We start from the raw sequence: 64,938 nt of genomic DNA, 5'->3' as shown, positions 1-64,938 counted from the left end.
AGTTGGGAGTTCGCCTTGTAATCGGAAGGTTGCCGGTTCGAGCCCCGGCTTGGACAGTCTCAGTCGTTGTGTCCTTGGGCAAGACACTTCACCCGTTGCCTACTGGTGGTGGTCAGAGGGCCCGGTGGCGCCAGTGTCCGGCAGCCTCGCCTCTGTCAGTGCGCCCCAGGGTGGCTGTGGCTATAACGTAGCTGCCATCACCAGTGTGTGAATGGGTGGATGACTGGATATGTAAAGCGCTTTGGGGTCCTTAGGGACTAGTAAAGAGCCTATATAAATACAGGCCATTTACCATTTAATTGCTCATAGGTGTGAGTGGTTGGTTTTCTGTGTCTATGCCTCTCGATCTGGGGCAGGAGACCAGGGGCTGTACCTCTGGATTGGCAGACTAGGGGTGGTGGGTCCCATTTTCAAGAAGGGGGACCGGAGGGTGAGCTCCCACAATAGGGCGATCACACTACTCAGTCTCCCCGGGAAAGTCTGTGGAGACTCCATCCATTAGTCATACCTCGCATGCTTTTCATCCCGGTCGTGGAACACTGGACCAGATCTTTATCTTCTTGAGGATACTTGAGGGTGCGTTACAGTTTGCCCAACCAGTCTATATGTGTTTTATGGACCTGAAGAAGACATTTTACCATGTCCCTCAGAATATTCTGTGGGAGGAGCTTCAGGAGTATGGGGTGTATGGCCTTTGTCACGACTCTGTTCATAATTTTCATTTTTCTAGGCGTAGCCAAGTGGCGGAAGGCTTCTGTTGGGTCTGCGCTTCCACAGGCCCCTCTTGTTTAGAAACTTATTCCCATAAAGAAAGGAAAGCAAGACAATCAGCAATCGATCAATTTTACTTGCGCAAGGAAGCCCCGGTCGGAGTCTCAGGAAAGCACTCTGAATCCAACCACAGACGACTTCGACCCCGGCCTCCGCTTGCCGCCTTTTATTGAAAACAGTTACAGTACACAGAAGCACCCCCTATGGTCACAAAAGGTTAAAACACTGCATGTGTGTGTTGCATGTATGTGCGAGAATGTGTGTGTATGCATGTGAGTGTGTGTGTTTGTGTTTGGGGAGCGTTTGTGTGACCTCCTGCACACAATAGGGTCATAAAAGCAGGAAGTTTACTAAACACATGGATGTGTCCCTATAATAAAACACTACAGCCTCCCCCACCAACAGGCTGTGAGTCAGAAACAAAGAAATCTCTTTGATCATACAGTTTGAACCAAGACTTACAAATTTAAGTAACACAGTGACAACATTTAACAATTTGACTCCAACAGCTTCCACTTGGGTGGTCTCAGAATCTCATCTCTGCTTTTCACAGACGATGTGGTTCTGTTGGCTTCATCAGGTGGTGGCCTCATAAGCGAGTGTGAAACGGTGGGAAAGACAATCATCACCTCCACATCTGAGGCCACGGTCCTCAGCCAGAAAAGGGTGGAGTGCCAAACTCCGGGTCAGGGACAAGTTTCTGCCCCAAATCAATCAAAGTGGAGGAGTTTAAGAATCTCAGGGTTCTCAAGTGAGGGGAAAGGGGAGCGGACTGGTGCTAGGGCTGTCATCAGTCCATTGTGGTGAAGAGAGAGCTGAGCGTAAAAGTTAAGCTTCTTGAATTACTGGTCAATCAATGTTCCTACCCTCACCTATGGTGACAAGCTGTGGGTAGTGACTGAAAGAATGAGAGTTTGCAAGTACAAGTGGCGAAAATTAGCTTTCTCTGAAGGGTGGTTGGCCAAACAGGGTGAGGAGGAGTTTGGTCATCCAGGAGGGACACATAGAAGAGCCACCTCCACGGGACAAGACTCAGCAGTCCATCTGCATCTAAAGGATAAAGGTCACTCTTTCGAGGATGCCAACATTCACATTTTGGACAGAGAGGACAGATGGTTTGAAAGAGGAGTAAAAGAAGCCATTTACATCCACTGTGAGCGACCATCTTTGAACAGAGGCGGGGTTTACGACACCAACTCTCTGCCATCTATAATCCAGTTTTGAGATCCTTCCCAGACGCCTTAATGCCCACTCACATCCTGGACCATCTGACCTCAGGAATTCGCATGATAAGGTGGGGCCAGGTTTCACAATGAACACACCCGAAACTCTGGCTGATTGGGACCCACACCCAGTTTCACACCTTGGCTCAGGCGATTAGAGGATCATCAGGGGGTCCTTTGTCCCTCTGTGGGGGGAAACTCCCACTAGGTTTATATCTGGGACTCTCCACCATTTGACCTTAGAACTGAAGAAGCTTCTCGGATGAAGGTGAAACGTCTTCAAGTAACTTAAAGAAGTCCAGACGCTTTTCTTTGCAAGCTCCTTAGACGACTCAGTGTATCACCACTCCTCCACATCCAAAGGAGCCAGTTAAGGTAGTTCGGGCATGTCCCACCGGGACGTGGCCCAGGGGCAGACCCAGGACATGCTGGAGAGATTATATCTCTCGGCTGGCCTGGGAATGCTTTGGTGTTCCCTGGAAAAGCTGGAGGAGGTGGCTGGGGAGAGGGAGGTCTAGGCTTCTCTGCTTAGGCTGCTGCCCCGCGACCCGGCCCCGGATAAGTGGAAGAAAATGCATAGATGGACTAAGTCTCTGAATCCTGAATTTGAGTCATCTCGCTGTGGTTACCATGACAACTTTACATAAGTGTCCTCACTTTGTGTCTCCAGAGGGTTTGGCCCCCACACAGCTGGTCAAACAGGTGCGCACTCACTGACAGTAATGTGTGCGTGTGTGTGCGTGCGCGTGACAGGTTCTCTGCTGGAACATTATTTTCCAATATTCAGATCAATTTATCTGTCAGACAGACACTGCAGGGGGGGGGGGGGGGGGGGGTAAGGGGGAGGGGGGGTGAGAGATTAAGTGTTATATTTCTATCAGTCATCCTCTCTCACTCTCTCTCTCTGTCTGTCAGTGTATGTGAGTGTCGATCGCCCCACAGAGCTGCAGCAGTATTTAGATTTGAGTCCAGAGGTGCAAAGATTTTAAATTGATCTTTCACCACATCTGACAGCTGTGGGGGATAAAGAGGAGGAGGTAAGAGATACAAGAAGGCACAGAGGAGACGGGGCGGAGGAGGTGAGGCAGTGAGGACGGAAATAAAAATACTTTCAACATGAGTACTTAAAGTACGTATGTATGCTTGTACTATCAGTAGATGTAACTGATTGACTGTATTTGAAATGGAGTAGTACTCCTGTACTCATTTATTAAGTCAGTCATAATTTTAACTATGAAGCTGTAAAACTTCAACTAATCAGAATATTATGACAGATTTATTGATCTTTGGCGGTCAGTCTGCACATGCTCAGTAGGACTTTATCCCTCCTGTCTTCACATCAGCAGAAGTACAGTTTACGATGTTATAATTAGGGGTGCAACGATACACAAAATTCACGGTTCGGTTCGATACTTTGGTGTCACGGTTCGATAATTTTTCAATACAAAAAAATGTTCATGCTTTTTTAATTTGTCATTTATTAAAATTATAAATATATATTTTAACTCAAACGTACAGTTTTTAAATTTAATGTTGCTGAAACAACAAAATAATAAAATAAATCTATCTGCTGGAGAAATCCCTCATCTTTGGAAAAGAGTTTATTACAGAGAAATGGCTCTTTCCAAAATAAAAGCTCTACTATACGCTTCTTCTGGGCTATATTCTCAGCAGCATATTAAACATATCAGGTCCCCATAAGGAGAATCCTGTGCTAACGGCTGTCTAAATGACTCGGGTAAAGTTTGTAGCATGCGTGCTTGTTGTTTTTGTCTTTGCACTAGGATGCTGTCGGAGTAAATGTGCAGTCATATTCGTTGTGTTCCCGCTAGTGCTGTCAGCGTTAATCTGAAATGACGTTAACGCCACAACACGGCAAATCTCCGTTAACGAGCTACTGCGGATCGCCCCGTGCGTGGGGCTGGGCGGCCAACACGTTAACGAGCTAACTGTGCAAACACACTAGCTCCCACCATGTAACTGAGCACTGGGTGGCACATCCTTCAGGGTCATACGTCACATGAAAACCAAAATAGTTCCAAAGGCCAGATCTGACTGGGGGTGGGGGAGGTTCAATTTGCCATGTTGCAACGAGCTTAGCTTCTGTCTCGCTAGCTTGCGCTGCGCTCAGTGAATCTGCGCTCGACAGTGCAGCCTAGGCGGAGTAGTCGAACACAGATCCACTGAGCGCTCAACACAGACAGCATCGTCAGAAGGAATGTTGATAAAATCAATTAAAAATGTTGTATTGTTCGATACATATGCATACCGAACCGAAAGCACTGTATCGAACGGTTCAATATCGATACGAGTATCGTTGCACCCCTAGTTATGATCACATCATTTTAAACCTGTGTGTAAAACGTGATCAACCAGATACTTTTGTTCTGATCAACTTTCTACTCAATTAGGACTGAAGATTGGTAGATAGTGTGAGTAAAAGGCAATGCTTATTTGATAGCAGCAGAGACATGCTCATGAACCAAGATCTGACCTCTGACCTCTCAAAGGATCACTCCTGCTGTCCGTCCTTACAGCTTGTTCTGCATGTCTCGCTGAATTATGACATACTTCTACCTCTGAAGGCATTATGAGCTTTGTCTGTAAATAACAGCTGATGGGTCATGTGACAGTCAGTGGATGAGTAAGGAAGCTGCTTCGATAAGGTGATTGTTCTTGACTTCTATTAGTCATCTAATTAAATCTGTCATCCAATCAGCTTGCGGCCTGCCTGCCACCTGCCGCTCGCCACTCATCTCTGACAGGAAGCGGAGCTCTGACAGGCGCTAACAGCAGCAGCTCATCATCACCACCACCGCCGCCTTGTTAACGAATCGACCAATAATATTCAGAACCTGTTAATAACTTGACACTAATGGGTCTGTTAGACACGCACACACACTTTAACCTGAGCATGTGTGTGTGTTCATTAGCGCCTGTTAGCCTGTTAACACTCACAAAGTTGTGCGATGAAAAAGGTCGTGACTCCTACTTCCTTGGTTTCACACATACACACACACGCACTGTTCATTTCATGGAACACAAGCATATTATCTTGACATGTTTCAGACGTGTTCTCTTCTTCATACTTCAGGCTGTTTGTATCACAGCCAGGTCAGGTGGTGTGTGCATGTGTGTGTCTGCGTGTCTGCGTGTGTGTGTCTGTGTGCATGTGTGTGTGTCTTTGTGCATGTGTGCGTGTCTGTGTGCATGTGTGTCTGTGTGCATGTGTGTGTGTGTCTGTGTGCATGTGTGTGTGTGTCTGTGTGCATGTGTGCGTGTGTGTGTGTGTGTCTGTGTGCATGTGTGCGTGTGTGTGTCTGTGTGCGTGTGTGTGTCTGTGTGCATGTGTGTCTGTGTGCATGTGTGCGTGTGTGTGTGTGTGTGTGTGCATGTGTGTGTGTGTGTGTGTGTGTGCGTGTGTGTGTCTGTGTGCATGTGTGCGTGTGTGTGTGTGTCTGTGTGCATGTGTGTGTGTGTGTGTGTGTGTGCGTGTGTGTGTCTGTGTGCATGTGTGTGTCTGTGTGCATGTGTGTGTGTCTGTGTGCATGTGTGCGTGTGTGTGTGTGTGTCTGTGTGCATGTGTGCGTGTGTGTGTGTGTCTGTGTGCATGTGTGTGTGTGTGTGTGTGTGTGCGTGTGTGTGTCTGTGTGCATGTGTGTGTGTCTGTGTGCATGTGTGTGTCTGTGTGCATGTGTGTGTGTCTGTGTGCATGTGTGCGTGTCTGTGTGTGTCTGTGTGCATGTGTGTGTGTCTGTGTGCATGTGTGCGTGTGTGTGTGTGTCTGTGTGCATGTGTGCGTGTGTGTGTCTGTGTGCATGTGTGTGTCTGTGTGCATGTGTGTGTGTCTGTGTGCATGTGTGCGTGTGTGTGTGTGTCTGTGTGCATGTGTGTGTGTGTGTGTGTGTGTGCGTGTGTGTGTCTGTGTGCATGTGTGTGTGTCTGTGTGCATGTGTGCGTGTGTGTGTCTGTGTGCATGTGTGTGTCTGTGTGCATGTGTGTGTGTCTGTGTGCATGTGTGCGTGTGTGTGTGTGTCTGTGTGCATGTGTGTGTGTGTGTGTGTGTGTGCGTGCGTGTGTCTGCGTGTGTGTGTCTGTGTGTGTGTGTGCGTGTCTGTGTGCATGTGTGTGTGTGTCTGTGTGCATGTGTGCGTGTGTCTGTGTGCATGTGTGTGTGTGTGTCTGTGTGCATGTGTGTGTGTGTCTGCGTGTGTGTGTCTGTGTGCATATGTGTGTGTGTCTGTGTGCGTGTGTGTGTCTGTGTGCATGTGTGTGTGTGTGTGTCTGTGTGCATGTGTGTGTGTGTCTGCGTGTGTGTGTCTGTGTGCATATGTGTGTGTGTCTGTGTGCGTGTGTGTGTCTGTGTGCATGTGTGCGTGTGTCTGTGTGCATGTGTGTGTGTGTGTGTCTGTGTGCATGTGTGCGTCTGCGTGTGTGTGTGCGTGTGCGTGTGCGTGCGTGTCCTTAGACTGTTGTATCCTAATGAGAGCATATCTGTGACGGTGTTCCTCTAATTATCCTCATTAGCGGCTGCCACGACAACCATTTATTTACACATTCACTGCATGTAAACAATAACATGAACACACTAACGGCTGTTAGCAGCATGTTACGCACACAAACAGGAAATGAGAACGTGCTGATTCATGACAAGCAGAGGCAGCGGTGAGTCCGTCCTCACAGATGTTAAAATAAACATGTTTACCTGATTTTAGAACTCGCCTGTTTAAACTAAATAATGCAATCGATAAGTGTATTTGTGATTTATTGACAGTCTTTACCCGAGACAGCTGTGAAGAGTTCGGGTACGTTTCTGCTACTGTCTGTGTATTGTGGAGATACAAAAATTCTTTTTTTGCTGCCATATAATCTGCATCATTATAATTGTTCTTACAGTATTGATACTGCATTACAGCTGTTTATTGAAGATGTCCATTTGAGGATCCTTCCATTATGTTAACTTTTATTACAAGTACGGTCAGAAGTATTTTATACACATTGCATATCTGTGCCTATTTTGAGTTGATGTTCGGTTCATTAAGTGTCTTAAGCTTCACTGGCGTGACTGTCCAGGTGATACATGCTGAGGGAAACTAGAACATAGAAGGATGACTGCATACATGCTTACAGTACATATAATACATATAATCTAGGAATAGGCCTGAGCAGAGGCCCCAATGTTTCCAGCTTCTTGTTGCAAACCTGTTGCATTTTATTCTACTTGGTAACAGATGACTGGAGGCGATAACCAGCCCTCAGACGCTCTGAGGGCTTAAGATTATTACCCTGTATGGAAGGTGTTATCAAAATGAGAAGTTCTATGTCTGTTTATAGCTATTAAAGATGTACAAGATGTACGATTAACTGTGACTAATGTCTGGAACCTGGGTGTGTACCCCACTGCTTTATAAGTGTCCACAACATGTATTTTGGTCAGAGGACATATGTTGATGTTTTCTCCGGGCTGTTAATAAACTCAACGTTTGATTGCACTTTTCTGGGGCCTCCGTGGTTTGTGACACTGCTCTGCATTGATCGATTTCGCGACAGTATGAAAACATTTTTGTACTGAATCATAATTGTGAACATTTTGGTTTTATTGTGAAGTCTCCATTTGAGGCTGTTATGTTACAGGTTACTGTGTTACCAGACAGGTTGCTGGCTGTTGCTAGGTGAAATCAGCCACAAACAGGAACCAAAACCTCGCTGTGATTGCTACTGTTTCCTGTAGATACATGGAAGACAAAGGCTGTGTCCCACTCCAGCGACCGCAGTTCGCGGACTACGTACAGCGGCTACTACGTACAGCGGCTACTACGAAGTACGAGAAGTGCGGAAGTGAGAGGCTAGTGAAATGGGACGGTCTGGCAACCATGATACTAACCGCGAGAAACGTTTCATACAGCTTTGTGTGACAGAAATGAAGGAGAAAAATGTTTTGTTGGTCATTCATTTTTGTCATGTAGGGCTGCGTGTCTGAGCCCAGGACCCAATCAATGGTTCTGGTCTTGTGTAGGGTAACGCCCACTCCTTTCTACCGACGGTTGGTTCACCTGTTTAGAAGCTTGAACAGAAAGGCTGAGAGACCTAAAGTTAGAAAGCTCGTGTTAACTGAAACATTTTTACTTCCTGAACATTTACAGGTTCATCAGGTGGTTCTGACCCTGACCTCAGACACAGGGCATCTGCTGGGTTTCAGGCACGAGCAGCTGGTGAGACGTTGTCACAGAAACAAAGAGCTGTTTGATACCGAGGTCAGAGTAAGACATCTGGAGGACTTCATGTTCTCTCAGAGTTTCATCTTTATTATAATCCTGCAAACACACTTCACATTTGTGCTGTCTCTCTGCAGAGGCACTAATCAGACCCACAGAAGTCATCGTGTGTCCCTCACACAGATGTGCAGATCCTCTGTGCTGCAGCATGAATGCAGCTCCTCCTCCTCTTCTTCTGCTGGTGTTTCATTGATTCTTCAGTTTTCTCAGCTCCTTCTAACTATGATTCTGTTTCTTCTTCTAACATTTAAATTCTCATCACAGGCTGCTCCTCGCTCTTAAACATCTTAGAGAGAGAGGGGGAGAGAGAGAGAGAAAATGTGTGTGTGTGAGCGAGAGAGAGATGATCACAGCGTTAACATGTTTAATCAAAGAGCTCTGCAGGAGGTGAGAGAGAGAAGAGGAAGCTAATTAAGAGATGACACTTCATCAACTCACACACAGAGATTCAGACACACACACACACACACACACACACACACACACACACACACACACACACACACACACACACAGATCTCCTATCAGATAATGTATACAGTCCTGCTGGCTGAAGCCTTATTATCAGACTATCTGCTCAGTTTCATTAAACACTTTTCTGTTGCAAAGATCTCGCTCTCTAACACACACACACACACACACACACACACACACACACACACACACACACGCACACACAGTCCCCACAGAGGCAGTTCAATAACAGAAACATACTAATTAATACTAAAACTGACACACACTTTGTCTCTCACTGTTTATCTGTCCACTATCTCTGTGCTCGCTTGCCCTCGGCTCAGATAATTGCCTCAATGGCTGACATCATTACACAACTCTGCGTGTGTGTGTGTGTGTGTGTGTGTGTGTGTGTGTGTGTGTGTGTGTGTGTGTGTGTTATACTTCATAAGTTTGTGTGTTTGAAAAAATAGTGCATGTCCAAAGGCTGCACCGTGATGTTATTTGCAGAAAACCGGCCTTAAATCTCTAATCTAGCGCAAGACTCTTTGATCGGATGCAGAGTCATGTGACCTAAGATACCTGTGTCTTCTTTACCTGTGACAAACTGAAGACCTCAGGTGCTCAAAAATGATCTGATAAGGAACAAAGCAGCACTTCATGGATGAATGGATAGAGGGAGGGATGGTGCTCTTGTACATCACCAAGAGAGACACAGTGAAGCAGCAGCAGCTCTGTCTGCACGTTCTTGAAAGAGTAGTTGTCAAACAGCTAACAGATCATCTGCAGAGGTTTATTTGAAGAGTTTCAGTCAGGTTTCAGAGCTCAGCACAGCACAGAAACAGCTTTAGTGAAGGTTACAAATGATCTTCTTATGGCCTCTGACAGTGGACTCATCTCTGTGCTTGTCCTGCTAGACCTCAGTGCAGCGTTCGATACTGTCGACCATAATATCCTATTAGAGCGATTAGAACATGCTGTAGGTATTACAGGTACTGCACTGCAGTGGTTTGTATCATATCTATCTAATAGACTCCAGTTTGTGCATGTAAATGGAGAGTCCTCTTCACACACTGAGGTTAATTATGGAGTTCCACAGGGTTCAGTGCTAGGACCAATTCTGTTTACATTATACATGCTTCCCTTAGGCAGCATCATTAGAAGACATAGCATACATTTACACTGCTATGCTGATGACACCCAGCTCTATCTGTCCATGAAGCCAGATAACACACACCAATGAGTTAAACTGCAGGAATGTCTTAAAGACATAAAGACCTGGATGGCATTACCTTGGCCTCCAGTTGTTCTGCTTACAAGGAGTTGGAGTGCATTCTGTGTGGCTAACTGTCTCCAGTCTCCTCTTCTCTCTGGCTCCTCAGACACTCCTTCTGCCACCCATGGATTATCACGATCTCAAGGAGGTATTCAATAAAACAAGAGCCTTGTCACTACCCCCTCACAGGCCCTACGACTGCGCCATAGACCTGCTTCCTGGACCCCTCAGTCACCTGTCTAATCTCTCCCATCTGGAGAGAGAAGCCATGGAGAACTACATCCGTGAGTCATTAGCAGTGGGCATCATCAGACCCTCCTCCTTGGTAGATGCAGACTTTTTCCTTTGTTGGCAAAATGGATGTGGCTGTCTCTCCCTGTATTGACTTTAGAGGGTTAAACAACATTACAATAAAGAATAAATACCATTTTTTTGCTGGCAAAGTGTGGCAACATGGCACCTGTGTTCGGCTTGGCCACTGTTGCTGCTCCGTGTGTTTGTCGACCGTTCCTGTGTATTGTTTTTTATCTTGAAGGTGTATTTGCTACTTAGATCTACAGTTCACATACTTTGTTGAATATCAAAGTATGTATGGAAAAAACCTTTGACAGCTGGGAGAGCTACCACCAGGCTTTTGCTCCTCCATGTGTTTGCCCTCCTTCCTCTCCTAACTACCTGTTCTTGGCTCCAAGCGAAAACCAATCCAATTTTGATTCTGCCATGTCCCTGGAGCAACACTCTCATCTTGGCTTTCAGTATCCTTCAGATTTAATTTCAAAATCTCAGTACTGAGTTTTAAAGCTCTGAATTCTGACGCTCCTGCCTACATTTCTGATCTTTTAGAAGCCCACACTCCCTCTCGCAGCCTGAGATCATCTAATCAAAGGCTGCGATACTCCCACAAACACATTTTAAGACCAGAGGAGATCTTTTAGAGCGGTCACCCCGCTCAGTTTGTGGAATGCTTTGCCCTGATCATTACATTGCCTTGATTGTATTTGTTCTTTTAAACAGCAGCTTAAGAATCATTTATTTAGATTGGCTTCTAACTAGATTTGTGCTGTTCACGTTTGATTGTGTTGTTTTATGTACATCTGTTTTATATTATTGTGAAGCACTTTGTGGTTTTTATCGTGTGAAGAGGGCTTTATAAATCAATAAAGTAAAGTACCTCTCATCAGCTTCTGACTCCATACATGAAGCCACTGTGTTCACCAAACTTGACCTCCTCATTCCATCAGGGAGGGCGACGAGTAGAAGACCACATTTAAACACACCTTTGGGACATTTGGTATACCTAGTAATGGCTTTTGGCCTCACCAATGCCCCCGCTAGTCCCTAGTAAATTACATTTTGAGTGACTTATTAAATATTGTTGTCATCTTGAATTTTTCTTTCTTTTTCTTTATTTTTGCATGTCCCGTTTGGTTCTTTAGCCATCAAAATTATTGTCTGAAGGCCAAGATGCCCAATGGTTTCACTTTACCAAGTGGATCATCACGGCCTTGCCGTATTGCTCCATTTGATTGACTTTGGTTACTATCATTACTTGTTACTTATTTGTTTTATTTTAAGTTATTAGAGATGGGCCAGTCGCACCATTAACATGCCTCGTCCACAACAGTTCAATTTCTGTGGTCCTCAGAAGCTCAAGTTGCATTCACCAAACTAAAGAAAAAAGCTCTTCACCACCGCTCCAATCCTGGTCCAACCAGACATCAGCAAACTTTTCAGAGATCGACGCCTCAGATGCAGGAGTGGGAGCCATTCTTTCCCAAAGGACCAGACCACAGGGTAAGCTGCAAACATGTGCCTTTTTCTCTCACTGTCTCTCCTCAGCTGAGCAGAACTATGTTGTGGGAAACCGAGAGCTGCTTGCCATCAACTTAGCCCTTGAGGAGTGACGCCATTGGTTAGAGGGTGCGGAGCACCCTTCATCATCTGGGCGGATCATAAAAACCTCACGTACTTAAGAACCGCTAAGAGACTCAATGCTTGTCAAGTCTGTTGGTTTCTTTTGTTCAGGAGGTTTAACTTTTCCATTTCCTATCACCCAGGTTCCTGCAATGTAAAAACAAATGCTTTATCCCGCGAGATTATACCAGACACCGGCCAACCTGAACCAGCCAACATCCTCCCAACCACTTGCCAGGTGGGAGCTTTCACTGGGGAATCAAGGCGATCCGCCAAACCCTTCAGGAAGAACCTAACCCTGGTAAAGGACACCCCGCCAAGCGATGCTATGTCCCCACTGCAGCCTGTTTGGCTGTCATTCCTTGGAGCCACACAGCAAGATTCACCTGCCATCCCAGAGCGAGTAGAACCATTTCCTTCCTAAAACATTACTTTTGGTGGAACACTTTGAAACAAGACTCCCTTGGGTGGAATACACTCACTCAGATCTACCAACAATTCACTCACCTCCTCTGCCACTGGTTTTTCTCTGTTTGAAACTTTTGAGATGAGATGATGTGATAGCCTTTATTTGTACATACAATACACAAACATCACATTGGGGAGACAGGTCAGGCTAGGTAGCGAGAAAATTTTTTTTTAAATGTGCAACACAGAAGGATAATACAGGAATGCACAGATATCAACACACCATAACACAATAAACACAGACAGCAACATGGGAAAGAGCTCCAGTGTGTACATCTGATCTGGGACTGCTGCAATCTTTCGACTGCGCCTCCAACTGACCCGATGTCCACATCAGAGGGGAGGTAAGCGTTGGAGGTGGCGTTGGATAGGGAGGGTGATGCATCAGTGAGTGCTTATCAGTATCAGTATATGTATGTGTGTGCGTGTCCATAGTTCAGCTGAGACAGTGTCCTTCGCCCTGCCAGGCTAAGTAAACAGTCTTCCAGCCAACACAGGTGGCCTTGCATGGAATGGGGGGAACAGACTCAACACAGTCGTTATCAGAGAGTTTTTGAAATGATGACCCCTTTTCAAAAAAGTTTTATTGAATTTGTTTTAATGTTTTGTGTTATTGCTTTGCACAGGAATTTGTCTTTGACCTATAAGACCAGACTTCACAACCTGGTGAAAGCGGCTGTTCAGATTTCAGGGAGGTCTCAGGTCCAGCTTGTGGGCTTTTATAACAGGCATGTGCTGAGGAAGGCAGCCTCGGTCATATTATGTTCAGACCATCCTCTCTTTAATGATTTTCAGCTGCTTCCCTCAGGTCGTCGGTATAAAATGCTTGCATTGAAGACCAACAGACATAGAGTCTATTCTACCGGCTGCTATTATCATGCTTAATAACACTAAACCACGAGTGTTGTTGCAATCACTACTGCGCATTGCACTTTGTTAATGCTACTGACAAAATTTGAGCTGTTCTCTCTCTTTTTCTTTTATTTGTTTTTGTTTGTTGTTTGTGATGTTTGATATATGGACAGACTGCATATCAATTTCCCATTGGGGACAATAAAGTTACTGTTGACATATGCCCTTTTGAGATAGAGACAGTCATCAGCCCAGTAGGACTCAACTGCCCTTTTTTACTACAGGGAGTGCAGAATTATTAGGCAAATGAGTATTTTGTCCACATCATCCTCTTCATGCATGTTGTCTTACTCCAAGCTGTATAGGCTCGAAAGCCTACTACCAATTAAGCATATTAGGTGATGTGCATCTCTGTAATGAGAAGGGGTGTGGTCTAATGACATCAACACCCTATATCAGGTGTGCATAATTATTAGGCAACGTCCTTTCCTTTGGCAAAATGGGTCAAAAGAAGGACTTGACAGGCTCAGAAAAGTCAAAAATAGTGAGATATCTTGCAGAGGGATGCAGCAGTCTCAAAATTGCAAAGCTTCTGAAGCGTGATCATCGAACAATCAAGCGTTTCATTCAAAATAGTCAACAGGGTCGCAAGAAGCGTGTGGAAAAACCAAGGCGCAAAATAACTGCCCATGAACTGAGAAAAGTCAAGCGTGCAGCTGCCAAGATGCCACTTGCCACCAGTTTGGCCATATTTCAGAGCTGCAACATCACTGGAGTGCCCAAAAGCACAAGGTGTGCAATACTCAGAGACATGGCCAAGGTAAGAAAGGCTGAAAGACGACCACCACTGAACAAGACACACAAGCTGAAACGTCAAGACTGGGCCAAGAAATATCTCAAGACTGGTTTTTCTAAGGTCTTATGGACTGATGAAATGAGAGTGAGTCTTGATGGGCCAGATGGATGGGCCCGTGGCTGGATTGGTAAAGGGCAGAGAGCTCCAGTCCGACGCCAGCAAGGTGGAGGTGGAGTACTGGTTTGGGCTGGTATCATCAAAGATGAGCTTGTGGGGCCTTTTCGGGTTGAGGATGGAGTCAAGCTCAACTCCCAGTCCTACTGCCAGTTTCTGGAAGACACCTTCTTCAAGCAGTGGTACAGGAAGAAGTCTGCATCCTTCAAGAAAAACATGATTTTCATGCAGGACAATGCTCCATCACACGTGTCCAAGTACTCCACAGCGTGGCTGCAAGAAAGGGTATAAAAGAAGAAGAACTAATGACATGGCCTCCTTGTTCACCTGATCTGAACCCCATTGAGAACCTGTGGTCCATCATCAAATGTGAGATTTACAAGGAGGGAAAACAGTACACCTCTCTGAACAGTGTCTGGGAGGCTGTGGTTGCTGCTGCACGCAATGTTGATGGTGAACAGATCAAAACACTGACAGAATCCATGGATGGCAGGCTTTTGAGTGTCCTTGCAAAGAAAGGTGGCTATATTGGTCGCTGATTTGTTTTTGTTTTGTTTTTGAATGTCAGAAATGTATATTTGTGAATGTGGAGATGTTATATTGGTGTCACTGGTAAAAATAAATAATTGAAATGGGTATATATTTGTTTTTTGTTAAGTTGCCTAATAATTATGCACAGTAATAGTCACCTGCACACACAGATATCCCCCTAAAATAGCTAAAACTAAAAACAAACTAAAAACTACTTCCAAAAACATTCAGCTTTGATATTAATGAGTTTTTTGGGTTCATTGAGAACATGGTTGTTGTTCAATAATAAAATTATTCCTCAAAAATACAACTTGCCTAATAATTCTGCACTCCCTGTGCCCTAATGATGATAGACCCAAGTCTAACTATTTCCTTCCATTCTCACCACATGAAGTGCGTCCTTTCCTGTAAAATACCTGCAAGTCAGGCAGGTTAAGCCAGCACATATACAGCGCACGGCATATAAAAATACACCATACTTATGATGTATGATGTGGAAATATTGGTTGTTTTTTGCACAAAATTACCAAAAAATTGTGCAGAATTTAAAATGACCAATATAAATTGTGTTTGTCCGATAAAATACACTGAATTTAGGGAGTACTTACATTTGCATACTATATAATCATGTCTTTGTTTCCTGTAAAAATCTGACTCATTACCTCTGTATACTAGTGTACCTTTAAATATCCATCCATCCATCCATCCATTCGCGTCCGCTTATCCTGTTCAGGGTCGTGGGGGGGCGCTGGAGCCTATCCCAGCTGTCATAGGGCGAGAGGCGGGGTACACCCTGGACAGGTCGCCAGTCTGTCGCAGGGCCGACACACAGGGACAGACAACCAATCGCACTCACATTCACACCTATGGGCAATTTGGATTAAACCTTTAAATATCTGTAGGTAAATATTACTATATAGTAGTTTCAAATAAAATACATTTATATTCAGTTTAATTACAGACGAATTATGTCGTTAGTCACAGTCGTATTAATAAGTGTTACCACAAATGAGAACAACCTGTTCAAGATAAGAAGACACACACACAGAGAGACACACACACACACACGCACAGACACACTCACACACTCACACACACACACACACACATACACACACACACACACACACACACACACACTCACACACAGATGTGAGTGTGTGTGTGTGTGTGTGTGTGTGTGTGTGTGTGTGTGTTCTGCGCCTGGAAACACAATTTGACTTTAATTACCAGCAGCCTCACTGCTATTAAAATATCACACACACACAGTTTTTTCCTTCAACAGACACACACTCACTCAATCACACACACACTGTGGGTGTGTAGTATGATAATTGAGCGAGCTGAAAGTGTCTCACACTCACAAATAAGACGAGGTCACGACCTCAGAGTCTCACATCTCAGCTCCGTCCCACTGGACGCCGCCGACACACTCCACATCTCCTCTGTGTGTGTGTGTGGAGTCATCCTTACTTCCTTTAGCAGAGGCAGACGTGTTGTTGTTGTTGTTGTTGTCGATCATTTGCAGTTTAATTTCACACTGAACATCGCCGCGTGCATGCCGCTGAAGTCTGCTCCCTTCAAACTGAAAACTGGTCCAGACCTGAAACGATGGCGACAGGCCGTCAATAAATGCTCAAACACAGAAAACAGGACTAATCTGAAACTCATTCAGGTTCGATTTCTAACATTAACACACATGTCATTAAGTAAATAATCTTGATTTCATTTTATCCCACACAGAGAGCAACCCACAGGTTCACACTGAGCCCTTGCAGCTCGGCGTGGAGCACAAACAATGGCACTGTGTCTAAAACTTCGTGGGGTGTTGTTCAGGTCATCCATTGTGGTCTGTTGGAGGTTAAAGCCCACAGGGGGGAGGAAGAAACAAAATGGCATCCAGCACGGGAGCAGAAGTCGAGTTCTTCTCACAGAACCTTCCTCTCTGCAGCTCGAGCTCGATTTAGGTCAAATATTAGCAGCTGCTTCTTTTTACGGCCACCTGACGTCTCTGCTCCGTCCTGCTGTTTGAGGTCTGTTTTCACCGCCAAAGATGGGAGTGGCATCCTGTTGACTCCATGCACCTCGCCGATCCAGCGCGCTCCCATCCCGTAGTCTAATAAAACTCAGTGTCAGGCTCCTCGAGAGGTGACCATCTAGATTCAGAGCCCTACAGTGTACAAATAAGATAAAGAACTTTATTGGCAATGTAACTATACAAGGAAATTTGTTTGGTAGCTCACAGAGGCCAGCAGCAATAAAACAAGAAGCAGCATAGTAACATAATAATCATAGTACACGTAGTAAAAGTATAAAATATAAAGTAAAAAGAAGGCACTAACACAGTAAGAAATATACATATATATATATATATATATATATATATATATATATATATATATATAAAACACCCAGCACGCCCCTGCGGGCGGTTTATCCTTCAAGCTCGGGTCCTCTACCAGAGGCCTGGGAGCTTGAGGGTCCTGCGCAGTATCTTAGCTGTTCCCAGGACTGCGCTCTTCTGGACAGAGATCTCCGATGTTGTTCCCGGGATCTGCTGGAGCCACTCGCCTAGCTTGGGAGTGACCGCACCTAGTGCTCCGATTACCACGGGGACCACCGTTACCTTCACCCTCCACATCCTCTCGAGCTCTTCTCTGAGCCCTTGGTATTTCTCCAGCTTCTCGTGTTCCTTCTTCCTGATATTGCTGTCATTCGGAACCGCTACATCGATCACTACGGCCGTCTTCTTCTGTTTGTCTACCACCACTATGTCCGGTTGGTTAGCCACCACCATTTTGTCCGTCTGTGTCTGGAAGTCCCACAGGATCTTAGCTCAGTCATTCTCCACCACCCTTGGGGGCATCTCCCATTTTGACCTCGGGACTTCCAGGTTATACTCGGCACAGATGTTCCTGTACACTATGCCGGCCACTTGGTTATGGCGTTCCATGTATGCCTTGCCTGCTAGCATCTTGCACCCTGCTGTTATGTGCTGGATTGTCTCTGGGGCATCTTTACACAGCCTGCACCTGGGGTCTTGCCTGGTGTGATAGACCCCAGCCTCTATGGATCTTGTGCTCAGAGCTTGTTCTTGTGCTGCCATGATTAGTGCCTCTGTGCTGTCTTTCAGTCCAGCTTTGTCCAGCCACTGGTAGGATTTCTGGATATCAGCCACCTCCTCTATCTGCCGGTGGTACATACCGTGCAGGGGCCTGTCCTTCCATGATGGTTCCTCGTCTCCCTCCTCTTTCTTGGGTTTCTGCTGCCTGAGGTATTCACTGAGCACTCGGTCAGTTGGGGCCATCTTCCCAATGTATTCTTGGATGTTCGTTGTCTCATCCTGGACTGTGGTGCTGACACTCACCAGTCCCCGGCCCCCTTCCTTCCGCTTAGCGTACAGCCTCAGGGTGCTGGACTTGGGGTGAAACCCTCCATGCATGGTAAGGAGCTTTCTTGTCTTTATGTCAGTGGCTTCTATCTCCTCCTTTGGCCAGCCTATTACCCCAGCAGGGTACCTGATCACGGGCAGGGCGTACGTGTTGATGGCCCGGATCTTGTTCTTACCATTCAGCTGACTCCTCAGGACTTGCCTGACCCTCTGCAGGTACTTGGTGGTTGCAGCCTTTCTAGCGGCCTCTTCATGGTTCCCATTTGCCTGCGGGATCCCCAGGTACTTGTAACTGTCCTCTATGTCTGCAATGTTGCCTTCTGGTAGTTCAATCCCCTCAGTTCTGACTACCTTCCCTCTCTTTGTTACCATCCGACTACACTTCTCCAGTCCGAACGACATTCCAATGTCATTGCTGTATAGCCTGGTAGTGTGGATCAGTGAATCGATGTCTCGTTCACTCTTGGCATACAGCTTGATGTCATCCATGTACAGGAGGTGGCTGACAACTGCTCCGTTCCGTAGTCGGTATCCGTAGCCAGTCTTGTTAATGATCTCACTGAGGGGGTTCAGGCCTATGCAGAACAGCAGTGGGGACAGAGCATCTCCTTGGTAGATCCCGCACTTGATGGTGACTTGTGCTATGGGCTTGGAGTTGGCCTCTAGTGTTGTACGCCACATCCCCATTGAGTTCCTGATGAAGGCTCTTAGGGTCCCATTGATCTTGTACAATTCTAGGCATTCCAGTATCCAGCTGTGGGGCATTGAGTCATAGGCCTTCTTGTAATCAATCCAGGCAGTGCACAGGTTGGTCAGTCTGGTCTTGCAGTCTCGGCTGACTGTTCTGTCTACCAGTAGCTGGTGTTTTGTGCCTCTGGTATTCTTGCCAATTCCTTTCTGTGTCCCGCTCATGTATTGACCCATGTGCCTGTTCATCTTAGCCGATATGATGCCTGACAGGAGCTTCCATGTAGTACTGAGGCAGGTTATTGGTCGGTAGTTGGAGGGGACCGCTCCCTTCTTGGGGTCCTTGGGGATCAGGACCGTCCGGCCTTCAATTAGCCATTCCGGGTGTCTCTCGTTAACTAGCAGCTGGTTCATTTGTGCTGCCAGACGCTCGTGGAGTGCAGTCAGCTTCTTCAGCCAGTAGGCGTGAACCATGTCGGGCCCTGGTGCTGTCCAACTCTTCATACTGGAGACCCTTTTTTGGATATCTGCCACTGTGATGGTTACTGGACCCTGTTCAGGGAGGTCGCTGTGGTCTGCCCTCAGATCCACTAGCCACTGAGCATTGCCGTTATGGGTTGCGTCCTTCTCCCATATGCTCTTCCAGTATTGCTCCGTCTCCAGCCTTGGTGGTGCTGTTCGTTCCCTTGCCACTGAGAGTACACCTTTGCTGGTTCTGTGGAGAACAGCTGGTTTATTCTCCTGCCTTCTATCTCTCTGGTGTACCTCCTCAAGCGGCTGGCCAAGGCTGTGAGTGTTTGCTTGGCAGTTTCCAAGGCCTCAGGTATGGACAGCTTGCTGTATTTCTTATGCACCTTCTTTGTCGCACCTTTCTGCAACTCCGTTAGTTGGCTAACCTCCCTCCGTGCTACTTTGATCTTGCCCTTATTAGATTTGTAACCCATGTGAAATACAGGGCTGCAAAATCCCTTTTTGTAATCTAAGGCCTGTTATTGTCACAAGGGGGCGCTGTGATGTAGTCTTGTGTTCTGACAACCTTGCGTCTAGTGCGCAGGAAGTATTACCTCTCCCCTCCTGTGAGATCTTCCCTCTGATGGCGGTCAAGTACGTGTCGGAGCGCATGGAAAAAGTATCTTGGCCCCGAACTCTGACCACAAAGGGAATAACGTCTGTCAAGTTATTTGTGTCTGAAAATCCCGATTGGTTTTTTTGAACTACTAGAAGGATTCTGGAGAACCACTGACGGCGAGAACAGCCCAAATGAGATCCTGGATGATCGTGAAATGGTGTGGCCAGCCATGCGATCGGATTGTGGGATTTGCCTGAGAAACTGATTCAAGCAACCCTGGATTACAGATAAGCCCTATGCACTACTTTTCCTACCCGGATAATAGGGTTTGCACACTGACAATTCCCCTACAGTACACCTGTTTGGGTTTTCAACGACGTTAAAGGACAATTCAGACTGGACAATTCAAACTTCACAACAGGAACACTTTAATCTGTTTCATTCATTCCAAAGAGCTCTGATACTGTTCAGTATAAATCTTCCATTTAAATGTCTTTATTTTGTTTTGTTTTACATGTATTCACCTTTAAAATGCACTATTAGTGTGCAATTTGGGTTATTGTGTTGTATATGTATATAAATGGTACTGAGGCAATAAAGGTCCCAGTTATTCACTTCCAAGCCAACTCCTTTTGTGAGTCCCCAAAACAAAACCTCCTCCTGAACCTAGTAAGATGTCTAGGGTCTCTATTTGAAGTGAGAGTGTACTGGTCCTGAGTAGAGGCGCTACACAAAACGTGGCGAGCCAGCCAGGAGGTTTAATTCCTTTTATTTTGGAAGTTGAGCAACTGGTGCTTTCATGCCTTTTGGGTCAAATCATTACAATTGTCCATGATATTCTGGGTTGGAGCAATAAGACAACATGGATGTAATCCAAAGTGAAGGTGTCAAAGTACCTAACTCTGTCCTAGTAGGAGGGTTAACAGGCGATGAGGTTGACAATGAGGTTATTGATTACTTAGGGCAGTTTGGTTCTATTGGAAGAGTAATCAAAGTAACTAGCACAGAGGCACAGTTTAAAAACACAGCCATTGTGGAGTTCCAATCAGGTGAACCAGTCCAGTTCCTTAAGGATAGCTTGCCTTGCAAAAGACAAAGCCGTAACCCAAGTGTTGTCCATCATATCCAGCTTCTGTCTGCGCTGTATGCTGCAGACAGGGGTTCATGTTTAACCCATTCTTACCTAACTGAACTGAAAGGGCTTGCTAAACTGAGTGGTGCAGATTTTGAGAAGGTTTTACTAGATGAGCTGGCCAGAATGAAGAAGTCCACTGAGAGTGATCCCGCAGTTGGGCCAAATGTAACAGTGCCTAATCAGAATCTGCAGCTCACTAGTGACACAGACCAAGATGAACCAGCCATCATAGAGCATCAAAGTCCTCTTAAACTGGGCAGTGATTTAACCCACTTGCCTGAGCATGACTCTCACTCATCCTCTCCAAGTGTAGAAGTGACTCCCTCGCACAGAAAAACCACTATCTACTTACCACCTGAACAGCTCACTACACCTGAAGTACAGAGAGTAGTAGTTGAGCATGTCATTAAGAACAATGAAATGCCTTCTCAAGGTCATGCAAAGCTCAGGCCCTTCTCGGGGAAAACCCCTTGCTCTACTTTCGAAGCTGATTATGATACGTGGCGCAACAATGTTGAATTCCACCTCATAGATTGTACCATATCTGACAAACATATGGTAAGGAAAATAGTTGAGAGCATTCTTCCACCAGCTGCTAACATTGTAAAGCACCTTGGTCCTAACGCTTCTCCCCATGACTATCTCAGCCTTCTTGACTCAGCGTATGGTACTGTTGATGATGGGGATGAGCTTTTTGCCAAATTCCTGAGCACAAACCAGAACTCAGGTGAAAAGCCTTCTGCCTATTTACAGCGGTTGCAGATAACCCTGAGTAAAGTCATTAAAAGAGGTGGCATCACTACAAATGATTCAGATCGCCAACTGCTTAAACAGTTTTGTAGAGGTTGCTGGAACAACAGCTTGATCACAACCTTGCAGCTTGAGCAGAAGAAGGACAAACCACCTTCATTTCCAGAGTTGCTCCTCATGCTACGTACTGAGGAGGACCGGCAAGCGGCAAAGTCCAGCCGAATGAAACAGCACTTAGGCATTTCTAAACCTAAGGCACATTTGAACTCCCTTGAAGTAGGAGAGTATGTCACTGATGATACAGACGTATCAGCTGTTAATGATAGGCTAGTGCCTTTTGATGCACATAAGTTAGAAAGGAAACTTGCAAAGCTACAAGCCCAAGTGGCTTCACTGAAAGCATCAGCTATTGACAGTTCAAGCCAGAACTCTGACAAGCCAAATAAGAAAACCAAACCTAAGTTCAAGATTCTTCCTAAAGAGAAATCTGACCCAAGTGAGACTAAGCCCACTAAGAAGCCACGCCCATGGTACTGCTTCAGGTGCGGCGAGGATGGTCATATTGCTCCCTCTTGCAGCAATGAACCAAACCCTGAACTAGTTGAAATGAAACGTAAGGAGTTCAACCAAAAACTACAAGTCTGGGAGGAACAGAATATGTCAGCTTTAAACTAAAATCAGTTTCTGGGGAGGGACTACCAGGAACTGAAAGTAATCATGAACGTCCCAAACCGGAACCTCAGAGCAAAGTATCTTCTCTCTCTCGTGCAGCACGACCCCAGATTAGGTTACCCAAGGGACTTGTAGGACAGAAATGTACAGCAAATGTTACCGTGTCGGGAGTCAATTGCAGTTGTCTCCTTGACACTGGGTCTCAAGTGACCACAGTGTCCGCTTCATTTTACAACACCAATCTTTCAGAACATCCCATTCAGCCTATCAGTGGCCTGGATGTTGAGGCTGCTAGTGGCCAAAATGTTCCTTACTTGGGATACATACCCATCAGCCTTAAGTTTCCAAAAAGCTTTATTGAAACTGAGCCTGAGGTTTCTAGCCTTGCTTTAGTAGTACCTGACTTACGCTCTAACTGTGACTTGCCTGTGCTGATTGGGACAAATGCACTTGATGTTCTGTACGACGAATATTGTCAAGGTAAAGATCCCAATGATTTGTCGTCGGTCTATGGCTACAGGCAGATCCTCCGTACACTCAAGGTCAGGAGAGAGATAAACCTAGCCGGAAACGATGGCTTTGTAACTCTTAAGGGCAAGGTGCAACACGTAGTACCAGCTCAAGGGAGGGTCCTCCTTGAAGGCTGTGTCAGATCCAGCAGTGCTGGTGAATGTGCCATTGTTGAACAGCCAACGACATCCACCTTACCAGGGGGAATTTTTGTGGAGTGCTGTCTTGTCACTTTGCCCAAGAAGCATCCTCATAGGTTACCTATATGGGTGAGAAATGAAACTGAGCATGACGTAACACTGCCTTCTAGATGTGTCATTGCAGAGCTCCATAGTCCTGCAAAGATATATGACGAATCACCCATTTCAACCAAAAATGATGACACTGTGAAATGTTGTAATGTTACTGCACAGCCAGTTGATGAACCTGCTCACCCAGATTTGACATTTGACTTTGGCAATTCTCCCCTCCCGCAGGAGTGGAAAGAGAGGGTTACCCAGCGTCTAAGTGCCTATGCTGATGTTTTTGCCCAGCATGATTTGGATCTTGGACATGTATCTAAAGTGAAACATCACATAAACTTAAAGGAAGAAGCACCCTTTAAGCAAAAGTCCAGGCCAATCCACCCAAATGATTATGAAGCTGTGAGGAAGCACTTGCAAGCACTCCTTGATGCAGGAGTAATCCGTGAATCAGAGTCCCCTTATGCTTCACCGATTGTGGTGGTTAAAAAGAAGAATGGAGAGGTCCGTCTTTGTATTGATTATCGTAAGCTCAATGCGTTAACAATACGAGATGCGTACGCACTTCCAAACCTTGAAGAGGCTTTCTCAGCCCTTGCTGGATCCAAATGGTTTTCAGTAATGGATCTCAAGTCTGGTTATTACCAGATTGAGATGGAGGAATGTGATAAGCCCAAGACAGCTTTTGTGTGCCCCTTGGGATTTTACGAGTTTAACCGTATGCCCCAGGGGATCACCAACGCTCCCAGCACCTTCCAGCGCTTAATGGAACGGTGTATGGGCAGCCTCAATCTGAAAGAAGTTCTGGTGTTCATAGATGACATCATCGTGTTCTCCAGCACTTTGGAGGAACATGAAACCAGGCTTCTACGTGTCCTTCAGCAACTGAGAGAATATGGGTTGAAACTTTCTCCCAAAAAGTGCTCCTTCTTCCAAAGTTCTGTGCGATACCTAGGACACATCGTGTCTACCAAAGGTGTAGAGACCGATCCTGAGAAGGTCAGAGCTCTCAAAACCTGGCCAAGACCCCAGACGCTCAGTGACCTCAAGTCTTTCCTAGGCTTTGCAGGGTACTATCGACGGTTTGTGAAGGACTATTCAAAAATTGTCAAACCCCTGAATGATCTTACCAAAGGCTACCCACCATACAGGAAGGGCAGAAAGGTGACACCCGGTCCTAGCGGATACTTGAACCCTAAAGAGCCTCTTTCCAGCCGTTGGACACCTGCTTGTCAGGAAGCTTTTGAGGTAATCATAGAGAAACTGACATCAGCTCCAGTGCTTGGATATGCTAACCCAAAATTACCATACGTCCTCCATACTGATGCGAGCACCTCTGGGTTAGGGGCAGCCTTGTATCAAGAACAGGATGGTGAAGTGAGGGTTATTGCCTACGCAAGTAGAGGACTTTCACCCAGTGAAAAGCGGTATCCAGCTCATAAACTGGAATTTCTTGCATTAAAGTGGTCCATTGTAGAGAAGTTCCAAGATTATCTCTACGGGAACACATTCACGGTTTTAACGGACAACAACCCATTGACCTATGTTTTGAAGTCAGCCAAGCTCGATGCTGCCAGCTACCGCTGGTTGGCCGCTCTCTCCACCTTCGACTTTAATATTAAGTATCGTGCTGGTAAGAGCAATCAAGATGCAGATGGCCTCTCTAGGCGGCCACATGATACTGTGGATGATGACTATGCTTCTCTTGAAGAAAAAGAGCGAATGAAACAATTCGCTTCCCATCATCTCTCTTCATCTCCCAACAGACAAGATGTGACAGCTGACACATTCAGTGTCTTGTGCCACCGTCATCTCTTAGGTGAATCTGACAATAGCCTACCTTCTATCACTTTGGTAGAGTCCCTTGCTCTACATACCGATGCGGTGCCAGACGTCTACGCAGATGATGGAACATTAGGTTGTTCTGTCATACCTACCTATAGTGAGGTAGAACTCCAACAGCATCAGAGGTCTGACCCAATTATTGGGTATGTGGTCAACATGTTAGAAAATGGAGGTGAAGCAAATTCCAATCCGAACTCTGCATCCTTAGAGCTTAAACTAATGCTCAAAGAGTGGAAACGTTTGGAACTGAAAAATGGTCTCCTCTACAGAACCCGCAAATCAGGTGAAAATGTCACCTTTCAGCTTGTCGTCCCTGAGTCTTTAAGGTCCACCATTCTCACTTGCCTTCATGACGACATGGGGCATATGGGTTTGGAAAGAACCCTCGACTTGGTTAGGTCAAGATTTTATTGGCCTAAAATGGCAACTGATGTAGAGAGAAAGATTAAGTCTTGCGGACGTTGTGTTAGAAGGAAGACTCTTCCTGAAAGAGCAGCACCTCTTGTGAGTATCCAAACAACCCGTCCCATGGAACTGGTATGCATGGACTATTTATCCTTGGAGCCTGACAGTCACAACACCAAAGACATTCTGGTCATAACTGATCATTTCACCAAATACGCTGTTGCTATGCCAACAAAAGACCAAAAGGCTACAACAGTTGCGAAGTGTCTTTGGGAGCAGTTTCTGGTGCATTATGGTTTTCCTGAGCGCCTGCTTAGTGATCAGGGCAGGGATTTTGAGTCACAACTCATTAAAGAGCTCTGTGCCCTAGCTGGTATCACGAAGGTGCGCACCAGTCCTTATCATCCACGGGGAAACCCAGTTGAACGGTTCAACCGAACTCTTCTTGGCATGTTAGGAACTCTACGAGACAAAGAGAAAACTCATTGGCGCGATTATGTGAAACCATTAACTCACGCCTATAATTGCACCAAGAACGAGACCACTGGGTTTAGCCCATACGAGTTAATGTTTGGTCGCCAGCCGAGGCTTCCCGTGGATATTGCATTCTGCCTGCCAGTTAAAGATGGCTCTCCTACATCTCACTCTCAGTATGTGAGAGCTCTGAAGGCTCGCCTTCAAGAGAGCTATCAGATCGCTGCCAAAAACTCTCAGAAGGTTGCTGAACGGAATAAACGCCGTTTTGACAAAACTGTCAGGGAGTCAACTTTGGAGAAAGGTGATCAAGTGCTAGTGCGGAACCTGCGACTTCGGAATAAACACAAACTTGCAGATAAGTGGGAGTCAACCATGTACAGAGTGGTGGAAAAGATGGTAGACCTACCTGTGTATGTTGTACAGCCTATGAATGGAGATGGTCCTATTCGAACTCTTCACAGGGATCTCTTACTCCCTTGTGGTGACTTATCTGAAGCTGAGGAAGTTGACCAGGTCAAGCCAAAGAGTTGCAGGCCAAGAACGAGGCGCAGTCAGCCTCTGTTACTGGAGGAGCAATCAGAATCTGAAGACGACTCACCTGTCTATCCTAGGCAGTCTTCTGTCATTCCTGGAAAGTTGGTTCAGGTGTTTGAAATCCCGAAGAGACGACAGCAAACCGGAAAAACAGTACCGGAGGGTAGTTGTATACCAGCTACGCCAGCAGACTGTGTAAACCCTCAGCCTCAGAATGAGCCTTGCAGAGGCAGCTCCCCTTTGCTGCCTGCAGAGCCTGTAGGGGTACCTCCTGAAGTAGCTGAAGGAGAGGAGCCAGATGTTGTGGCTGAGCAACACCCTACTGAAGACGATGTAACTTTACCAACTATGACTAATCAAAAATCAGCTGTGGCCGAAGACAGCATTGATGTACCGTCCATTGATGTAGAGGCTCCTATAGCTACGGAAACCATTGATCTGAACCCACAAACCCCTGAGGTAGCTCTGGAGCATAAGGAAACTGTTGACAGTGGAGAAAAAAATGACCATGTTCGTAAGTCAGAAAGGACACGTCGACCACCAAGGCGCTTCCATTATCCTGAGTTGGGAAATCCCTTAATTTCCTTTGCGCAGAGCCTCATAGAGAGCTTTAACCAAGCACTTTATACAATAGGTGACTATGAGAGTTCATCTGTAGACCACAGCGTGACGCATGAAGGGGCTCATGCTGGGTCAAAGGGGGAGGGTGTAACCCATGTGAAATACAGGGCTGCAAAATCCCTTTTTGTAATCTAAGGCCTGTTATTGTCACAAGGGGGCGCTGTGATGTAGTCTTGTGTTCTGACAACCTTGCGTCTAGTGCGCAGGAAGTATTACCTCTCCCCTCCTGTGAGATCTTCCCTCTGATGGCGGTCAAGTACGTGTCGGAGCGCATGGAAAAAGTATCTTGGCCCCGAACTCTGACCACAAAGGGAATAACGTCTGTCAAGTTATTTGTGTCTGAAAATCCCGATTGGTTTTTTTGAACTACTAGAAGGATTCTGGAGAACCACTGACGGCGAGAACAGCCCAAATGAGATCCTGGATGATCGTGAAATGGTGTGGCCAGCCATGCGATCGGATTGTGGGATTTGCCTGAGAAACTGATTCAAGCAACCCTGGATTACAGATAAGCCCTATGCACTACTTTTCCTACCCGGATAATAGGGTTTGCACACTGACAATTCCCCTACAGTACACCTGTTTGGGTTTTCAACGACGTTAAAGGACAATTCAGACTGGACAATTCAAACTTCACAACAGGAACACTTTAATCTGTTTCATTCATTCCAAAGAGCTCTGATACTGTTCAGTATAAATCTTCCATTTAAATGTCTTTATTTTGTTTTGTTTTACATGTATTCACCTTTAAAATGCACTATTAGTGTGCAATTTGGGTTATTGTGTTGTATATGTATATAAATGGTACTGAGGCAATAAAGGTCCCAGTTATTCACTTCCAAGCCAACTCCTTTTGTGAGTCCCCAAAACAAAACCTCCTCCTGAACCTAGTAAGATGTCTAGGGTCTCTATTTGAAGTGAGAGTGTACTGGTCCTGAGTAGAGGCGCTACAGATTATTCTGTTATTATATGTTACCTTATATATGTAATCAAAGTAGTTGAATTAGAATACTGCTGTAGATCACATTATACCCTTTAATATAGAGTGTGTGAGCTGTATGTAGTGTAGTTCTCATTATACTTTTGAGTTAACAGAACATATTCACATATTAGTTCATTAGATAAATGTGCATCACTCTGTATCCTTGATCTGCTGGGAATGTGTTACACTGTTTTCTTGACATGCTTAATTGTTGAATCATGAAGAGAAGGTTGTAAGCAGGAGACTTATGCTTTTTATTTGTTCTTGTTTCTAATGTCTCTGTAAAGCACTTTGAATCACCTTGTTGTTGAATTGTGCTATACAAATAAACTTGCCTTGCCTTGTAGGTATTGTCCGTAGTGCTGCATTAACATCATCTAGCAGACCTTCTGAGGGTACTTCACGTAATCTTGGTAACCGGCTACGGGGGATCCAGGTTTCAAGCTTGGCCATGATCCTATTTTTCAGGTCAGTTCCTCTCGCACTCAACGATCCTTCTCCTATCGCACTTGGGGCTATGTACCCAATCTCGGGTGGGGGTGATGATATCTAGCATTCCAACAACGCCCTGTTTTCGTCTCTTGCCCACCGATGCCTTCTTGTTCCAGTAGCCCACTGAGTGGGATGTGTTATTAGTCCATGTGAGATCTTTGGTTATGTGTAGGCCCAGGAATTTAGTGTCATTCACCCTCAACTTCCTCACCATGTATGTGGAGGGGTGGTCGTGTTGTTTTCTTGGCTCTTCTCTCTCTACAACGATCTCCTTTGTTTCGGCAGTGTTCAGAACCAGCTCGTTGTTTCCACACCATCCGATTAGATGTTGGACGTCCTCTCTGCAGTGAGACTCGTTGTTGTCTGATATCCTTCCCACTATTGTAGTGTCATCAGCAAACTTCACTGTGGTGTTAGAAGAGGAGTGGATGGGTTTGCAGTGGTGTGTGAATAGGGTGAAAAGAGCTGGACTCTGAGAACGCAGCCCTGTGGTGCTCCTGTGTTAATGGTGATAGCAGGTGATGTAGGGTTGCCCACCCTGACCTTTTGTAGCCTGTTTGTGAGGAGATCAAATGTGACACACTAATGTGTGGTCACATCAGGAGTAGTACTTGTTAAAAGAAAGAGAGACTTGTCACCGAAGTGAACCATGTGTAATGAGGTAGTTGCACCCCCCAGCCTCCGGGTGGCGCATTGTTCAGTGAGACAGAATAGCGAGGTCATAGGTCCTCCTCTCCAATATGGCAGAAGCGAGGCAAAGAGAAACTTCACCAGTCGTCTCTGTCTCATCATTTCCCTGTTTTGCAGGAACATTTAATCTGTTTTACCGGCCCAAACTCTGGGTCGGTTACAGATTCTTGGTGGCCGTACGGGGATTGGTTCCACATCATCAATGGAGCTGATCCTCACACATCCATAAGACCTGCTGCGGAGCTGATGGTCCAAGGAGAGTTGGTGCAAAGCGGAGGAGCTGCTATCCACTACAGAGGGAAGATCCAGTTTAGAACTACCCATCGCAGAGCAACGAGGAGGACATCATGGCTGACGGCGTAAGGAAGAGCCTGGTGTGGGACATCAGGAAGGGCCTTTTCGCGCTGATGCCGGATCAGCTTTTTGAGATTGCTGCAAAGGTGGGTCCAGTACCAGGCAAGGATCTGTCAGAGCTGTCAAGTGATGATGCAGAAGGAAGCTTCGAGTACATCAACTCCTTCATCTACAGCAAGGCAATGTTAGAAGCTGAGGACAGTGGGATGGGGGAATTGTTAGCGCTAAAGGACATGGTAGATGAACTTCTGAATCCTACCAACAACCAGACCAGTGCCGTGGAGACAGATGTGGAAACACGGACGTCAGAGCATGCACCCCACCCTACCCCAGAGCCCAGCCAGTTCAATGCAGCTCAAGTAAACATGGATCAGTCTGACTCTAGCCTTAACATCCCACAAGAAGAACTCCTTAAAATGATTTCGGACTATGAGAAGGTTGGTAGGACATTGCAAGGTTTAGTAAAAACTCCTGCACTACAGCAAGCTCAACTCACCTCACAAAGTAATGTTAGACCTCCCCCAGGCCCTGTAGTTTCCCTCAAAGACCTACCTTATCTTCCGAGACGTGAGTTCAAGGTTCAGGGAGGCCAAGTAGGAGATCACATGTCAGACATCAGCTACAACAGTGTGTGTAGGCAGATAGAGGAGGGTCTAAAAGAGAATTTTACAGAATCTGAGATTGTTAGAGGGGTGTTAAAAATAATTAAACCAGGCAGTTTCAAGGACATGTTAGTTAATAAAGATGACATGACAGTTACCGGGTTAAAAGGATTCCTGCAGTCCCATCTTGGAGAAAGGAGTAGTACAGAGCTGTTCCAGGAACTGATTTGTGCCAAACAGAGAGAAAATGAAACAACACAACAATTTCTCTACCGCATAATTGGCCTAAAACAAAGAGTTCTTTTTGAGTCCAAAAAGACTGATTCTGAGATTAAATATACCCCAGAAACAGTTCAAGGTGTCTTCTTGCACACAGTTTATCAGGGGATCGGACATAAGGACAATGATATTAGAAGAGAGCTGAAGCCCTTGCTGGCGAACCAGTCAGTGACAGATGAGATGATTCTGAAACATGCAATGAAAGTGACCAGTGAAGAATCTGAGCGTCACCGGAGATTAGGTTCCACACCCCGAGCAAAACAGTTCAGTGCTCATGTTGCCCATGTGGATGAGGGGAAAGTCAAACTAACAAAGAGAGAGGTTGCAGATCAAAAGTCAACAGCCGACACAGTAAAGCAACTGGAAGAGAAGATTGATGCACTCACTAGAGTAGTAGATTCACTCGCAGAAAAAATGAAGAAAGAGTCTTCTAGCAGTACAGCTAGACCAGCTGCAACAAAGACTGAGAGACTTTATGCATGTTCTACATGTTCACAGGTGGGCTCTAAAAATTGTAACCACTGCTTCTCATGCGGCGAAGAGGGCCACAGAGCAATTGGCTGCCTCAAACGTCCAAAGCAGCCGGGAAACGAGGGCCGGTTGCTGCGGAGGGACCAGCTGTGACCGGGACAACATCGGAGTCCCACCTTGACACAGAGACTGAATCATGTGACAACACCAAAGTGCACCAAGCTAAACTCAAGAGACAGAAATCCAAGAAGAGCAAAAATGAGCCACTAAAAACCGCTGTAAGCAACAGAGAGCCAATAGTAAGACTAATAGGGAAAAAAGCAACAACAAAATGCCTTCTTAATGGGTTAACTGTGACCGCTCTTGTAGATACAGGGGCTCAGGTTAGCTTGATAGACCGAGCTTGGAAAAATAAATACATTCCAGATGTCAATGTTCGTCCGATAGCAGAGCTCATAGAGTTAACTGACTATGGGAAAGTGCCAAAGATTTATGCAGTTAATGGGGAATCTCTTCCATTTGATGGGTGGGTAATATTAACTGTAAATTTGCCAGGCAATGAAGACCCAGAGCTTTCCATGAACGTGCCGTTTCTAATTAGCTCAGTGCCCTTAGACACACCACTCATAGGGTTCAATGTGGTGGAAGTGTTAATCCAGGGAAGCCCAGCACAGGCTGCTTCTAACTTAGCTAAGCTACTTGGGGGTGCACTGTCTATTCCAGTCGATGAAGCACAGGGAATGGTACATTTCATCCAGACACATCAGGAGAACACAGCTCAGGGGCGCTTGAGGGTGGGTTACAGAGACACAGTAATTCCTGCTGGCAGCACAACCTGGGTAAAGTGTAAAGTCCCACCACAGCTTGACCCAAGTGAACGTTTAGTCTTGTTTGAGCCTGAAGAGAGTTCTGTCCAGTTGCAGCAGTTAGGATTAGGAGAGGGACTCTTAGAGATCCAGCCCGGCAAACTACCTTATGTAGCTGTGCCTGTAGAAAACCACACTAGACATGACATTGTTCTAACAAGAAAGACTGCTATTGGTAGCGTCCAGGCAATTAAGAAGGTGATAGAGACAGATTCACCCATTGAAAACGACGCTAAAGTAGAGGCAACTACTGTTTGTCAGGCAGAGACAGGTTCCCCTAGAACTTTGTGGCAGCCACCAGTAGATCTAGGCCATCTTGAGAAACAGCAGCAAGACATTGTGGAAAAGATGTTATGGGAGGAGTCAGGCGCTTTCGCTAAAGATGCTCATGACATTGGTTGTATTCCTAGTTTGCACATGTCACTCAACCTCAAAGATGACATCCCAGTGCAGAGGGCCTATTCCTCTGTCCCAAAGCCTTTGTTCTCCGAAGTGAAGGAGTACATTCAGGACCTCCTGGCCAAGGGGTGGATTGTTAAATCCAGGTCACCGTATGCTGCTCCAGTCGTCTGTGTCCGAAAAAAAGACGGCTCGTTACGCCTTTGTATAGACTACCGTCTGCTGAATCAGAAGACCATTCCGGATAAACACCCTCTTCCTCGGATCCAAGACCTGACCGACACTCTGGGGGGGCATTCATGGTTCAGTATCCTTGATCAGGGAAAGGCGTACCACCAGGGCTTCATGGCGGAGGGCTCACGTCACCTCACAGCCTTCGTCACCCCCTGGGGCCTTTATGAGTGGGTACGAATACCCTTCGGCCTCTCCAATGCACCTGCGGCTTTTCAAAGAAGCATGGAGGAGATGTTAGATTCGCTCAGGGACAATTGTTGTATCCCATACCTGGACGACATCTTATGCTATGCACCAACATTTGAAGAGCATGTTGAGGGTGTGAGACAAGTTTTAAGAGCACTCCAGAGGCACGGAGTAAAACTAAGACCCGAAAAATGCGAACTGTTTCGCAAAGAAGTAAGGTATGTTGGCCGCCTTGTATCTGCAGAAGGGGTAAGGATTGATCCAAAAGACTTAGAGGCCGTAGAATCCCTAAAAACTAAGACACCTCAAACAGTTGGTGATATAAGGCGTCTACTTGGCTTCTTAAGCTACTACAGAAGCTACGTCCAAGACTTTTCGAGGATTGCAAAACCTATCTATGAACTGTTAAAAGTAAAACCGGACATGCCAACCTTCCCATCGCGCCAACTGAAGACTAAAGGTCCCCAGTTGTCATCCAAGGCCCCCGTTGAATGGACTAGTGAACACCAGCATGTACTTGAACAGCTAATTACCATGCTTACGAGTCCCCCAGTTTTGGCCTACCCAGATTTTAACTCACCGTTCTGCCTCCACACAGATGCCTCAGAACAGGGCCTCGGTGCTGTTCTTTACCAGCGCCAGGATGGAAAATTACGGGTAATAGCGTATGGGTCCAGGACATTGTCACCAGCAGAAAAGAATTATTGTCTCCATAGCGGCAAGCTAGAATTTCTGGCACTTAAATGGGCAGTGTGTGAGCGTTTTAGAGACTATCTGTACTATGCTCCACACTTTACCGTCTATACAGATAATAATCCATTGACCTACGTTATGAGTACTGCCAAGCTTAATGCCGTGGGCCATCGCTGGGTCGGGGAACTGTCAGACTTTCACTTTGAGATCAAATACAGGCCTGGCCGGGCCAATGTTGATGCTGACACATTGTCCCGTCTCCCTCTTAACATTGACATGTATGTGGGTGAGTGCACTGAAGAGTTATCACCTGAGGTGGTCCAAGCAGCCTGGGGTGGAGCTAGAGCAGCTCGAGAAAGTGATGTTGCATGGATTGCTGCCCTAACTATCGCTGAAAATGCAGCCCGGGAGCCACATCCAGTTTTCCCTGCAATCGACCAAGATGAGCTAGCTCAAGCACAAAGAGAAGACAAAACGGTTGGAGAAATAATGAGGCTAAAGGAGAAAATGACAGTCTTAACAAATGACATCAGAAACACAGTGACTAAAACAACGAGGAAAATGTTGCAGGAGTGGGACAAATTACATTTCAAAAACGGACTGATGTATAGACAGACAGGTGAAAGGCAACAACTAATCCTCCCTGCAAAGTACAAAGAGACGGTGTTAAAGCACCTGCATGATAACATGGGACATATCGGCACAGAGAGAGTACTGGCACTGGTGAGAGAGAGGTTCTACTGGCCGTACATGAAACGGGACATAGAAAGCTATGTTACCAGGAAGTGCCGATGTATCATTAGCAAGAAGCCAACAACCCAAGTACGTGCTCCAATGGGCACCATCACATCCACCTCGCCTTTGGACCTGGTCTGCATCGACTATCTCCACCTGGAGCCCAGCCGGGGGGGATATGAATACATTCTTGTCGTCGTGGACCACTTCACCAGGTTTGCCCAGGCGTACCCCACCAAAAACAAGTCTGGGAAGACAGCAGCTGAGCGAATCTTTGGAGAGTTCATTCCGCGCTTTGGGTACCCAGCACGACTTCACCACGACCAAGGGCGCGAGTTTGAAAATGAACTTTTCAAGACACTGAGGGAGAAATCAGGTACTGGACACTCGAGAACATCCCCATATCATCCTCAAGGTAATCCTGCCCAGAGGTTTAACAGGACACTTTTACAAATGTTAAGAACGCTAGGTGAAAAAGAAAAGGGGAATTGGAAGGATCATTTGCCACACATAGTTCACGCTTACAACTGTACGCGCCATGAATCCACAGGTTTTTCCCCCCATTTTCTACTGTTTGGGCATCACCCGCGCCTTCCGGTAGACATTTTATTTGGTCTAGTTGGGGAGAAGCAGATAATGTCACACAAAAGCTACACAGACAGGTGGGCGAAAAGAATGACAGAAGCGTACAGGATAGCCAGTGAAAAAAGTAGGTTGTCTAGTATCAAAAACAAGTCTTTCTATGATAAAAAGCTGAGGGGTGTAGTGTTACAGCCTGGTGATAGGGTCCTCGTAAGGAACTGCAGTGAACGTGGGGGACCAGGGAAGCTGCGATCTTACTGGGAGAAAACCATTTATTTGGTTAAAGGGCAAATAGGTGATAATCCAGTTTATGCAGTCTATTCGGAGGGCAGTGATGGAAGTAAAACCAGGGTCCTACACCGTAACCTCCTATTACTGGTTAACGACCTCCCAGTTGAGGCTCCGCCTCCGAGATCTGAGCAGGCACCTAAGAAACCGATTAGACAGAGAGAAGCGGAGTTAAGTGAACAAAACAGACAGAAAAGCGATTCTAGTGACTCAGAATCTGATGAGGATGCAGGAGGGTACTGGTTTAGGTTCCCCAGAGAGGCTAGACATGTTGAAAGAGACATCCATTATAGTCAATCTGGCGTACCCCCAACAAGCCAAAGCCCTGAGGACCACAGGAACCGCTTCCAGTTACCAACTAGAGACAGTGAAAGAGAAAGAACCTCCAGCGAACATGAACAGACAGGAATAGACAGTCAGATGCCCCCTGTCCCTGAGGTACAGGCACAGCCGAATTGTCTGGAAGAAGAAGGTGAAAGGTCCACTTTACCTGGGCAAGCGCTACCACAGATACCAGCAGGTGACCCACAGACTGAGTTAAGAAGGTCAGCCCGAGAAAGGAGACCTAGACAAGTGTTTACTTATGAGTCACTGGGAGAACCGGCTCTACAGCCACAGGCCATAGTATCTGCACTAGCTGCGCCATTCTTTCCATACCAGCCATGGACACTAACACCTTTTGTACCATTTAGCCCAGGGTTTGCATCTTGTGTGCCTTATCCAGTTGGGCCATATACTTACCCTGCACATATGCCATGTTGAGTATTTGACTGTATTACTTTTGAAAATGTTTGTATTTTTGAATGTCAGGAGCCATTTCCATTTGTCAGGGAGCGTGTGACACACTAATGTGTGGTCACATCAGGAGTAGTACTTGTTAAAAGAAAGAGAGACTTGTCACCGAAGTGAACCATGTGTAATGAGGTAGTTGCACCCCCCAGCCTCCGGGTGGCGCATTGTTCAGTGAGACAGAATAGCGAGGTCATAGGTCCTCCTCTCCAATATGGCAGAAGCGAGGCAAAGAGAAACTTCACCAGTCGTCTCTGTCTCATCATTTCCCTGTTTTGCAGGAACATTTAATCTGTTTTACCGGCCCAAACTCTGGGTCGGTTACACAAACATCCATGAGCAAAGTGTGGTGGTTAGTCCCAGGTCATTCAGCTTGTTTGTTTGGCACAATGGTGTTAAATGCCGAGCTGAAGTCTACAAATAGCATCCTAACATATGTATTGGGATGCTCCAGATGAGTCAGGCTGGTGTCAAGTGTGATTGAGTCAGCATCCTCTGTTGATCTGTTCCTGCAGTAAGCAAACTGTAGGCTGTCCAGGTCAGCAGGGATGTTGGCCTTGATGTGTGAAAGAACGAGTCTCTCAAAACACTTCCTGATAATTGGTGTCAGAGCGACCGGGCGATGGTCATTCAGACATTTTACTGACTGTCTTTTGGGCACAGGAATAATGGTAGTTGGTTTGAGGCATGTTGGGACTGCAGCCTGCTGCAGAGACAGATTGAAGATGTTGGTGAACACCCCGCCAGTTGGTGGGCACATGACTTCAGCATGTGTCCTGGAACCATGTCTGGTCCTGCTGCTTTGTTAACATTGATCCTCCTGAGCGTGGATCTCACCTGATGGCATTCGAAGACAGGTACCGGCTCCCCTATGGGTAATGGTGCTGTCTGGGTTCCCATGCCGTTGGAGTGACCATCAAATCCAGAGGCTAGAGGGTCTGCAGGTTCATCAGCCCATGGTCCACCTGTGGACCAGCCTGTGGCCTGTGGTCCCTGCTGGGACCTTTCTGTTTTGCTCTTTACTTTCATTTCAGTCTGCGAGGGTTCGGCAAAGATGGTAGTTTGGCAATAATTAACACCTCGGGAAACAGAAGAGCATAAAACATCCACTGATGGCAGACTGCACAGGAGAAACAGAAACTGTAATTATTCACTAATGTGGAGCACATGTTCATGCTCCGACCCCAACAGAATCTAAACCTGTGGGAAACATCTGCTAATGATGATTATGATGAAGAGAATCGTCAGACCTAAGCGATCAGAGCGAAGTGCGTCAGTCCTGAGAGTTTATGAACTCTGCATCTCATCAAAGAGTTTGTGCAAGCTCACAGCTGATCCACCGAGGAAAGGTTCAAAGCAGACGTGGAAGCTTTGTGGAATAATTAGCAGGAGATGGACCATTATGCAAAACGCCTACAGGAAGTTATTTCTGCTTAAACGGGCTTCTGAGGCAGGGCTATTAATATGTGTTCAACAAAGAAGCGAAGAGGACCTGCCTCCTAGTGCTGTTTGAGCTTTCCACCTCGATGTGGAGGCTGTGCTCCAGAGAAGATCCTGTTTCCATGAGGTGGACGGATTATTTCACAATGAGCCGAATCAGATCTGAAACATCAGGAGTTTGTGAGGAGTCCTGGAGGGGATGAGGGCCTCTGAAGTGACGCGGGATTTATAAATATGTTGCTTTAAATGTTCGGGCTGATGGAGGGAAGGCATAGAAAGCGTTTCACAGACTGCAGAAATCCTCAGTGCGGTTTCTGTTTATGATGCTTTAAGAACAATAACAAACCCTCCTCTTCATCGCTTTCATTTCCTGCTGCAGTTAATTCTCTGAATATTAAACACCTCCTCCCTCTTCCTCTCTCCCTGGTGACCACTGTCTTTAAATGCCCCCCCGCATCACCTCTGCTGCTCCCACTGTTGCCATGGTGACAACAATCCTCTGGTGATTAGTGTTAATTATCACCATGGCAACACCATCAGTAGCAGTGTAATCATGTGTCAGGAGGTGAGGAAGAGGAGGAGGATTTGAGAGAGCATGCTCACTGGTGAAGAACTTTGAGTCCAGAGGATGACGGGCAGAGATGAACCACCAATCAGGAAGCAGCTCGGATGTTTCCTTACTGGACTTCATTTAGTCCAAATATGTGTGCACATTTAGTCCAGTACAGACGTGAAAACAGAAGAAACACCCTCCAAACGCGTTTAACGAGATGACAAAGGTATGACACTGATGTTAAAACTGATCTGAAAAGGTGAAGGATGGGTGTTGAGACTGTATGGGGTTGTTTTGATAATGGATTGCATTCATAAAGCGCTTTTCAATTCCACTATTCATTCACTCTCACATTCACACACTGGTGGAGGCAAACCACAGTTGTAGCGACAGCAGACTGACAGAAGCGAGGCTGCCATATCGCGCCATCGGCCCCTCTGGCCATCACCAGTAGCCAGTAGGTGAAGTGTCTTGCCCAGGGACACAACGACCAGGACAGACAGAGCTGGGGATCGAACCGGTGACCTTCTGGTTACAAGATAAGCTTCCCAATGTATGTGGTTGAATTTGTACCAAATCAGACTAAACTCAGACCAACTGCCTTTTTATATTTAGGGTATCTGTCAAAGACTTTTCTAGTCCAGAACCAACCAGATACATCTGACCTGTGGGGCGTGGTCTGAGGGAGCAGATGCACCTGTCCCCACCCACTTTCTGTTCTCATCCCCGGAGGATAAAATAATGCTGCTTGGCCAAGCCCGCAGACGTCTCATAAATTGAGCATTCTGTTCAGGATTCATGTCCAGGAACTGATCGATTACATGACTATCTTACAGACTGCTGTAAGACTGTGTCAATCCACAAGGTACAGAGGTCCATGAACATTAATTTATGGGCTGAACCTTGTTACCGAGTGACAGTCTTTATTTAGCTGCAATATGGGGACGAGTTTCACTAAATTTGACCAGAGACAAACGTCTGTTTTAGACCTTATACAGCCCTTCTACAGCCGTGAAAGTAGGATGATGTTCCACACAAAAAAATATCTGTCTGAAAAGATGAATTTTTGAGAATTTCTATGGAGCATGTAGGGGCATTAATAAAGTCTAGGACTGGGTGCACCAGAGGACCATCTGTAAAGGACCCCTTTGCATCTGTCGGTAGGTGTTCAGCATGCAGCGTGCAGCATTAATGTGGGGAAGGGGCATTTTCTAGCCCTCAACCATCATTTTTACCAGTTTACTATGAACCAGTAAAAACTGATCCCTGCTGTTGATGGTTTTACTTTTGTGGACTGAGGCAGAGTTCAGTCAAGCAAGCTGTGAGTTTTTCTTTAGTTTATGAAGCACAGGTGATCCATGAACCTCTTTATGTTTGAGGTTGAATTGCTTGACTGTTGGGGTGATGGCTGCACTCCAGAGTTCACCATTTGTAAGGAAATATTGATTTTGTTGGATGTTTATTGCTGAATAATTAACTTGTGGGTGTACCAGCAGATTTTAAAGGATCGTGCCAACCTTGAAGTGAATAAGTATGACCAGATTCCTGTGGGGTGTTTATGTGTTATGTTCAGTACATTTTATTGTAGCATTAACTAAGGTCTGTAAAACTGTTTTTAAATCTGATGAATGTTTAATATTTATGTATTTTCATGTTTCTCTTTTATAACTCTAATGAAGAAGATTTCTCACACATACACCTTTACTTGACTTACAGTGACCCCCACAGCGCACACTTCCCTGCTTTTCTATTTAACTCTTACATTATGGATGTATTCATACATGCAGGTGTGTAGGTGGAAGTTTGTAGATGTTGGCTTATGAATGTGTGGACAAAAGCTCCTCAGTGAAGTCCTGTTTGTTTTAGATCCTCCTTAAACATCTGCTGAAGGTCATTACTGAACATCTGCCAGAGAGCCTTTTTGAACATCTGCTGAAGGTTATTACTGAACATCTGCCAAAGAGCCTTTTTGAACATCTGCTGAAGGTCATTACTGAACATCTGCCAGAGAGCCTTTTTGAACATCTGCTGAAGCTCATTACTGAACATCTGCCAGAGAGCCTTTTTGAACATCTGCTGAAGCTCATTACTGAACATCTGCCGGAGAGCCTTTTTGAACATCTGCTGAAAGTCATTACTGAACATCTGCCGTAGAGCCTTCTTGAACATCTGCTGAAAGTCATTACTGAACATCTGCCGGAGAGCCTTTTTGAACATCTGCTGAAGGTTATTACTGAACATCTGCCGGAGAGCTTTCTTGAACATCTGCTGAAACTCATTAAAGAACATCTGCCGGAGAGCCTTTTTGAACATCTGCTGAAGGTCATTACTGAACATCTGCCGGAGAGCCTTCTTGAACATCTGCTGAAGGTCATTACTGAACATCTACCAGAGATCCTCCATGAACATCTGCTGGAGAGCCTTCTTGAATATCTGCTGAAAGTGAAAGTCATTAGTGAACATCTGCATCTTCTTGAACATCTGCTGAAAGTCATTAATGAACATCTACCAGAGAGGCTTCTTGAACACCTGCTGAAACTCATTACTGAACATCTGCCAGAGAGCCTTTTTCAACATCTGCTGAAGGTTATTAATGAACATCTGCCGGAGAGCCTTCTTGAACACCTGCTGAAACTCATTAAAGAACATCTGCCAGAGAGTCGTTTTGAACATCTGCTGAAAGTCATTAATGAACATCAGCTGGAGAGCCTTCTTGAACATCTGCTGAAAGTCATTAATGAACATCTGTTGGAGATCCTTCTTGAACATCTGCTGAAAGTCATTAATGAACATCTGTTGGAGAGGCTTCTTGAACACCTGCTGAAACTCATTACTGAACATCTGCCAGAGAGCCTTTTTGAACATCTGCTGAAGGTTATTACTGAACATCTTCCCGAGATCCTTCTTGAACACCTGCTGAAAGTCATTAATGAACATCTGTTGGAGATCCTTCTTGAACATCTGCTGAAAGTCATTAATGAACATCTGTTGGAGATCCTTCTTGAACATCTGCTGAAAGTCATTAATGAACATCTGTTGGAGATCCTTCTTGAACAGCTGCTGAAAGTCATTGTTGAACATCTGCTGAAAGTCATTACTGAACATCTTCCGGAGAGCCTTCTTGATCATCTGCTGAAAGTGAAAGTCATTACTGAACATCTGCATCTTCTTGAACATCTGTTGGAGATCCTTCTTGATCATCTGCTGAAAGTCATTAATGAACATCTGTTGGAGATCCTTCTTGAACAGCTGCTGAAAGTGAAAGTCATCACTGAACATCTGCCAAAGAGCCTTCTTGAACATCTGCTGAAAGTCATTACTGAACATCTGAGCCTTTCCAAATTTCTGCTTAAACATAATCTTTTGCTTCAGTCCCGTTTCTGCCCCCAGCTGAACAGTCCAAACATGCATCTTGGGTTAGTTTGTGTGAGGTAGACGCATGATATGAAAGTCCTGTGGTAAATGTGCTTAGAGTGGTCGTTATAGTCATGAAAAGTGCTCTAAAAACAAGCATTGAGACTTGTGAAAGCAACACATGCAATTAATGTTCTTGATTTGTAAGAGATAGTTTGACTATGTGGAAACGGCACCACCGCTGGTCCATCTGTTTTGGATGAAGCATCTCATTTAGCGTGGTGATAACATCAGTGTTTCAGCCATGTTTGCTGGGTCTGCTTCATCCCTCTCTGGATCTGATTTCAGCTTATTTTGCACAGCCTGGAGGACTTTTGATGTAATACTGCTTTTCGTCCTTTTTCATGATTTAATTTGAGCTTAATTTCCTTTTTTTCTTCTCACCTTTGTCTTCCTTTAATTCTTCTCTGTGTGACATTTTGTGCAGAAAACATCTTTTAGCTTATTAACCGATTCAGAAACCTTTTAACAAGCTGCTGAACATTGAGTTGACTTTCCCCTTGTGGTTAGCTCACACTCACGCCTCATAATTACTGCCTCTGTCTGCTGCTGCTGCTCTGCAGGCCCCTAGTCATGTGACCACTTAAATGCCAGGCTGATGAAATAATTGGTTGCCAGGCGGATCTCTGGTAAGGCCAAATGTTAACTAAAGACAAAAAACGCAGGTCAGTTAATTTATCATCCTTAGGAGGCAGGAGGGCAGGTGAATGTAAAAACTATACAGCTCTGTCCCAACTTTGGATTTAACTAAACAGCAGCAAAGTTTGGATGGTAGCTGAAACTGGGCGAGCTCAGTCAATCGAGCCAGTTACTCTGTGATATGAACACACGAGCACGGGAAGCTGGGGGGAGAGATAAACTGTTCTCAGTAAAGTTCATGTTGAGACAAACACCATCATACAGAAAGAAGAAGACGCTCAGATTATCCGTCCACAGCACGAGCTCAGCCATTAACAGTCCGCTGTGAAAAGCTTCACATCCACACTCAGAGCAATTCTTCTCTGTACACGCCAGATATTTGGTGTTGAGCACCCTGTGAGCTGCACTGGGCTTAAACTCTGAGCTGCACGTGAACAGAGCAGATATTACTGCAGCTGCAGATATTACTGCAGCCCCAATCCGTCTGTCGATCTCCGGCTCCCTTCTCCCATCACTCGCGAACAAGACCCCGAGATACTTGAACTCCTCCACTTGGGGCAGGAACTCATCCCCGACCCGGAGTGGGCACTCCACCCTTTTCCGGCTGAGAACCATGGCCTCAGATTTGGAGGTGCTGATCCTCATTCCCGCTGCTTCATATTAGTTTATTTGAAGTTGAATTCAGTGAAACGGGAGACAAAGACCTGCAGCACAACAGTATCGATGCATCTGCAGCAAATGAATGCAAATAAAAACCTAACCTTATGTCAGAGTTTCACTATGAAACAAAGGTTTCTGTCTGGGTGCTTGACGGCAGGTGACGGTAAGTGTGGAATAAAACATGCTGAAACAGTCTTAATTTGCAGACTTTGGTTTCATTCTGTTGCTTCGTGCCATGAAACGTTATTTGATTTGTTTGGAGTGTTTGTTTTCTTTAATCTTCATCCTGAGTGTGTCCACTCCCACGTCTCCTCTCCATGACCACAGGAATATTTAATAAGTGTGTCTGCGGTCTGCAGGGAGTGCTGCCAGCGCGGCAGTCTCGGGCCTCATTTTCAGGGGAAACATAATTTCTTTGTGTTGTTGCTGTTCTGCAGATATCCGATAATCATGTTTCCAGTCTGTGCTGCTGGGAATACCTGCGCATAAAGTCTGACTGAGAGTTTAGTCCAGTGCTGAGGAAACATGTCAGTGAGCTTCACGAGGCTTTCAGCAGCAGCTAAGGACAAATTTACTCTGTTCTAATATTAAAAAGAGAAAATCCCTGACGTCTAAATCAGCACTGAAATATTCATCACGCTCGTATATTTAGAGAAGAGATGAGAGCGAATCAATTTTCTAAATGTTCATCTGTAAAAATGTCATGTTTCTTTAACTAAACACAGTAAGAGCTGCCAGGAAGTGGAATACTGAACACACACACACACACACACACACACACACACACACACACACACACATGCACACACACACACACACACACACACACACACACACACACACACACATGCACACACACACACACACACACACACATGCACACACACACACATGCACACACATGCACACACATGCACACACACACTGAGGCAACTTTTTCTTGTCACTTTGAGTTAAATGTTAAACAGTGTCAAGATGAACATTTTTATTTTGTCATTTTTTAATTCTTAAAATAAGCATCACTGTGTGTGTGTGTGTGTGTGTGTGTGTGTGTGTGTGTGTGTGTGTGTGTGTGTGTGTGTGTGTGTGTGGGCGGGTGGGTGGGTGTGTGTGTGTGTGTGTGTGTGTGTGTGTGTGTGTGTGTGTGTGTGTGTGTGGGCGGGTGGGTGGGTGGGTGGGCAGAGAGGCCGTCTCCTAAAAGCCAGAATAAATATTAAAAGCAAATGAATATTTTATTCAGGATAAATTATGATGGAGTGCTTCTGAAAGCCTGCACCATGTGTGTGTGTGTGTGTGTGTGTGTGTGTGTGTGTGTGTGTGTGTGTGTGTGTGTTAATAATGCAGCAGTGTGTGTCAGTAATGGTGTATTGTGATGTCAGAGCGACCATGTTTGTTGAACATGTGACAGCCGCTCTGATGACACGTGTTAATGTTTCATCGCACGTCTGGGCGCATTTAGATTCACTCGCCACACGAAACGTTCATGCTGATGCTCCAACTGTTTACGCCGCCCAGCTGTCAAGCTCTTCAGCAGCCAATCAGGGCAGAGCTCACAGGAAGTGCGCACACCTGAGGGCTTCTTGTTCTTTGAAATAGGTTCTTTAGAAAGCCAAAAATGACTGAACACGAAGGTAACATGAGCAGATAGCACAAACATGCTAAGGGACGGCTGTGTTAGTTCAAAAGCTAATGTGTACACTTATGTCTGCAGTTCGATTTAGTTAAATATGAACACAACGACAGCAGAAGTGCTGTCACGTGTCTGCACAGACGGAGAGGACCAACGTGTTTATTTGGTCGTTCAATAAAAGGATTCAGTCTGTGTTCACGTTTGCAGTTCTGTCTTCCTATATAATATTTGACATTTAAGCAAACAAACCAAACAGTTTTGAAAATATTTGTGGGTGTTTATTTGTTTTGTACTACTTGAACACTAAAGGCCGTCCAATGAGACGACAGAACCAGCAGTGGCCCACTGCTCATTTCAGTTTGACCCCCCTGTGTTAGAGTCCTCTAAAACAATATGTTCACTGATTATGTCACAGCTTTACCTATCTATTTATCTTTTTCTCTCACCTCACTGACGCTTCATGAGAGAGCAAATGCCCAACATCAACATTAAAGACCAAATGACACTCATAAGTCACCTGGTCAGGTTGTCAGTGTCTGCTTTCAGGTCCCAGCACAGCGTGGAGGCTGTCATCGGTGATGCGTGATCTGCGCTTCGTCTTGTTTGCATTCATAACTGGAAACACCTATCAGGAGAAATCATTTTCTGTCCATGTCCCAAACATGGACAGAAAACGATCTGCATGAAGGCGGAGCTGTGGCATCAACCCAGCAGGCAGTAGACGCTAAGAGTCCTTGATTGAAGCATCCTGTCACTCCATCTGAAGGTGCTGAGGTGCACTGCAGACATCGGCCGTGAAAGGATTGGTAAAGACGTCAAAACCAGATTGCTGCGCTTTAAAGGCAGAGAAGATCAAACGTAGTATTAACCATCTCAGTTTGGTAGCCAGCCTAGAACAGCAAAAAAAAGCACTGCATAATTTCCACTTGTGCAATTTGATCATCACTACTGGTGAGCTGCGTCACCTTGGTGGATGATAATTTCAAGGTTCAAGGTTCAAGGTTCAAGGTTCTTTATTTGTCACATGCATAGTTATACAAGTATAACACACAGTGAAATGTAGCCTGACACGCTCCTCGACATGTGCAAAAAAAAAACAAAAAAAATTGGGGGGGGGGTGTAGAGGAAAAACATTATATATATATATATATATATATATATATATATATATACATATATATATATATATATATATATATATATATATATATATATATATATATATATATATATATATATATATATATATATATAAAAAACACCCAGCACGCCCCTGCGGGCGGTTTATCCTTCAAGCTCGGGTCCTCTACCAGAGGCCTGGGAGCTTGAGGGTCCTGCGCAGTATCTTAGCTGTTCCCAGGACTGCGCTCTTCTGGACAGAGATCTCCGATGTTGTTCCCGGGATCTGCTGGAGCCACTCGCCTAGCTTGGGAGTCACCGCACCTAGTGCTCCGATTACCACGGGGACCACCGTTACCTTCACCCTCCACATCCTCTCGAGCTCTTCTCTGAGCCCTTGGTATTTCTCCAGCTTCTCGTGTTCCTTCTTCCTGATATTGCTGTCATTCGGAACCGCTACATCGATCACTATGGCCGTCTTCTTCTGTTTGTCTACCACCACTATGTCCAGTTGGTTAGCCACCACCATTTTGTCCGTCTGTATCTGGAAGTCCCACAGGATCTTAGCTCGGTCATTCTCCACCACCCTTGGGGGCATCTCCCATTTTGACCTCGGGACTTCCAGGTTATACTCGGCACAGATGTTCCTGTACACTATGCCGGCCACTTGGTTATGGCGTTCCATGTATGCCTTGCCTGCTAGCATCTTGCACCCTGCTGTTATGTGCTGGATTGTCTCTGGGGCATCTTTACACAGCCTGCACCTGGGGTCTTGCCTGGTGTGATAGACCCCAGCCTCTATGGATCTTGTGCTCAGAGCTTGTTCTTGTGCTGCCATGATTAGTGCCTCTGTGCTGTCTTTCAGTCCAGCTTTGTCCAGCCACTGGTAGGATTTCTGGATATCAGCCACCTCCTCTATCTGCCGGTGGTACATACCGTGCAGGGGCCTGTCCTTCCATGATGGTTCCTCGTCTCCCTCCTCTTTCTTGGGTTTCTGCTGCCTGAGGTATTCACTGAGCACTCGGTCAGTTGGGGCCATCTTCCCAATGTATTCTTGGATGTTCGTTGTCTCATCCTGGACTGTGGTGCTGACACTCACCAGTCCCCGGCCCCCTTCCTTCCGCTTAGCGTACAGCCTCAGGGTGCTGGACTTGGGGTGAAACCCTCCATGCATGGTAAGGAGCTTTCTTGTCTTTATGTCAGTGGCTTCTATCTCCTCCTTTGGCCAGCCTATTACCCCAGCAGGGTACCTGATCACGGGCAGGGCGTACGTGTTGATGGCCCGGATCTTGTTCTTACCATTCAGCTGACTCCTCAGGACTTGCCTGACCCTCTGCAGGTACTTGGTGGTTGCAGCTTTTCTAGCGGCCTCTTCATGGTTCCCATTCGCCTGTGGGATCCCCAAGTACTTGTAACTGTCCTCTATGTCTGCAATGTTGCCTTCTGGTAGTTCAATCCCCTCAGTTCTGACTACCTTCCCTCTCTTTGTTACCATCCGACTACACTTCTCCAGTCCGAACGACATTCCAATGTCATTGCTGTATAGCCTGGTAGTGTGGATCAGTGAATCGATGTCTCGTTCACTCTTGGCATACAGCTTGATGTCATCCATGTACAGGAGGTGGCTGACAACTGCTCCGTTCCGTAGTCGGTATCCGTAGCCAGTCTTGTTAATGATCTCACTGAGGGGGTTCAGGCCTATGCAGAACAGCAGTGGGGACAGAGCATCTCCTTGGTAGATCCCGCACTTGATGGTGACTTGTGCTATGGGCTTGGAGTTGGCCTCTAGTGTTGTACGCCACATCCCCATTGAGTTCCTGATGAAGGCTCTTAGGGTCCCATTGATCTTGTACAATTCTAGGCATTCCAGTATCCAGCTGTGGGGCATTGAGTCATAGGCCTTCTTGTAATCAATCCAGGCAGTGCACAGGTTGGTCAGTCTGGTCTTGCAGTCTCGGCTGACTGTTCTGTCTACCAGTAGCTGGTGTTTTGCGCCTCTGGTATTCTTGCCAATTCCTTTCTGTGTCCCGCAGAAAGGAATGGGTCATGTATTGACCCATGTGCCTGTTCATCTTAGCCGATATGATGCCTGACAGGAGCTTCCATGTAGTACTGAGGCAGGTTATTGGTCGGTAGTTGGAGGGGACCGCTCCCTTCTTGGGGTCCTTGGGGATCAGGACCGTCCGACCTTCGGTTAGCCATTCCGGGTGTCTCTCGTTAACTAGCAGCTGGTTCATTTGTGCTGCCAGACGCTCGTGGAGTGCAGTCAGCTTCTTCAGCCAGTAGGCGTGAACCATGTCGGGCCCTGGTGCTGTCCAACTCTTCATACTGGAGACCCTTTCTTGGATATCTGCCACTGTGATGGTTACTGGACCCTGTTCAGGGAGGTCGCTGTGGTCTGCCCTCAGATCCACTAGCCACTGAGCATTGCCGTTATGGGTTGCGTCCTTCTCCCATATGCTCTTCCAGTATTGCTCCGTCTCCAGCCTTGGTGGTGCTGTTCTCTTATTGTTCCCTTGCCACTGAGAGTACACCTTTGCTGGTTCTGTGGAGAACAGCTGGTTTATTCTCCTGCCTTCTATCTCTCTGGTGTACCTCCTCAAGCGGCTGGCCAAGGCTGTGAGTCTTTGCTTGGCAGTTTCCAAGGCCTCAGGTATGGACAGCTTGCTGTATTTCTTAGGCACCTTATTTGTCGCACCTTTCTGCAACTCCGTTAGTTGGCTAACCTCCCTCCGTGCTACTTTGATCTTGCCCTCTAGCCTCCTTCTTCATGGAGGGTACTGCCCCTTGTCGCTGTTCAACTTGTAGCCAAGCATCTCACTGATCACTGTTGCCGTATTGTAGATCAGCTTGTTAGTGTCGGTAATCGTGGTTGTAGGTATTGCCCGTAGTGCTGCATTAACATCATCTAGCAGACCTTCTGAGGGTACTTCACGTAATCTTGGTAACCGGCTACGGGGGATCCAGGTTTCAAGCTTGGCCATGATCCTATTTTTCAGGTCAGTTCCTCTCGCACTCAATGTGGTCAGCCCATGTCAGGTCTGAGGAGATGTGGACACCAAGATACTTGAAGGACTGCACCCTCTCCACTGGAGCTCCATTGATGATAATGGGCTTGTAGTCTCTATGCTGACCCCTTCTGAAGTCCACCACCACCGATCAGCAAGCACTCCAGCGGGTGGTGAAAGAAGCTGGCAGAATTATTGGAACAAGTCTGCCAGAGATCAGTAATATCTTCCCCACTCGCTGTCTGAGGAGGGTGCACAGTATCCTGCGGGACCAACATCACCCTGCGCGCCACCTTTTCCATCTGCTGCCCTCAGGGAGAAGGTACAGGTCTATACAGGCCAGAACATCCAGACTGGCCAACAGCCTGTATCCACAGGCTGTGAGGCTCCTGAACTCTCTGCCCCCCTCTCACGGACAATAACCATATCCAACTTCTTAATAGCAATGAACTGGTCTGCATTGGTGCATCATATCTTTATTCTCTTCCCCCTCCTGCCCCCCCCCTCTTTCTTAAATAGATAACTATCATATCTGATATCATATCTCACAGTACAATAATATTGAATGGGTGGCATTGTTGTATTTTGTCATGTTTCTCAGGTCTTTGTCTGAATTTCTACGAACATTATTGCTAAGGATTGTCTTATTGCATTGGAGTCACACTGGGTTAAATATGTACACTTGGGTTTTAAGGGGTATTTATTATTTTCTTCTTTTTTTGGGGTTGTATGGAAGCCCCAAACGCAATTTCATTGTTCTTGACAATGACAATAAATAAATAAATAAATACAAAAATACACCAGCTCCTTGATCTTGCTGACGTTCAGCTGGAGGTGGTTGTCCTGGCACCACGATGCCAGATTCTTCACTTCATCCATGTAGGCCGCCTCATCGTTGTTGGAGATGGCACCCAACACCACTGTGTCGTCAGCAAACTTCACAATGGTGTTGGAGCCATGGGTGGCCACACAGTCTGAAGTGTAGAGGGAGTAGAGCAGTGGCGAGAGGACACATCCCTGAGGTGCTCCTGTGTTGATGGTGATGCTGTTGGAGAAGCACCTGCCCACCCTCACCACCTGAGTTCTGCCAGTGAGGAAGTCCAACACCCATGCACACAGACGGCTGTTAAGTCCCAGATCCCTCAGCTTTGTGAACAGTCTGCAGGGCACTATTGTGTTAAACGCTGAACTGTAATCAACAAACAGCATTCGCACATAGTTACCCTGTTTCTTGTCCACATGGCTGAGAGTGGTGTGTAGGACGTGGGCGATGGCATGTGAATGTGCAAGATGTATTTATGATCAACGTGTGCTTTTTGAGCAACATACAGTTCACTTATTTTGAGACAATCATGCACAAGCTCTAATGGGACACATAAAATGATGTGGTGGGCCACATTTGGCTCGCAGGCCTTGAGTTTGACATGCATCCTAAAACTTTCAAGGAGGATTCAAGGAGACTCCACCAGGAACTGTCAACACAAACATCTGAACCCTCTGAACAAAATCCTGCTCCTCACATACAAGGTCTTAAATAATCAGGCCCCATCTTCTCTTAATGACCTTGTAGTACCATATCACCCTATTAGAGCACTTCGCTCTCGCTCTGCAGGCCTACTTGTTGTTCCTAGAGTATTTAAAAGTAGAATGGGAGGCAAAGCCTTCAGTTTTCAGGCCCCTCTTCTTTGATACCCACATTGAGATATTTCTAATGTTCAGAGGGTTCTGATGTTCGATTAACTGAAGGCTTTTCAGGGAGTTTTTTGGACATCCTGATAATAATGAATTACAGTCGTCCAGCCTGGAAGTAATAAATGCATGAACTAGTTTTTCAGCATCACTCTGAGACAGGATATTTCTAACTTTAGAGATGTTGCACAAATGGAAGAACGCAGTCTTACATATTTGTTTAATATGTGCGTTGAAGGACATGTCCTGGTCAAAAATGACTCCAAGGTTCCTCACAGTGTTACTGGAGGCCAAGGTAATGCCATCCAGGGTAAGAATCTGCTTAGATACCATATTTCTAAGATTTTCAGGGCCGAGTACAATAACCTCAGTTTGATCTGAATTAAGAAGCAGAAAGTTAGCGGCCATCCAGGTCTTTATGTCTTTAAGACATTCCTGCAGTTTAACTCATTGGTGTGTGTTATCTGGCTTCATGGACAGATAGAGCTGGGTGTCATCTGCATAGCAGTGTAAATGTATGCTATGTCTTCTAATGATACTGCCTAAGGGAAGCATGTATAATGTAAACAGAATTGGTCCTAGCACTGAACCCTGTGGAACTCCATAATTAACCTCAGTGTGTGAAGAGGACTCTCCATTTACATGCACAAACTGGAGTCTATTAGATAGATATGATACAAACCACTGCAGTGCAGTACCTGTAATACCTACAGCATGTTCTAATCGCTCTAATAGGATATTATGGTCGACAGTATCGAACGCTGCACTGAGGTCTAGCAGGACAAGCACAGAGATGAGTCCACTGTCAGAGGCCATAAGAAGATCATTTGTAACCTTCACTAAAGCTGTTTCTGTGCTGTGATGAGCTCTGAAACCTGACTGAAACTCTTCAAATAAACCTCTGCAGATGATCTGTTAGCTGTTTGACAACTACTCTTTCAATATGCAAGGTTATTAATCAGTTATTAAGTCATGTACTAACAGAGACTTGGAAGAGAGAGACGTAATGTTGAATAATCCACATTTCACTGTTTTACTCTTTGGTGCTGTTGATTTACTGTATTGTTCTGTCTTTGTGATTTTTTATGTAAAAGTTGTTTTTTGCTCTGATGGTGTTTTATGGGGGTTAACAGGAGGACAGAAGACTCCTGGTCCCAACTCTGCACATGTGTGGTCTGATTTGTTCACCCTTGGTTGTTTGGGTTCTTTACTCGCTCTCTCTGTTTTCTGGCACTGCTACAGGTTTTTCCCTTTTTGTAGACCACCTCTGACATGATCCTAAAAGTTAGTTCAGAGATGTGTGCTAACACACGTGAGTGTGGACTTGTTGGATTCTTTCAGTTTGAAGCATCATTCTGGGATGACTGGGATCAAACACCAGCTTCGGTCAGAGCAAGGTGAGGACATGGAGCCTTTTGTTCATTGTTCCTGGCACCAGCTGTTTGCTTGTGTCGCTGCTGACGTCATGTGCTGGTCCAGATGTGGCTGAGCCAGATGTTGTACATCAGCTGTTGGGATGAAGAGTGTGAAGAGGATCAGAGAGCAGGCTGAAGTGCAACACCTGCTCGTACAGCAGGTTAACACACTCAGTGTCAGACACTTTCCACCTGGATGGATTAACACGTAACATCCGCTCATTAGCGGCGATGGGCCGCGAACGCCGGCGCTCTGCGTGTGAGAGCGATGACATTTCACAGGTTGTTTGGTTTGCATGTAGTCCGCGTTTGATCTGACACGCCTGCACAGGTGGAGAGAAAGAACGGGGTTACACTTCCTCATTAAACATGACAGAGATCACAGAGAACACTTCAGACATGCTGCGCTGAGCCCATTATCACAGATCTGCAGCTACTCGGGCCTTCTGATGCAGGAAAACATGCGTTTCTCATATCGAACGCCTTCAACGTGTTTCAGTGGGAAATTAAGATGCTGTATGTGTTTCCGTTCCACATCAGAGCTAATCTCAGACATCTACATCCACGTCTGCTCCCACCATCTCACTCAGATGGATGATGTGAGCACGAGCAGCTGCTGAAAATGCTGCAGTGTGGCAGCAGCTGGAGTCTCCCCTATGAATTTTATGGCCTGCAAGAGTAAAAGTTATAAAGATCCACAGATCCATCAATAAAATAAACTTTCATGAAGTTCGCTCCTTTCAACAAAAATATTAACCCTCCAAGATTAGTGCAGGTGAGTCTCTAATGAGTCCGCCTTCCCCTCAGGTGTCCGCTGTATCCTTCACTGCTGTTGGGAGTTGCTCACCTCAAACCGACATTTTCTCCTGTTGTCACACATCTGCTCGTCTCTTTCCTCTCCTGATTTCACAGGGACGAGCTGTCCATCGTCATAACTCAACAACAACAAGCGACCTGACGTTAACGTAAACGAAGGAAGCTGAACGTCTGCAGCTGATATCCGACCAGCTCAGAGTCTTTGTTTCCGCTCACACCGGTTTGTCCCTGGATTCAGACCTGAACATGTAAATAAGATGTGTGTGAGCGTGTGTGTGAGTGTGTGTGTGTGGAGGCATCCGTCTCATCAATCTGTCACTCTGGAGACGTGTCAGTCTAAACAGAGCTCAGCCAATCACAGGGCAGGAGCAGGGGAGCAGGGGCTGGAGGTAAAGTCTCACCAATTTACCTGTTGGAGGTGTGTGAGGAACACACACACACACGCCCTCAGTGTGGTGTGTTGTGACGACATCACAGAGTAAATCAGCTGAATGAAAGCTTTGGAGATGAAGGCTGATGCAGAGTCTTCGTCCTCTTGATGATCGTCTCACTCGACTTCCTGCAGAAACTTCTTGAATCAGCTGATTTTAGGAAACGTCCAGGAACTGATGTGTTCGCATCACCTTTACTGAAGCAGTCGTGGCTCAGATTAATAAACAGTTATAAACAGCTAAACGCTAGTTTAGATCAGCGCGTTGAGTGGTGAGCCAGCCCGGGTTCGAGTCCCGGCCGGTCTCCCCCTCTCTCTATACCAGCTTCCTTCACTGATCTGTCTTTAAAAAAAAAAAATACAACTTACATTTCACAGTAAGTTTCTGTATATTTCATCTCTAACTCTGTGAAACAAACGTCAGTTTTATCCCAAGTAACAAACACACTGTGAGCTGTGCATTCACACAACTTGGATAAAAGGGAGGAAACGTCTGAATTTAGAGACTGGAGGGAACGATGGTTATTACGTTTAAATTTAGTTTTACTTTGATTTGAACTTTGGTTTTGCTCAGGCGGTAAAAACTACTCAGCAGGTGTGAGGATGGCTGGAGGCAGAAACAATGGGTGAATAAAATCTTCTATCCTTCTTCTTCCAGCAGTGGATCAGTGTCCATCCTTATTCTGCAACTTAGCCATAGAAAAGGGAAAATAACCAGTTATATCCAACTTAAAGATGAGCTCAAACACCTGAGGAGATGATCCTGCACACACTGGAGCCCATTTCAGTCACGCTGACTCCTGCTCACATCTTCAGCTGCTCCGTTCACTCCAGGTGATAACAATTAAAATTGATTATTTATTACATGAACAGCAATGCTTAGTCTGTCAGTCACACGGCCACTGTGACGTGTTAAACGTGTGGAAATAACTGTAAATATTTAAGCAGTCGTAACATTAGACAATCATAGAGGTACAACCTGGTACAGTCTGAGAGGGCCTAGACTGGTTTGACGGGTCCAAACTAGCCACAGGCCAAGTGGAATGTTTACGTTTTGTTTTGTTTTTTTTCTTCTCGTTTTTTTTCCTCCTCTCTTTTCCCCCTCTTGGTTTTATGCTGCTCACCCCTGTCCTTGGTTTCTTTCTTTATTCCTTTCACTGCCTCGATCACCTGCTTCGACACTCATCCACAAACATCCTTTATTTCGACACATACGCACCATGCGCTCAACGGCAGCACATTTACATCAGTCAGACAGCGCACACAGTCATATAAGATACACACACACTTAAGCCAAGCCTACTCATATTAGTAACTATGCATACACAAAGTCAGACTCAGGGAGCATCTCGCCACACATTTTTTCTCTCTCTCCTTCTCTTTATTTATGAACAAGTGACATATTCTCTCCACCTGGCTAAGCGACGCACACAGCATACATCCCTAGTTATACACAAACATCTATGGGTACACTGAGGTTCATTACATGGAATATAAATGGAGCTGGCTCCAGAGAAAAGAGGTTAAAAATATTTAACCAACTCAAAAAACTACAGGCAGATGTTGTCCTTTTACAAGAGACCCACAGACCTCCCTCCCACCTTCTTCCCTTTCAGAATGTCTATCCGAGTTAAAATCCTGGTTTACCTCTAATTTTCTAAAGCTCAAGGAGGATAAAACTGAGATCCTCCTTATTGGCACCAAATCCAACCTTTTGAAGGCAAACCATTTCTCACTCACCATCGATAACTCCACAGTTTTCCCTTCTCCTCAGGTTAAGAGCCTTGGTGTCATCCTAGACAGTACACTTTCTTATAAATCACACATCAATAATCTCACCCGTTCTGCCTACTTCCATCTACGTAACATTAACAGATTGCTTCCTTCTCTTTCCACCCAGTCTACGTCCATTCTTGTACATAGTCTTGTTACCTCCCGTATTGACTACTGCAATTCTCTTCTGCATGGTCTCCCCCAAAAATCCCTCCATAAGCTTCAACTGGTTCAGAACTCTGCTGCTCGCATTATCACCAGAACCCCTCCTACCAGCACATCACCTGTTCTTCAGGAACTTCACTGGCTCCCTGTGAAATTCCGGATAATTTTCAAACTTCTTCTACTCACCTTCAAGGCCCTTCATAACCTCGCTCCTTCTTACCTTTCTGACCTGTTAACCACCACTTGTTCTGCCCGTTCACTTCGTTCTTCTTCTTCTGTCCAGCTTACTGTACCTTCCTTCCGCCTCACCACCGTGGGAAGCAGAGCTTACAGCTGCTCTGCTCCCAGGCTGTGGAGCTCTCTGCCCCCTGAAATAAGAAATATTGGTTCTCTCCCCCAGTTTAAATCCCAACTCAAAACTCATCTGTTCAAATCTGCATATTCACTGTGAATCCACTGTTTGTTCATTTTATCTTGTGCTTTATTTTATTGTTCTTATTCTGCCATTGTTTTACTAAGTGTTTTATCCTATTGTAAAGTGTCCTTGGGTGATTTGAAAGGCGCTCATAAATAAAATTTATTATTATTATTATTATTATTAGAGGTTCGAATGAACTTAAAACACCTGAGTTTCCTAATGTGTTCTCAGCTTGTTATAATTCTAGACAAAGGGGAGCAGCAATTTTAATACATAAAAATATTAATTTCACAGTACTCGATACAGTTATAGATCCAGAGGGCAGATTCTTAATCATTAAACTATCTATACTTGATAAAAAGCTATGTATTGCAAGTGTATATGGTCCAAATGTTGATGATCCCTCATTCTTTCACGGTTTTTTCAGTGCACTCTCTGAACACTTAGATGGCACACTTGTTCTTGGAGGTGACCTCAACCTTGGACTAAATGAAGACATGGATAGGCTCAGTACAGCGGGAACTCAGCGTAATTGGCAGTCCACAAATATAATCAAACAGTATATGAGCGACTTTGGTCTTTGCGATGCATGGCGCTCCCTTCACCCCACCAGTAAGGAATATACTTTTTTCTCACATGTCCATCACTCTTACTCTCGTCTGGATTATTTTCTGGTCAGCAGCTCACTGCTGTGTGACATTTCAGACACTGAGATTCATCCTATAGCTGTCAGCGATCATGGTCCTGTATCTTTAACACTAATGCACAAGAATAATACTACGCCAAGAAAAAACTGGAGATTTAATATATCACTACTTAAAGATGAAGACTTTACTAAATATTTTTAAAAAGAGTGGACTTCATATTTAGACTATAATGACACTCCCGAAACATCAGCTTCTGTTCTATGGGAAGCAGGGAAAGCTGTGATGAGGTAAAATAATTTCTTTCTCATCACATAAAAAGAAAAAAGAAAACAAAAATATTCAGGAATTAGAAAAAAACATCAAATCACTAGAAGAAGCCTACGCGTCCCACCAAGATCAGGAAACATTGAACAAAATACGCAAAACAAAACTAGAATTAAATGAGATTATTGATAAAAAAACAAAATTCTTAGTACAAAGACTACGCTTACAAAATTATGAACATGGTAATAAATCCGGTCAATTTCTAGCAAACCAGCTAAAAATAAATAAAGAAAAAACAACTATATGTGCTGTTCAAGATTCATCTGGGAACACAATATATGAACCGATACAAATAAACAACATTTTCAGGGATTTCTATAAAACGTTGTATTCACCACAAATAAACCCATCTAAAAAAGAAATTGATCAGTTTTTGGACAACATAACTCTTCCAAAATTATTGGACACTCAAGCAATGGCACTGGATTCACCACTGACACCAGGTGAACTCCAGGAAGCTCTGATAAGTATGCCCAATAATAAGGCTCCAGGTCCAGACGGCTTCCCTGCAGAATTCTACAAAGAATTCTGGTCGATTCTAGCACCAGTTTTCTACAGAACGTTGTTGGAAATTAAAGAAAAGGGCAGACTTCCATCAAATATGAATTCTGCAAACATTAATCTCCTGCTAAAACCAGGCAAAGACCCTGTATATCCCTCAAGCTATCGTCCAATATCCCTTATAAATGTAGACCTTAAAATAATCTGCAAAGCTCTCTCAAAGAGACTGGAGAAAATAACCCCCCTCTTAATTCATCCTGACCAAACTGGTTTCATAAAAGGTCGGCACTCATCAACAAATACACGTAGATTACTTAATTTGATAGACTACTCATACAGTAAAAACCTTGAAACTACAATATTCTCTTTAGACGCAGAAAAAGCATTTGACAGAGTTAACTGGAAATTTCTATTTGCAACTTTACACAAATTTGGTTTTGGATCCTCTTTCATAAACTGGTTAAAAATATTATATAATTCCCCAACAGCTTGTGTCAGAACAAATGACTAAAAATCGTCCAGCTTCTGTCTCTTGAGGGGCACCAGACAGGGATGCCCACTCTCCCCTTCACTGTTTGCAATTTTTATTGAACCACTAGCAGCAGCAATTAGACAGAATTCAGTAATTAAGGGCATAAAATGCAAGAACGTGGAACATAAAATCAGCCTTTATGCGGATGATGTGTTACTCTTTCTCCAAAATTCACAAACCAATATCTCTGGGGTGATTGAATTGATAAACTCTTTTGCAAGAATATCAGATTACTCAATTAACTGGTCAAGATCTACAGTCCTACCGATTAATTGCTCCCTCCATAATTCCTCTTCTACACCACTGCAATCGGGAAATATAAAATATTTAGGTATTAATGTTTCTCCCAAGCTTGCAGATCTAACTAAATTAAACCATATCCCACTTTTAAAGAAGGTAGAAGATGATCTGGCTAGATGGAAATGTCTACCCATATCACTCATGGGAAGGGTTGCCGCTATAAAAATGATGGTCTTACCAAAAATAAATTATTTATTCTCAATGATCCCAACTAAACCGCCACAAGATTGGTTCAGATCTCTAGATTCATGTATGTCCAAATTCCTTTGGAAAAATAAACCCCCACGTATAAGCTTAAAAACACTACAAAAGACCAAGGATAAAGGAGGACTAGAACTGCCTAACTTTCAGCACTACTTCTTAGCCAACAGGCTTCAGTTTATCTCAGGATGGCTAAAACACACCCTCTTAGATGAACCTTGGCTAGATGTAGAACAAGCACTTTGCAATAATCTAGAGATCTCAGACCTACCATTTATCAGCTCAAACATCCAATGACATGAATGCTTTAAAAGCATCAACATCAGCTCTTCTCTAACAGCATGGTGGGAGTTTCTAAAATTGACGGTGTCTTCATTAATCCCATGCAAACGTACACCTATCTGGAACAACCCTGACATATTACAAAACAATAATATGATAAACTTTTCAGATTGGAGTGATAAAGGAATCAAATATTTAGAACATATACTAGAAGGAACATAATTTATTTCATTTGACGGACTAGTTACACAATATGGGATCAACAAGAAAAGATTTTTAGAATATCAACAAATTAAATCCATAGTAAAAAAGAAATTTAAACCGGGTCAAGTTGAACTACAAACACCACCAAGTGTGGTTCAATTTCTTACTCTTAAACCCCCCAAATTACTATCCAAAATATACAGAATGCTTTCTAAAACAGATGAATCAATATCACTTCCTATTGCAAAATGGGAAGCGGATTTATCAGTTAACTTAGACCTAAACTTCTGGTCTCAGATTTGCTTAAAAACCTTTCATCTAATTAGAAATCCCAGTCTTCAATTAATTCAATACAAAATATTACATAGAGTGCACTATACAGGTCATCGGATGTTCAAGATGGGCTTTACGTCTACCAACAACTGCTCACACTGCCAAACCAATTCACCGGACAATTATATCCACGCTCTTTGGTTCTGTCCACCAGTTCAGAAGTTTTGGCGCGAGATATGTGAAGACTTATCAAAGTGTCTGAAATGTAACATTCCAACTTCCCCCTTAGTGTGTTTGTTGGGCAGCTTAGATAATGTCACTTCAGAAAAGAATTTCGCCCATATGGTTTTCACTGCCCTATGCATAGCCAAGAAAACAGTCCTCATGAACTGGAAAAATAAAAATAATCTTAATTCTAACCAATATAGAAATTATCTATTAGATTACATTAGTCTTGACACAGCCTCTGCCACCACATCAGATCAATTGCTCTGGGCTCCTTTGATCAGCTCCATCACCTAGTGGGGGTGGGGGGGTCATAGTTTGGTCCCGCCTTCAATGTTGTGATTGGTGTGGGGGTAGGGACAGGCTTGGGGCGTCGGGGGGTTCCCCAGGAGGCATTTTCCTGGGGGGGCTCAACCCGGGGTAGCGGTCATGTCCGGTTAGGGGCTCTGTTGGCTCTCAGGTGACTGTTTCCTCGCGGCTGCGTGCAGCGGGGCTAGGGGAGGGTCTGTGCTGACGGACGTGGGTTACTGACCTGGTAGCCTGGCTGCCCCTGGGTGGGTCCGGGATGGGCGTGAGGTTCTGGGGGCGCTCCGTCTCTGGGCTGGGGCCCGGGCCGGGCCTCGGGGCTTGGGTCCTGGTTGGTGTGTTGCCAGGGTTGTGGGCGGGTGGGTGCATGGGGGCCCAGCCCTGGAGCAGGGTGCCGCCGGTGCATCGAGCCACCTGGGGGGCTCTTCAACTGGTGGGGAAGATTGTCACATCTTGCAGGAGCTTTCCTCTCCTCAGGGGCTCTCTCTACAGGAGGGGGAGATACAGGAGAGGTGGAGGTAGATCTCAGCCTGGGTGTTTATTGTCTTATGTAGTCTGGAAGAAGAGTGGATGGTGGGGTGGGTGCAGTTTTCTCTGTGGTGGGGTTGGGTGGACTGTCCTGGGCTCTGTGGGGCCGGGAGGCGCTGCTGCGCTGGGCCCCGGTCTGGATGGGCCTGGGCCCCCTTTCCCTGGCGGGTCGCGGAGTATGGGGTGCCTACTGGGGCGACCGTGGCTCAGGGGGTTGGGAAGCGTATCTGTAACCGGAAGGTCGCCGGTTCGATCCCCGGGCTCTCTGTCCTGGTCGTTGTGTCCTTGGGCAAGACACTTTACCCTACTTGCCTACTGGTGTTGGCCAGAGGGGCCGATGGCGCGATATGGCAGCCTCGCTTCTGTCAGTCTGCCCCAGGGCAGCTGTGGCTACAACCGTAGCTGCCTCCACCAGTGTGTGAATGTGAGAGTGAATGAATAGTGGCATTGTAAAGCGCTTTGGGTGCCTTGAAAAGCGCTATATAAATCCAATCCATTATTATTATTATTATTATTACTGGGGTCAGCGGGGGAGCTGGCCCCAGGGAGGGGTCACTTGCCCCTCCCTTCCTTCCCTCCCCATCTCCATCATACCCCTACTCCACCTTGGAGTAGGGGTATGTCACCAGGGTGCAGAGGAGGCCACCCCCCCCCCACCCCCCCGTCCCCTTCTGGCTGCCTCTGCCTCAATTTTATCCCACAACTTAGACATTCACATTATTCACACTCTCATTACACATACATATAGGATCTTGGGGGTGGGCACTATACACGGAGTCCAAATTACCATCAGGGTGTACACCTCACCCCTGACGTCGTTGCCCACCTCTCAATGTTAAATACATGTAGACATTGAGGGCTAGCAGGAGGGACCATGCACTTACCTGCTGCTCCTTGGCAGGTAGCTCCATGCCCTCCTGGGTTTTAAATGCACCTTAGAACACACATGCATCAACACTACAATGAGCGGGTGGAGGGAGGTTTGGAGTCTTCTCTCACCCCCATTCTCTGCGACCTGCTGGAGCGGGGGGGCTAGGAGGAGGAGTTGGCCGTCCGACTGCGGTCTGGAGTGTGGGGCCTCCCTGCTGCTGCGGAGTCGGGGCGGTCTGCCTCCCCCCACCGCAGGGAAAAGGGTAACACCACCTGGGTCTGGGTGCAGTTCCCCCCCTCCAGGGGCAAGGGTACCTAGACCCGGGGCTTAGAGTACGCTTGGGGAGTGTGATCGTGTGTACAGCGTCTCTTTATGTCTGTCTCCACGTTGGTTGAGTGTGGAGTAAGTGCATATGAGAGCCTGAGGGTGGGAATGGATGTTTGTATCTGTGTGTGCCTGTATGTCTGTGTCTATATGTCAGGTTGGGTATCAGGCGCCACCTCTCTGGGGACATCTTAGGCCCTCCAAGGTTTGGAGGCCTATCTCCCCCTACCACCACTTCCCCTGCCAGTGGCGGACTCCCTCAGGTGTCGGTGCGTTGGTGGTTCTTTGTGTCCGGGGATGGGCGTCCAGGTACACACCGGCTCACTCCTTGGCGGCCGCTTGTCGGGGCCTGGAGCCTGGGGCTCGCTCGGGCCACTTCAGAGGTGGGGTGCCCCCGGCCTCTCGGCCTGGGGCTCGGTCACTCTGGCACGGCTGGCTGCCGGCGGAGCTCACGGGCGCGTCACTGCAACCCTCCCTGGCTTCTGCTCCGCGGCTGCTGAGTGAGCCCTCATCTGGGACTCTCCTCAGCTCTTTCTGGGACAGTGGCGCGGCTGCCCCTCTGTGGGTCTTCCTTGGTTTCTTGTGTTCTGGGGGCCTCTGGATGTCTGGAGTTTTGATCTCCTCCATACCTGCTTCATGCCCTGGAGGACGGGGCTGTGCCCCCCCCACACCCTCTAGCAGATTATTACATGAAGGAACCTTTTAAAAAACAAGCGCGTCCATGCTCACAGGTGTACACACGGGTGATCACACCCACAAACTACACCCTTTTTGGCTCCTACCTCAAAGCACACTGTGTTCTGTTGATCTTATGTGCTGCACAATAATGTTTAACATTTAGTATTTACTGTCATATTCCCATATATCATTGTGATGTTGTTTATTCTATTACTCTTGTTCTCTTCTGCTTGTTTTCTTTTTTCTTTCTCAGCAGGTGATCCAGGTGATTGATATATGCATTTTTTTCCTCTTTTTTTCTTCTTTTTTTTTCTTTTTCTGCTCATTCTGTTGGTTTTTGGTTTTTGCCCTTCTCCCCCGTCCCTCTTCTCAGTTGTTTCTCTTTCCCTCTTTCTTTCTCCCCTTCTTTCCCCCAGTCAAGTCTGTCCCATATTCAGTAAGTGAAAATAAAATAAACAATAAAAGGTGAATCAAATGGACCATTATGGCAAGGCTGGGATGGTCAATTTGGTAAAGTAAATCCATTGGGCATCTTTCTTTGCCTTTAGACAACAATTCTGATGGCAAAAGAACCAAACGGGACAGGCGGAAAAAAAAAAAAAAAAAAAGCCAGAGGCCAAGTGCAAATTCTCTTAAAAACCAGCTCTTTATTCAGAGTCACTTTAGGACTAAAGCACTGTCTGTTGGAACCAGAGGTTGCAGGATGTTTCTTCATAAAAACATAAATTAAGATGGATGGATGGATGCATGGATGGATGATGGATGGATGGATGGATGGATGGATGGATGGATGGATGGATGGATGGATGGATGGATGATGGATGGATGCATGGATGGATGGATGGATGGATGCATGGATGGATGGATGGATGGATGGATGATGGATGGATGCATGGATGGATAGATGGATGGATGGATGGATGGATGGATGGATGATGGATGGATGGATGGATGGATGGATGGATGGATGGATGGATGGATGGATGGATGATGGATGGATGGATGGATGCATGGATGGATGGATGGATGGATGGATGATGGATGGATGGATGGATGGATGGATGATTGGATGGATGGATGGATGGATGGATGGATGGATGCATGGATGGATGGATGGATGATGGATGATGGATGGATGCATGGATGGATAGATGGATGGATGGATGGATGGATGATGGATGGATGGATGGATGGATGGATGGATGGATGGATGGATGGATGGATGGATGGATGGATGATGGATGGATGGATGGATGGATGGATGGATGATTGGATGGATGGATGGATGGATGGATGGATGGATGGATGGATGGATGGATGGATGATGGATGCATGCATGCATGGATGCATGGATGCATGGATGATGGATGGATGGATGATGGATGATGGATGCATGGATGGATGCATGGATGGATGGATGCATGGATGGATGATGGATGCATGGATGGATGCATGGATGGATGCATGGATGGATGATGGATGCATGGATGGATGCATGGATGGATGATGGATGCATGGATGGATGGATGGATGGATGGATGGATGGATGGATGGATGGATGATGGATGCATGGATGGATGGATGGATGGATGGATGGATGGATGGATGCATGGATGGATGATGGATGATGGATGCATGGATGGATGCATGGATGATGGATGCATGGATGGATGCATGGATGGATGCATGGATGATGGATGCATGGATGGATCTGTGCTCTGAGCTGTGAATGGGAGCTCTTACAGGGAAAAGATGAAATAAGAAGAAGCTGTTGTCGCTGTGCAGCAATAAGATGTTCAAACAGAGCGGAGAGTTCAACATTTCCCCGAAATAAAAGCAGACAGTGTGAAATGACGCTGAGACGACATCCAGGGTTTTATTACAGTTTCTTCTTCTGCTCCTTCATTTAAAGGCTCGCCGTTACTGTTAATCATAAAATATAATACTATAATAAAATGAACTTCATTATCACGTTAATAACAGAGATTCATCTGAATCTGCAAGTTAAACAGGACACCAACAAATTGTGTTATCATTTTCACAAAACAATTATTTTCATCACAAAACATGAAAATGCTGATAATAATCTTATTATAGGAGAAAATTTTTAAGTTCTTTATCACAGCAATGATGGAAAACTCAACATTTACCTAATTTACCTGCAGTCTTTATTTATCAGGTTTATTTTTATGTTTACCTGAACTCTTCATCATTTATTTATGGAGCCAGGTGTGTCACAGTCATGTATACATCTTCTATTAAAGTGTGTTCACGGTCAGTCAGAGGAGCTGTTCTAGGAGCAGGTTATTATTTATGATTTGTATTTAAAGACAACTCTTTTGAAGAGTGAAGTCAGATTTCTGCTGGTGAAAGTGGAGCTGCAGTAAAATTCAGTGAAGTGTAGAAAAAGTTTTATCTCAGTTTTTGGGTATAACTGAGTCAGCCTGTGTATACCTGTGTATTTGGAGAAAGAGTTCAACATTCAAACTGGTCTGAAAACAATGCAGTCTGGGTAATATTCACGATATGTTTCCCATGACACACTTTCAATAACTCTGGGAGTTATTAGCCCCAAACAACAGAACGTGATCACGTTTTCAGAGTTGAGGTGTCTGTAGATGCTTGCTTCATAGACTTAGACTTTATTTAATCCCACACTGGAGAAATTCACTTCCTGTTCTGGTCTTTAAAGTGTGAAGTCCATAAACATTCAGACTAGCTGCTCCCTGACAAAGCAAACTGAGGTACGCACATTTCTTGGTGCGCCACCTTGTGGTGGTAGAGGCACATTGTGGTGGTAGAGCGCTTTGAGGGTCTCGAAAAGTGCTTTATAAATCCAATCCAATCCATTATTACATAATAGAAGCCACTAGTAGAAAATGTACACATGTGTATTTTAACTCAAGAAATAGCAAATTAATATTCAACCAGGAGGATTTCAAATGAAAAGAGGACCGAGAACCCTTCCCTGAGGAACGTCATCTTCACAGAAACCCGTCCAAAACACCAGCAGCCAGTAAGATCCTGTAATCCTACACCTGAGCAGGATTAGAGCTGGGTTTATCCTCACAGTGTGTGTGTGTGTGTGTGTGTGTGTGTGTGTGTGTGTGTGTGTGTGTGTGTGTGTGTGTGTGTGTGTGTGTGTGTGTGTGTGTGTTATCAGGATATTTTCTCTGTGTTGCTGGGTGGATTAGAAGCTGAATTCCTGAGAACTTTCAGAGTGTGTTCATGTTTGTCTACATTGGTTTATCCTCAGTGTGTGTGTGTGTGGGTGTGTTATAGCTTCATCCCATAGCTGCTGCCTCGTTGCATTTAAACCTTGTGTGGTGTTCATATTTTTGTTACTCAGCCAGTGTTCATGGGTCTGGTGGACCCGCTAGAGTTTTGGCTTTCCAAATTAACACTATCAAACAATTTTATGTTAAATTACTCAACAGATGTTTACTTCATCCCAATTACAAGACATATGAACAGCAAACATGGTTAATTTTTTCCCTTTACCTTTGTTAGATCACATTTATGAATTAATGTGCTTCTCGTTTTTTTTTTTGTTTTTTTTTATAAAATGTTATAAAAAAATAAATCAGCTATAATCAAGTGGAGTGAGTGGAAAGACACAACACATTTACACGTGAAGCAATATGTTTCACAACTAAATGGGATCAGCTGCTCATCAATGGTGACATTAGGCCCAGGGTTGTAAAACAGGGGGAGGTGGTGCACACACTTATCCCACACTGTCCTAATGGCAGCTAGCTTGTCTCTCTGCCGTCGAGCTGGTCTGTTGTCTTGGTTATCAAAACGGATAATCCTGGAAATTTTGTGGAAGTTTTCCAGAGACACTGATGCATGGAAAGGTT

The 64,938-nt window shown here is 45.5% G+C and overlaps 1 protein-coding gene across 1 annotated transcript; it reads left to right on the top strand.

Moving 5' to 3' along the window:
• The first annotated feature begins 21,138 nt into the window (after positions 1-21,138).
• On the top strand, positions 21,139-36,242 carry LOC145430518 (uncharacterized). Its single transcript, XM_080305733.1, has 6 exons — positions 21,139-22,261; positions 22,384-27,205; positions 27,271-27,352; positions 29,565-30,026; positions 30,995-34,523; positions 36,229-36,242. Exons 1-6 carry the CDS (start codon positions 21,139-21,141, stop codon positions 36,240-36,242), a joined length of 10,032 nt encoding a protein of 3,343 aa, XP_080161859.1.
• Positions 36,243-64,938: the final 28,696 nt, after the last annotated feature.

This window comes from Astatotilapia calliptera, chromosome 8 (genome assembly GCF_964374335.1).
Source record: "Astatotilapia calliptera chromosome 8, fAstCal68.1, whole genome shotgun sequence".
Lineage (NCBI taxonomy): Eukaryota > Metazoa > Chordata > Actinopteri > Cichliformes > Cichlidae > Astatotilapia > Astatotilapia calliptera.
This window is presented reverse-complemented; position numbering and strand designations above follow the sequence as displayed.

Bases quoted from the DNA above. Each gene is read 5' to 3' on its own strand.
- LOC145430518 (XM_080305733.1), top strand. From the start codon at position 21,139: ATGAAGAAGTCCACTGAGAGTGATCCCGCAGTTGGGCCAAATGTAACA. The intron at 22,262-22,383 runs GTGAGACTAAGC...ATGAAACGTAAG, and splicing joins TAAAGAGAAATCTGACCCAA to GAGTTCAACCAAAAACTACA. The intron at 30,027-30,994 runs GTTGGTAGGACA...TTGTAACCACTG, and splicing joins TGATTTCGGACTATGAGAAG to CTTCTCATGCGGCGAAGAGG.